The following is a 72089-nucleotide window of genomic DNA, read 5'->3' on the forward strand; positions in this document are numbered from 1 at the left end:
GTTAGAGTTAACCCTAACCCAATGATCAGTTAGAGTTAACCCTAACCCTAACCCGATGATCAGTTAGAGTTAACCCTAACCCAATGATCAGTTAGAGTTAACCATAACCCAATGATCAGTTAGAGTTAAGCCTAACCCTAACCCAATGATCAGTTAGAGTTAACTCTAACCCTAACCAAATGATCAGTTAGAGTTAACCCTAACCCTAACCAAATGAGCAGTTAGGTAACACAGATGTGAGAGCAGAGGGTGCTCAAAGTGACAAAAAGTGTGACACAATGTTCAGTCAGCCACACAAATGCCTGACTGACCTTTCTAACCGTATGTAAATGTCTGCTAGAGTGTTCTCCATGCTTGCGCTCCCGCAGTGCTGGAGCTGTACTGTAGTCTATGCTCTGTGTTGGGCTGCTTCGTGTTGGTGTCATAAATATGGACTTCCGTTATTTTTACAAGTTCTGAAGGAGCATCTTGTTCATGTAAGAGAGACTGCAGAAAAGCCTTCAGACATGGGAGAAATGATGCATGGTATTGTGAACACACCAGATGGGGTCCCGATGCAGAGTACACTGAGGTTTAGGGTGTTAATGAAATGGAAATGTAGGTAGCAATGTAAGTAGCACAGGGCTCATTTTAATGGATGACGCTGCAAGGTTGCTCAGGTTGGAGCAGGCTGGCATCCCACATGACCGGTAGAAAACCTGCATGCACAAAATATCCCATTTGTCAAATTTGGCTGGGGACACAAGCTCATTATAATGACAAGAAGTGCACCTCCTACAGAGCTGATTATTAATCACTGTCTCATGTGTACTATCCTCCTATCAAAGGAGCACTCCCATAATGACTCCACTCTGCCTTGGTGATAGACCATGCAGTCAGCCAAGCAGACACTATTAGTGGATTAAATGGTTTCCTTCTCCTGAAATATCAAGTAATAATCAATGGGTTTTCAATGGTGTAAATATAAACACATGTATAGGTATGCTTATACATATTGAGGCCTTTTCCAGACATGTGACAATGACGTTTACAATCGAGTGCATACCATGGTCGGGTCCCTAACATGTCTACTGTGTGGTATATGGCCCATACTGTATCTGGTATCTGGCCATAGGCTTCACCTAGTTATCTTAACTTAACCGACCCATAAGAAAACCGAAATAACAAAGGAGCGAGCAGCCGACCTCAAGTTAACGTTTCACTTTCTTTCTTTTTTCGCTAACTATCCTGGCAGCAAGACATATTCTAAAACTGTTTTTAGAACGTAAAACGCCAAGACTATTGCGGTAGTTACCGGTCTCGATCATTCTTCTGGAGCATGCTATTCTTCTTCCCTGGTACCTTCCCCGAACGAGAGGCGCGCCGAAGTGTTCATTATGGACTGGTCTACTCGAGCCTCCTATTACGTCTCGCTGAACTTTGTGGTCACTCCCACAAACGAATTCGTGTTTTCTTACAAACTTCCCAGCAGTTTTCATACGCAAACGTTACACATCGTAGAAGTGGAAAATACAGTCAAATCTGATTGAAGAGTTCATAACTTTTTGAACCATATCTTTCTGTGCGCTTGTTCTTACATTCCAACTGCGAGCGAAAGTTACGCAAGGTAAGGCTATGTACCTATTTGTTCAAATGCTTTACACGTCATTTCAGTTGTATGTAAACTATTGTAGTTCATCATCTCTTTTAAAAGTCCACTCTGCGGGTCAACTTTGTATTATCATATCCCATGAAGTTGTACCAAGTGGATCCCACATGTTTTGTTTTGCAACATTGCTTATTATAATGTTGTAACTGGGCTGGTTCAATATAATTACACATTTTTATGAATATCATGTGAAATTAATCTGTTCAGCTTTCATTGTATTCCTGTTCAAAGAGAAAAAAACATGTACCTGGCATCATTTCACAATAGACTGCCTGATGTTAAATAATAAATGGTCCTCTTTGGGCATTCCTGAACTGGAGAACTTTGTCACCTCACTCTACTCTCTAAGTTTAAGACACAAATCCCTGATTTTGGTATAGGAGAGATGACTGTGACTTGGTGCATTTAAAATAGCTGCTTTTGTGGACCACTCAAACAACCTGCCAGTCACAGACGACTGACACATCTCTAACAATGAGCGCTTCATTAACTAACCTACTTCATGGCAACATCCCCTAAAATGGCTTCAATGCTTAAGGAGACAAATTGCTTCGAGATTCTCAGCCAGGACACAATAATCAAATTTAGTCTAATTGGAATGAAGTGCTACTATATTCCAGACACACCGCACCCTCCCAACACCACCACTCCAGCTCTGGCCTCTATGCTGCAGTACAGAGACAGTCCCTCATTCCTCTTGTGACGTCTTCTGCAACAGAGCTTAAACACATATCAGCATCAGGCTGAGGAGCTTCATAGGAGATAACTAGTCTAGAATTGACACAGGCTCCACCTACCAAATATAGAGCTTGTTGTCAGGCAAAGTATCAACCATTACCATAATGATAGTCATGTGAATAAGGATATTCATGTGAATATGAATATCAAAGCAACGTCTTGTAAATAATGAGTAAATGGGTAACGATCATAAAGAACATTAGCAGTGATTAGGGTTCTAATGTTCATATTGATTTCACATCATCAGAGTGGTAGTGTTGGTGCTAGGGTGGACGGAGTCTGAAGCCATCGCTCTGCACTCTGTAAGGGAGGGAAATATGCAGCGAATAGAGTGTCTGCCAGTGTTATGAGCATCCAGATTGGGCCTGAGGCGGGTGAGACTCACTTAAAGACACCCACATGCTCCAGCAAAGTGCTTCATTAGGTAGAACACAGAGGGAGGAACACCGGGGGAGGGGGGAGGAGGGAGATGAAGGGATGGTTGTCGTGGCTCCATCTGGTCAGAATCTTGAACTACATTACGCTCCTGTGGAGTCAAGCCTTTACAGCCGGTTCGCAGCCTGACTTCTTGTCGATGTGTAAAATCTCAAGCACTAAGGTCAAAACAGCCAACTAAAATTCCCGTTGAAGAGATTGCGAGAAACAATATGATAGTACCAAAAGGTTGTGCCCCCTTAAACATTCAGAGTATTGGTTGTTTGGTTGGAACTAATCTTTTGTGGACAGACTACATAAACATAACCAAATTATGTGAGATTTTAGTTCTGGGTTAACCGAGATTAGGTTGGAACTAGGGCTTTGCACCTGTCCAGAGCCAACAATTTTCAGTGGTGGGGTGCGCGGCGCTTGGAAAGGCAGGTGAATTTTGATCTCTTGAATATTTGATGTTTCCCATCACATCAGGTAAGAGACTTACTTCAGAAGCTCTTGGTACATGGCTAACTTATTGTCAATCATCTCAAAGAGAAGCAGCGCTGTTTCCTGAAAATATGGCTGAGTGGTTCAGGTTCGTCCGAGCCATTACAGTTAAATGTCAGAGCTTCAGTCACAGGGAGGAAAATGGATTCCAGAGAAAGGAACATTAACCATGCAGTTTGATACTGAATATCTGCTGCTCCGTAACCTCAGGTCTTGATCAGATGTTCTGAGATATGGAGGAATTAGCTTACTGTGCAAAATACTTTTGTACTGTAGTTTTTATGATTGTTACTGTTGATCGAATGGATGTGGAAATGTACAGTACTGTTCCTTAGATGAGGCCAAACTAAAATCCTGCCCGTGGATTTGGAAATCGAGTGTCAACTCAATTAACACATTTGAGCACTGCTCTCCGTGATATCTCCTTGGTGATATCAGCAGCACAGTCTCTCACACAATTAGATTGACAGAGAGCTTTGAGCTGTTTGCATTCAGCCATGCCTGCCCTTCTCCCCACAAAATCTCCATCCTGTCATCAGCTTAATGTAGCCTGTGGATACACAAGCTGACAGCTTGAGAAAACCCTGAGGATTCTGGGTTCAGGGAGGAGACAATGGGCTCTCACTCCAGAGTCGTGAATCAGACTTACACCTTGATGAAAAGACACCATTAGACACAAAATCTCAACGGATTTGCCTGACAAAGCTGGGCCTACAAATGTGATTACAGACAAAGGATTATGGCCGCTGCGGCTAACACCGCCTTGCTTTCCCTTCTCTATTATTTATGGGGTTGCTCTGTCCTGTTCCACAGCCCCCATTACTTTCACATGTGACCCACTTTTAAAGGGGATGGATGCCACTGCAGGGGAAATGACTGGTAGGGGACCATAAATCAACATTTATTGGAACATTTACCATCCAACTCTGACATGACGTGGGCTATGTTGGGCGGTTATCTGTTGAAAGGAACTTCCACGAAGCAATACTTCAGATTTTGAATACGTCTTTATACTGTACACAAATGCATTCAGTAGTACGCCCAAGGGATATGAGGTCAGATGTGTAGGATTTGGATTGACATTTGGAGGCTCATCAGACAATGGCTGTTCATTCTGCCTCAATCTTAATCTATTTTTAGTTTTTATTTAACCTTTATCTAACTAGGCAAGTCAAATAAGAACTAATTGTTATTTACAATGGCAGCCTAACAAAAGGCAAAAGGCCTCCTGCGGGGACGGAGGCTGGGATATACTTTTTTTTAGGACAACACACACATCATGACATGAGAAACAACACCACATAAAGAGAGGCCTAAGACAACAAAGGCATAGTAGCACAGCATGGTAGCAACACAACAACAACAAGGTAACAACATGGCAGCAGCACAACATGGTAGCAGCACAAACACGGTACAAACATTGTTAGGCACAGACAACAGCACAAAGGGCAAAAAAGGTAGAGGCAACAATACATCACGCGAAGCAGCCACAAGTGTCAGTAACAGTGTCCATGATCGAGTCTTTGAATGTAGAGAGGGAGATAACATGGATCTAATTACCCTTCAATAAGACTATAGTTGGGCCCCTTTCCCTCTCGTGCTGCCTCATAAATAACTTACGGGTCCTATTCCAACAATGCGGTGTTAAAATATAAGCCTGGCAAGTGAGGCTAAGTGCTTGATGAATGCTCTTTCCCGTTATGGAGCCATGAACTCATTAGACTTGCACTGTACATTGACAAGGCCCATTTTATTTGTTAAAGTGCTTAAACTGTAACCTCTACCAAGAGACATTGAGCTATTTCAGGAAGCTGCATTGGAATGCTCTGGAAACATCTAAAAATGGTTTGAAATGCTTTTGCTCCATTGCCGTTTTTATGCTGAATTTGAATCAGTGAAAGTACTTGTCAAGTGAGGTGTAGAAGAAAAATATATGAATTGAATACCCTTTTCCAAAGAGTAAATTGAGTGTAAAGTACTTGTGACAGGCTGAATGCACTCTTTTCCAAAGCATTTACACATTTGAATGGACAACCTGTCTTTCATAATCCAAGCTGAAGGAACCACGGTTGACATCACATGACAAAGCCATGCATACCTTAACGCTGAAGTTATCAACATGACCTCATCTCTAATCTGACTTGAAAAGACATCACCATACATATATTCCGCATATTCCACCCAAATGATGTAACCGTCCCTCCCTAACGTTAATACAGAGGAGAGAGAGGCTGCAGGGTCGATGGATAAAAACAATGTAGCTAGGGGACAACAACAGCTTATGTCTTCTGTTTGTTTCTCCAACTGGATCAGGGTGCTGTGGAGGAGCACCTGGTGTGATGAACTGGACGCCATGATTTATCAGATGTGCGTGAGCCTTAGCCTACATAGAATAAACAAGGATTAAGTGGAATATGATGTGCATAGATAGCATGAGATACGGTTTACAGACTGTTGGGGAGGACAGAATGAGGACATACTAGTGGTGCATAATGTATGTGTATATGTGGATCCTCATATGTGTATACTTCTGCATTCGAGTTCTAGACTATGTGCATGACAGCAGGCCATGTCCTTATTTAGTTGTGTGCATGGTTGAGTGCATTTCTGCTATCATGTACAGGATGTCTGGGTTCGGGTCAGGTTCACATGTGTAAATGATTGCATGCATTTGTTTACATGTAGTGTTTAGGCTGGTCTATGTTCAGTTCATACACTATGTGCACAAAAGTATGTGGACACCCCTTCAAATTAGTGCATTCGGCTCTTTCAGCCATGCCCGTTACTGACAGGTGTATAATATTGAGCACATAGCTATGCAATCTCCATAGACAAACATTGGCAGAACTGGAGAGCTCAGTGACTTTCATTGTGGCACCGTCATAAGATGCGACTTTTCCAACAATTCGTCAATTTTCTGCCCTGCTAGAGTTGCCCCGGTCAACTATAAGTGCTGTTATTGTGAAGTGGAAACATCTAGGAGCAGCAACGGCTCAGCCGCGAAGTGGTAGGCCACACAAGCTCACAGAATGGGACTGCTGAAATGTGTAGCATGGAAAAATAATATATCCTATGTTGCAACACTCACTAACGAGTTCCAAACTACCTGCCCGAATGCTTAGTGTAAAAAGTTTGGTGGAGGATGAATAATGGTCTGGGGCTGTTTTTCATGGTTCGGGCTGTATGCTACAGCATTCAATGACTTTCAAGACGATTTTGTGCTTCCAACTTTGTGGCAACAATTTGGGTAAGGCCCTTTCCTGTTTCAGCATGACAATGCCCCCATGCACAAAAGCAGGTCCATACAGAAATGGTTTGTCGAGATCGGTGTGGAAGAACTTGCCTGGCCTGCACAGAACCCTGACCTCAACTCCATCGAACACCTTTGAGGTTAATTGGAATGCAGACTGCAAGCCAAGCCTAATCGCCCAACATCAGTGCCCGACCTCACTAATGCTCTTGTGGCTGAATGGAAGCAAGTCCCCGCAGCAATGTTCCAACATCTAGTGGAAAGCCTTCCCAGAATAGTGGAGGCTGTTATAGCAGCAAAGTGGGTACCAACTCCATATTAATGCCCATGATTTTGGAATGTTCAACGAGCAGCCTGTTTCTATGAAGGATGTGGAAATCCTACAGAGGGAATGACAGCAAGACATCATGTGACTTTATTAGACTAGGAGATGACAGGAGATTGCATTGTGTACACTCTGCTCTCTGCAGCCTTCTTACTGTCTCTGTGTGTACAGTAAATGTGATCTCATTGCCTGGAATGTGTGAAGATGAGACGTAAGCAGGCTTTTCAATGACCTTCGTCTTGAAAGTGTCAGAGTTCAGCGCTGCTGTCAGCTGAACGAAACAACCAGTCAGAACAGTGAACTATTAACTAGTGTTCGCGTACATAGGTGATCTGAGTGTCTATGGGACTGAATATCAGCTTGTCTGCAAAAAGGCTCATATTTAGGATGATAATTATTTATCAAAAAATGTTTTAGATGAAATATCCTTGGAAAGGGCCTCCCAAGGGGTGCAGCAGTCTAAGGCACTGCAGTGCTAGAGGCGCCACTACAGCCTGTTAGGCCTGCTAGCTACCTAGAGCTACTTGGAACCCTACTAACTCCATGACTGGTCTATCGACGTCACCGCACGAAGAGGCAAAAACAGACTTACCCCCAAAGGCTAACTTGCTAGCCCCGGTCTACTAACTGCTAGCTTGCCTGCCACGGTCTGCTAACTGCTAACTCCAGCTAACTGCTTGCTTGCTAACTCAGTCTGCTAACTGCTAGCTTGTTTAGCCCCGGCCTATTAACTGTTAGCATCGGCCTGCTAACTGTCTGAATCGCCGTGTTCCCAGTCAGCCCAACCACTCACTGGACCCATGTGTTCACATGGCTACGCATGCCTCTCTCTAATATCAATATGCCTCGTCCTGGTTAGTAATTACTGTCTTATTTCACTGTAGAGCCTCTAGCCCTGCTCAATATGCCTTAACCAACCATGTTGTTCCACCTCCTACATATGCGATGACATCACCTGGTTTAAACGTCTCTAGAGACTATATCTCTCTCATCATTACTCAATGCCTAGGTTTACCTCCAATGTACTCACATCATACCTTACCTTTGTCTGTACACTATATCTTGAATCTATGCTATCGTGCCCAGAAACCTGCTCCTTTTACTCTCTGTTCCGAACGTGCTAGACGGCCAGTTCGTATAGCCTTTAGCCGTACCCTTATCCTACTTCTCCTCTGTTCCTCTGGTGATGTAGAGGTTAATACAGGTCCTGCAATGCCTAGCTCCACTCCCCAGTTGCTCTCATTTGTTGACTTCTGTAACCGAAAAAGCCTTGGTTTCATGCATGTTAACATTTGAAGCCTACTCCCTAAATTTGTTTTACTCACTGTTTTAGCACACTGCCAACCTCAGTCTTAGTCGTGTCTGAATCCTGGCTCAGGAAAACCACCAAAAACCTTGAAATCTCCATCGCTAACTATAACATTTTCCGCCAAGATAGAACTGCCAAAGGGGGCAGTGTTGCAATCTACTGCAAAGATAGCCTGCAGAGTTCTGTATTACTATCCAAGTCTGTACCCAAACAATTCTAAAAATGCACCTTTCCAGAAACAAGTCTCTCACTGTTGCCGCTTGCTATAGACCTCCCTCTGCCCCCAGCTGTGCCCTCAATACCATATGTGAATTGATTGCCCCCCATCTATCTTCTGAGCTTGTGCTACTAGGTGACCTAAACTGGGACATGCTTGACACCCCGGCCATCCTACAATCCAAGCTTGATGCCCTCAATCTCACACAAATGATCAATGAACCTACCAGGTACAACTCCAACTCCGTAAACACGGGCACCCTCATAGATGTCATCCTTACTAACTCACCCTTCAAATACACCTCTGCTGTTTTCAATCAAGATCTCAGCGATCACTGCCATATTGCTTGCATCCGTAATGGGTCTGCGACCAAACGACCACCCCTCATCACTGTCAAACACTCCCTAAAACACTTCTGTGAGCATTCCTTTCCTATTGACCGGTGTATCCTGGAATGACATTGACCTCATCCCGTCAGTAGATGATGCCTGGCTATTCTTTAAAAGTGCCTTCCTCACCACCTTAAACAAGCTTGCCCCATTCAAAAATAGATATAGTCGTTGGTTCACTCCAGACCTGTTTGCCCTTGACCAGTACAAAAACATCCTGTGGCGTTCTGCATTAGCATTGAATAGCCCCCCGTGAAATGCAACTTTTCAGGGAAGTTAGGAACAAATATACACAGGCAGTTAGGAAAGCTAAGGCTAGCTTTTTCAAACAGAAATTTGCATCCTGTAGTACTAACTCAAAAAAGTTATTTGACATTGTAAAGTCCATGGAGAATAAGAGTACCTCCTCCCAGCTACCCACTGCTCTGAGGCTAGGAAACACGTTCACCACCGATAAATCCACTATAATTGAGAATTTCAATAAGCATTTCTCTACGGCTGGCTATGCTTTCCACTTGGCTACCCCTACCCCGGTCAACTGCCCGGCACCCTCCACAGCAACCCGCTAAAGCCCCCACAATTTCTCCTTTACCCAAATCCAGATAGCTGATGTTCTAAAAGATCTGCAAAATCTGGACCCCTACAAATAAGCCGGGCTAGACAATCTGGACCCTCTCTTTCTAAAATGATCTACCGAAATTGTTGCAACCCCTATTACTAGCCTGTTCAACCTCTCTTTCGTATCATCTGAGATTCCCAAAGATTGGAAAGCTGCCGCGGTCATCCCCAAACTGCTACAGACCTATATCTATCCTACCCTGTCTTTCTAAGGTCTCCGAAAGCCAAGTTAACAAACAGATTACCGACCATTTAGAATCCCATCGTACCTTCACTGCTATGCATTCTGATTTCAGAGCTGGTCATGGGTGCACCTCAGCCACGCTCAAGGTCCTTAATGACATCTTAACCGCCATCCATAAGAGACATTACTGTGCAGCCATATTCATCAACCTGGCCAATGATGTTGCTCTTGCTGCTGGTGATTCTCTGGTACACCTCTGCGCAGACCACACCATTCTGTATACTTCTGGCCCCTCTTTGGACACTGTGTTAACTAACCTCCAGACGAGCTTCAATGACATAGAACTCTCCTTCCGTGGCCTCCAACTGCTCTTAAATGCAAGTAAAACTAAATGCATGCTATTCAACTGATCACTGCCCGCACCTGCTCGCCCGTCCAGCATCACTACTCTGGACGGCTCTGACTTAGAATAGATGGACAACTACAAATACCTAGGTGTCTGGTTAGACTGTAGACTCTCCTTCCAGACTCACATCAAGCATCTCCAATCCAAAATGAAATCTAGAATTGGCTTCCTATATCACAACAAAGCATCCTTCACTCATGCTGCCAAATATACCCTTGTAAAACTGACCATCCTACCGATCCTCGACTTCGGTGATGTCATCTTTAAAATAGCCTCCAACACTCTACTCAACAAACTGGATGCAGTCTATTACAGTACCATCCTTTTTGTCACCAAAGCCCCATATACTACCCATCATTGCGACCTGTACGCTCTCGTTGGTTGGCCCTCGCTTCATACTCGTCGCCAAACCCACTGGCTACAGGTTATCTACAAGTCTCTGTTAGGTAAAGCCCTGCCTTATCTCAACTCACTGGTCACTATAGCAGCACCCACTCGTAGCACAAGCTCCAGCTGGTATATCTCACTGGTTACCCCCATAGCCAATTCCTCCTTTGGTCGTCTTTCCTTCCAGTTCTCGGATGCCAATGACTGGAACGAACTGCAAAAATCTCTGAAGCTGGAGACTCATATCTCCCTCACTAGCTTTAAGCACCAGCTGTCAGAGCAGCTCACAGATCACTGCACCTGTACATAGCCCATCTGTAAACAGCCCATTTATCTACCTACCTCATCCCCATACAGTATTTATTTATCTTGCTCCTTTACACCCCAGTATCTCTACTTGCACATTCATCTTCTGCACATCTACCATTCCAGTGTTTGATTGCTATATTGTAATTACTATTTATTTCCTTAACTCCCTTATCTCCCCTCATTTGCACTCCCTGTATATAGACTTTTTGTTTTCTTTTGTTCTACTTTATTAACGACTATGTTTTATTTATTCCATGTGTAACTCTGTGTTGTTGTATGTGTCGAATTGCTATGCTTTTTCTTGGCCAGGTCGCAGTTGCAAATGAGAACTTGTTCTCTACTAGCCTACCTGGTTAAATAAAGGTGAAATAAATCATATTAAAATGAAAAAAATAAACAGACCCGGGTTTGATCCCGGGCTGTATCACAACCGGCCATGATCGGGAGTCCCATAGGGCGGTGCACAATTGACCCAGCATCGTCGGGTTAGGGGATGGTTTTTCCGGGTGGGCTTTACATGGTTCATCGCGCTCTTGCGACTTCTTGTGGCGGGCCGGTGTGCCTGTAGGCTGACTTCGGTTGTCAGTTGAATGGTGTTTCCTCCGACACATAGGTGCGGCTGGCTTCCGGGTTAAGCGAGCGGGTGTTAAGAAGTGCGGTTTGGCGGGTCATTTTTTTGGAGGAATCATGGCTCGACCAATGAGTCTGCAGCAATGAGTCTGTTTTTATGACGTTCGTTAACGTCAATGGAATAGTCTACGGACGTCATAGAAACTGTCTTATTTAATTCTTATAACATTAAGGGAATGTCCTGTGCAACCTAACTTAAAAATGGTATGAATTTCATCACAACCATGCATATTTTGTGTTTTGGGAACCGATCTCTTGTAATGCACCCACACTGTTTCCAAAACCTAATTATATTTTCTGGGAACGTTTAAAGAACTTAGAAAGGCTGTTCTGTCAACATTCTTGCAACATTAAAGGAATGTTTTGTGCACCCGGATACAAACATTATCTGAATGTCAGCACAAATGGACAGTTTTTGTCTTTTAGGAACCTATTTCTTGTCATATCCCTACAATGTTCCCACAACCTAAAGAAATGTTTTAGGAACTTTTAAAGAAACAAAATAATTGTCCTGGGAATGTTATTGCAACATCAGGCAAGTGTTGTTGTTTTTTGCAGCCTAATAGAAACATTTAAATTATCATCACAAGTGGACAGTTGTTGTGTTTTGGGAACTCTTATAATCTCTTATAGTGTCCACACAATGTTCCCACAACATCATGAAACATTCTGGAAACAGATTAAATGTGTACTAGGAACATCAGGTAAGTGTTTTATACAAACATTCCATAATCATCACAACTGGACAGTTTTTGTGTTAAGAGAAAATTTGCCACAAACTAACAAATGTGCTAGAAACCTTCACAGAACCAATTTTGGTTTGTTCCACACAAACCTAAACCTGGCCTCCTGCAGGGCACAGGGACAGATAACTACACCTTGAACTTCCTCAACAAACACTTTTGCCTTACATTCTTTTCTTGATATTTTAGTAATTTAGCAGATGCTCCTATATATACAGAGCAACTTGCTGTAGAGAGTGCCTACATTTTCTTACAGGTGCACCATGGGAATTGAACCCACAACACTGGCATTGCAAACAGCATGCTCTACCAACTGAGCCACATAGGACCCCAGCCTCAGCTCAAAAGTGTGACCTAGCTGTCATTGCAGTGTGACCTAGCTGTCATTTTAAGCAGCGGTAAATGAAAGGTCAGTAGTTATATTGCTCATTACTTATATTGCTAGAGTGTTTATTACTGAATGAGGATTAGACCTTTTAAATTTGATGTTACCGGCCAGACAGCAATTGCTGTAATGCCGTAATGTTGATTGGTCATTGTGGGTAGTTTCATTCTGATCATGGACGAGAACGGCTGAATCACTGAAAGTAACGTAAGGTTCACCAGCTTTAACTCATTGTGCTATGGCTTTTCTCTCCATAGTGATGACAACTCTGCTGTTAATGGAACTGTATAACGTGATGATAATGCTCAACAGTGTAAAGGATGAGGTGTTGTGTGTGTTGGGTAGAGGTAGAGAGAAGTCTATGTGAGCAGAGCAGGTTCTCAAAGTTAACCAGGCATGCTTATAGGCCACATTCTACAGACCAGAGCCATAGCTATTGAGTGCTAGGCAGCCCAGAAAAGCACGTTTCCACCTCCCTGAATGCATATTTTGTAGACCGCCGAACAAGTTGACCAATTCTTTTAAAAGCCCAGCTTTTTAACTATTTATGAGATGAGATTTTCCTGGGTCAACACTGTGTATTCTCGGCCCTCATTGTGCAGAATATTCCATTCACACAATGTGCTGTTGCAGACTACAGTAACACTTCATGCAATCTAAAGCACATTGTTTCTGCCCGCTTGTTTATGCAGCCAAGTGTCCATGTGTGTCCATGTGTGTCCATGTGTATCCATGTGTATCCATGTGTATGGACAGTAATGCCAGTGGAGGATTGAGGTGGGGTGCAAGCGTTGGCTGCATCTGATCATTTTGTACCCTGGTCTGTTCCCATTAACTATAGCTAGGCTCAGTCACCTCCTCATGGTATTGCTTTGATTTGGCACGGTAGGTACCGCAGGGAAGAGGATGCAGCCTGACATACTGTACATACACAGCAGTTGGGACAGCGTTTCCCTAACTAGGGTTCGCCTGGTTTGAAAATGAGTTCGGGAGAGAAACTTGGTTCATGGAACTGGGGTTATGCCAGGACCCTCCAGTAGCCACTAGATACAGTTGTAATTAACAGAGCGGTTTCAGTTTTCTTCCTACAAATGTGGCTCCATCGTTTGAACGGTTTAAGCTACAAAATATGATGACCCCATCACTGAAAGGTAACACTCTAAGAAACATGTATGTGTCTTCTGTTTCCTTCTACCATGCCCACAAGCCACGCAGGACATTAAAACAGAGTAGACAAGACCAGGCCCTGATCTTCTGAACTTCCCAATACCTTTCTGATGCATTTAATTTACTTCAAACCATACTCCCTTCAGATTGAAATACTGTCACAAGTACCGGCAGACTGATTTGTAATAAACTGTCATAGCTCCAATAATAAAAAAGTATACAATGGCTGTTGATTGCATTAGTTTTTTTACATGGTGGGGTCACAAAACATTTTTTACATCAAAATGGGGTCACGGGCCAAAAAGTTTTGGGAACACCTGAGTTTGGATCACGTATTTACTGAATACTTGAACAGTTTATGCTCAACACAACCACACTTTCACGTCTCATGGTTTTATTTTATCCATTGACAATAGGTGTAACGGCGTTCGTCTGTTGAAGAAAGAGAGTCGGACCGAAATGCAGCGTGTTGGTTACTCATGACTTTAATGAAATGAATCACGGTACATGAAATAACTGAATACTAAATACAAAAACAACAGAACGGAACGTGAAACTTATTACAGCCTATCTGGTGAATACTACACAAAGACAGGAACAAACACCCACGAAATACAAAGCGAAAGTTAGGCTGCCTAAATACGGTTCCCAATCAGAGACAACGATAAGCACCTGCCTCTAATTGAGAATCGCCTCAGGCAGCCAAGCCTATACCACACCCCTAATCAGCCGCGATGCCAAATAATACAAACCCCAATACGAAACACAACATATAAACCCATGTCACACCCTTGCCTACCCAAACATATAACAAAAACACAAAATACAATGACCAAGGCGTGACAATAGGACAGGCATTTATACTGAACAAAAACATAAAAACAACATGCAACAATTTCAAAGATTTTATTGACTTACAGTTCATATAAGGAAATCAGTCAATTGATATAAAATCATTAGGCCCTAATAACCTGACAGGGAATACAGATGTGCATCTGTTGGTCACAAATACCTTTTAAAAAATTGGGTTGTGGATCAGAAAAAGTCAGTATCGGGTGTGATCACCATTTGCCTCATGCAGGGTGACACAGAGTTGATAGAGTTGATCAGGCTGTTGATTGTGGCTTGTGGAATGTTGTCCCACAACTCTAAAATGGCTGTGTGAAGTTACAAAATATTGACGGGAACTGGAACACGCTGTCGTACACGTCGATCCCGAGCATCCCACACATGCTCAATGGGTGACATGTCTGGTATGCTGGCCATGAAAGAACTGGGAAATGTTCAGCTTCCAGGAATTGTGTACAGATCATTGCAACACGGGGCTGTGCATTATCATGGTGAAACATGAGTTGATGGTGGAGGATGAATGGCATGACAATGTGCCTCAGGATCTTGTCACGGTATCTCTGTGTATTCAAATTGCCATCGATAAAATGCAATTGTGTTCGTTGTCAGTAGCTTATACCTGCCCATACCATAACCCCACCGCCACTGTGGCACTCTGTTCGGAAAGTCGACATCAGCAAATCACTCGCCCACACGAAGCCATACACATGGTCTGCGGTTAAATATACTGCCAAATTCTCTGAAATAACTTTGGAGTCGGCTTATGGTAGAGAAACGAACATTCAATTATCTGGCAACAGCTCTGGTGGACATTTCTGCAGTCAGCATGCCAATTGCACTCTCCCTAAAACCTTGAGACATCTGTGGAAGGGTCACCTGTGTAATGATCATGCTGTTTAATCAGCTTTTTTATATGCCACACCTGTCAGGTGGATAGATTATCATGGCAAGGGGTATAAACACATTTGTGCACACAATTTGAGAGAAATAAGCTTTTGTGCGTATGGAAAATCTTTTATTTCATCTCATGAAACATGGGACCAACACTTTACAAGTTGCGTTTATATTTTTGTTCAATATAAACGGCACACAGTTCAGTACGCTTTCTAGGAAAACTGTTAACCTCTGCGCACCGTACCCGTTAGCGGGATGAAATTCGACAACATACGGTGATCGCTACATAAATAGTCATATTAAACATTCATGAAAATACAAGTGTCTCACATGTTTTGAAAGCCTAGAATATTGCTAATCCAACTGCGTTGTCCGATTTAAAAAAGGATTTACTGCGAAAGAATACAATGTGATTATCTGAGGATAGAGCCCCATAAAAAACAACGGCAATATGTAATGTTTATGTGTTGGAAGACCAACCCATGTAGTGAACTCCGGCATAAAGAGGGTCATTCGCCATTGAAGTTTCACACCGGAAGGAGCAACGCATGTTACGCACAGCGTTGTTTTGGTAAAGCGTATCTTCAGCTGTTTATATATCAATCAGTATGGCGACTAAGTCAGGGAAAGTTCAATCTAAGTCTAGATATACAGATGTACACACAATTTTAGAAGAAATTTATCGGGAAAGTGAGACAGAGATTGTTGGAGGACGATTAATTTAGCAATTCCCAAATGGAGGAATATTTTTTGAACGGAGAGGACATCGTTTTGGACTGGTAAGTTCTTCTCATGCTAATCACAAATATTATTTGTGATTTTTAAACATTTTAGTAGCAATATATAAAAATGTAATGTAATGAAATGTGAGATGCGTGTGTCTGCAGCCCCACCCCACCCCCATATGAAATAGCCTATTTGAGGCTGTTGAGGGGAGGGCAGGCCCACAACAATGGCCAAAGTGAAATGGAGACAGTAGATACAGCTGGTCTGTTGTAATATAATAAAGACAGTAGATCTATCTGGTCTTTCATAATATAATAGAGACAGTAGATCTAGCTGACATGTCATAATATAAATGAGACAGTAGATCTAGCAGGTATATAATAATATATTCAACCTTATGTTCCATGTACTCTATATATATCTGTTTATTATACCTGTTGATACAGGGCTCATATGTGAAACTATTCTAACTGAACATTTTCTTTCACAGTGACACTGACTCCGAATGGCAAGGTGTCCATCCCCCACTGAAGCTGGTTCATCCAGCTCCTGCCACAAGAGGTGTTCATCTGCCCAAATGTATTTCTGCAGGCATAGATGTGCCTCAGGGCCAAAAGGGCACAGCATGGAGGCTTTGCTGTGTTCTTTGCAAAATGAAGTCCCCCATCACCTGCACCACATGCTTGGTGACCCTCTCCTTTACATCATAAAGAGACTGCTATGACACCTGGCATCAGCAGCACAATATTGTGTAGAGGACTGAGGGGCTTCCAAATATTGAAAGTGTTATTTTGTAAATGTAAATATATTTTTTCATGTTTTTTCTCCATTTTTTTGGGGGGGTGGGGTGTTAGAATATATATATATAGTATATAGTTATTCCATTCAAAATGTATAACTTCACCAATTTGGCCACTCTGGTACATTTGGGCTACTTCGGTGGGACACCTGGGTGACTTCATGATAAATGTCATGTAGCACACTCATTTTGAAGCCTTGCACAAGTTTTGTTGCCCTCTTATGTTTTTCACTGAAATTGTCCCCATCATCCTATCTGAATGTTTGTTTTGTCTTGTTCATTTTAAAGATGATGATACAACAATAAAAATGTTTTTTTATTTACGTTTTTTTCATTGTATTTTCTAAACCAGATCTATTGTGTTATATTCTCCTACATTCAATTCACATTTACTCAAACGGCAGAGTGTTTTCTTTCAAATTAAATCAAGAATATGCATATCCTTGGTTCTGAGCCTGAGCTACAGGCAGTCAGATTTGGGTATGTCTTTAGGCGGAAATTGAAAATAGTAGGGGGGTAGATCTAAGAGGCTAAGAAGTGAGAGAGCATTTCCATCCAAGTGTGTTTGCCAGGGAAAGTTGGTGAAGTGTATGTGTTAGTAAGTGTGGGTGTGTGTTCGTGCGCATGCGTGTTTGAACGTGTTTGAACACATGCACGTGATAGGTGGAGCTCCTGTGTGAGCTCTTGTGAAGTTAAAGGGAGTGTATTGCTGCATCTTACTTCCTGTTGGGAAGCAGCATACTGTTTCTCCTTATTCTAATTAGAGACGTTGACAGAGAGGCTCAGACAAACAAACAGAGCACACATGAGCCATCTGTGCCACCAAGCACAGCTCTGATGGTAAATGAACCCAATGATGAAGTAATCCACAATGACAATGCAAATGCTTGGTAGGCAACAGACACATTTCCTACAATCTGGGCCTCAACATGGCATGAGCTTCATTGTGGTGTGCGTGTGTGTGTGTGTGCGTGTGTGTGTGTGTGTGTGTGTGTGTGTGTGTGTGTGTGTGTGTGTGTGTGTGTGTGTGTGCGTGCGTGCGTGCGTGCGTGCGTGCGTGCGCGCGGCCCAGGTGGAAGTCCCTGACAGAGAGTCCATTAATGTGAGTCAGTCTCCCCTGCTAAGCTGTGTGCTATCAGCTGAGTACTGGCCTGGAAGTCCTGGCTCCTAGCAGCCCATCATGTGACAGGCTGAGGAGGGTTGGGGCTCTCCTGTCCTGAGCCTAGTACAGTTCCACAGTCTACTGTATGTCTGGACAACAGTGATTCCGATGGAACGTGCTGTATTCTCTAGTTGACTTCATTGTACTGGAATGTTAGCTGCACCTCTGTTCCTGGAAATGGTGGTGTTGGTTACAGAGTTCAGGACATCCCATAGTTACTGGTGTATGAATATTGTTGCTGGGTGAACACCTCTGCTAAGGCCAATTATCTCCCTGATCCCTGCCTTACATCCCATTTAGAGATGTTTTGGATGTGAATCAAATATTTAGCTAGTATAACTACAGCTGTGTACTGGCTTACCAGGAGAGATGTGTGGCTTCCTGATAACCTCCAGAATCTCACTGGGATCTTATACCGTTGTCACATCTCCAGAGTTCCCACCGTCACATCAGTCACAGAGCTGTGAGCTTCCTCCTCCAGACCTGCTTTTGATTTCGGGGAAGAATGCTCTGTGAGTTATACTTCTGTGGCATTCAAATGAAATATTTCTGATTCCACTCATATTCTGTCACTTTTACGGCTCCCTATACTTTCAGCACTCAATCTACCAAACACACGTACACAGATTCACACAAACAAACAAGTGCATGCTGACATGCACACCCACAACGGCTTAAAGCACTTGCACTTTATTAAAAACCAAAAGTATAAACATTTGAATCCATGCTTTCAGCAACGGGAAGTAGAGGAGGACTTAGAAAACAACACAGAAAGTAACTTTAAAAACCGAGTCGATTCAGGGGGACATATAGAATGCATTCCTAGTGCTGAATTATACATTAGAGAGCGGAGCAGTGTAACTTTTGTACATGACTGGTTTCTGGGACAGAGAATCGCTTTCTCTCTGGACTGGCTGACTCTCACCCCCATGTAGAATATGGCTAAGTGTCAGGGTCTGAGTTTGTCTCACTCTGTGGACTGGATGTGCCATGAAGACCAGTGGCCAGACCACATTGGCCATTTCTTGTTTTTACACTAACGATTGCGATTACGATGCATTTAGGGCCAAGAGTTTTTCCCAGATCATGGGACCTGGCCAGAAAAAAATCTGAGCCCTAGTTATAGCCACAACTAAGGCCAAGTCTTTTCCTGGGTAGATCACACAGTCAGGAAAAACTCCTGGCACTCAACTTAATGTATACCAGAAATCCTGGAGACCAATTGACCCCCATCCCAGGGCTGGTCTGGTCTCCCCCACAGTGAGTCCATGGGGAGCTCCAGGGAGAGATCCATTCCAGCCCCGTCCACATAGTTAGGATTCCAGGGTGAGGTTATCCTGATCCTCCACACTGTGATAAACTGGGTTCCCTATGGAGGAGTAACATTTACATGTTACATTTTCCCCTATGTTTCCACCCACTATTCCAAACATATGGGCAGTGCTCTTCTTGAGTATTGTTCGTACAGCATAGTGATTACAGTAATGCTGAATGTGTAAAGCCTTTAAACTATTTCTGTATGCATCAGTAATGCATACTGTACTGTATGGTGTCAGGCTACAGAATGTGCCTCCTGCTGTGCTACTGGTGTAAATATCTCCCAGTGTTCCTCCCCCTCCAGTCTCACAGTCACATTCAGTGAGCCGTGCCTTAAGCGGGAAACACAGAGGAGATTTCCAACCCCCTTGGAGAACATAAGGCGCTGACTGTCAGACGTCTTGCAGTTGTTTCTGGATGAGAAACACAGGTCAGATCTATCTATCTCTCTCCCACACACACATCACCCACCCATTTACATCCCCCACCTTTCGGTACATACTATCTGTGTTCCCCTGTGAGACACTCAATGTGACACACACAACACACTCACTCCCATGTTCAGAGAGAGAGAGAGAGAGAGAGAGAGAGAGAGAGAGAGAGAGAGAGAGGGAGAGAGAGAGAGAGAGAGAGAGAGAGAGAGAGAGAGAGCGAGAGAGAGAGAGAGAGAGAGAGAGAGAGAGAGAGAGAGAGAGAGAGAGAGAGAGAGAGAGAGAGAGAGAGAGAGAGAGAGAGAGAGAGAGAGAGAGAGAGAGAGAGAGAGAGAGAGAGAGAGAGAGAGAGAGAGAGAAGGAGAGAGAGAGAGAGAGAGAGAGAGAGAGAGAGAGAGAGAGAGAGAGAGAGAGAGAGAGAGAGAGAGAGAGAGAGAGAGAGAGAGAGAGAGAGAGAGGGAGAGGGAGAGGGAGGGAGAGCGAGCTCAGTGACAGGGTGGGGACAGGTGAGGGACACCCACACACCAGCCTCAGTGTCTGTGCTTACATTTCATGTTGGTCCCGTTCCAAGACTCCGCTCAGTGGAAAAGGGTTGCAGGGACTCTGGCTTCAGTGCTCGATTTGTAGCTGTTGGAAGTACATTGTGTTTTCCCCTCAGGTCAGGTCACAGAGGACCCAGGTGTCTCTCTTTCCTCTATCTCTCTCTCTCGGTCCCTTGACGTCCTCCCAGAAAATCTCTCTATCTCTCTCTAAGGAGATATGATAAGCAGCACACATCACATTAGCTGATTCCCAGGAGAATACCATGCAACAAATGGTGTCTAGAAACAGCAGCAACAACACCCCCCTCTCCAGGGTAGCAGCAGCAGCCAGTCGGGGGGGCTCTGTGATGGCTGGCGGTTGGCAGTGTGTAAGGCGTCCATCATCTGGACAAAGAGAGTCCCCCGGGTTGGCAGCACCCTTGTGCTTCTTCTAATGAACCTCTGCCTGTGGCACTCCATCACCGTGACAGTGCCCACTAATGACCCCCGTGTTGGGTGTGAGACGTCACAGCCCCTCCCTCGCCATCACACCCCTGCCGTCAATACAACACCCCCTTTACCAACACCCCCTCTAGAGCAGTCCGTCACCCTCACTACAATGCCCACCTGGGACTAACAATAGCCCTGTGTGGCTATACACTGTAGCTGTGCAGCCCTCAGACACCAAACAACCATCCTCAATCTCTAACCACTTATGCTATAAGTGGTAATACTCTCAAGTGTAGTACACTCTGTAGTAATACTTTGTAGTGTAGTACACTCGGTAGTACACTCTGTAGTAATACGCTGTAGTGCAGTACACTCTGTAGTAATACTCTGTAGTGTAGTACACTCTGTAGTAATATTCTGTAGTGTAGTATACTCCCTAGTACACTCTTTAGTAATACTCTGTAGTGTAGAACACACTGTAGTAATACTCTAGTGTAGTACACTCTGTAGTGTAGTACACTCTGTAGTAATACTCTGTAGTGTAGTACACTCTGTAGTGTAGTACACCCTGTGGTAATGCTCTCAAGTGTAGTACACTCTGTAGTAATACTCTATAGTGTAGTACACTCTGTAGTAATAAGCTGTAGTGCAGTACACTCTGTAGTAATACTCTGTAGTGTAGTACACTCTGTAGTAATATTCTGTAGTGTAGTATACTCCCTAGTACACTCTTAGGTAATACTCAAATAAAATAAAATAAAATTGTATTTGTCACATACACATGGTTAGCAGATGTTAATGCGAGTGTAGCGAAATGCTTGTGCTTCTAGTTCCAACAATGCAGTAATAACCAACGAGTAATCTAGCTAACAATTCCAAAACTACTACCTTATACACACAAGTGCAAAGGGATATAGAATATGTACATAAAGATATATGAATGAGTGATGGTACAGAGCGGCATAGGCAAGATGCAGTAGATGGTATCGAGTACAGTATATACATATGAGATGAGTATGTAAACAAAGTGGCATAGTTAAAGTGGCGAGTGATACATGTATTACATAAGGATGCAGTAGATGATATAGAGTACAGTATATACGTATACATATGAGATAAATAATGTAGGGTATATAAACATTATATTAAGTAGCATTGTTTAAAGTGGCTAGTGATATATTTTACATGAATTCCCATCAATTCCCATTATTAAAGTGGCTGGAGTTGAGTCAGTGTGTTGGCAGCAGCCACTCAATGTTAGTGGCGGCTGTTTAACAGTCTGATGGCCTTGAGATAGAAGCTGTTTTTCAGTCTCTCGGTCCCAGCTTTGATGCACCTGTACTGACCTCGCCTTCTGGATGATAGCGGGGTGAACAGGCAGTGGCTCGGGTGGTTGTTGTCCTTGATGATCTTTATGGCCTTCCTGTGACATCGGGTGGTGTAGGTGTCCTGGAGGGCAGGTAGATTGCCCCCGGTGATGCGTTGTGCAGACCTCACTACCCTGTGGAGAGCCTTACGGTTGTGGGCGGAGCAGTTGCCGTACCAGGCGGTGATACAGCCCGACAGGATGCTCTCGATTGTGCATCTGTAGACGTTTGTGAGTGCTTTTTGTGACAAGCCTAATTTCTTCAGCCACCTGAGGTTGAAGAGGCGCTGCTGCGCCTTCTTCACGATGCTGTCTGTGTGGGTGGACCAATTCAGTTTGTCTGTGATGTGTACGCCGAGGAACTTAAAATGTACGACCCTCTCCACTACTGTTCCATCGATGTGGATAGGGGGATGTTCCCTCTGCTGTTTCCTGAAGTCCACAATCATCTCCTTAGTTTTGTTGACGTTGAGTGTGAGGTTATTTTCCTGACACCACACTCCGAGGGCCCTCACCTCCTCCCTGTAGGCCATCTCGCCGTTGTTGGTAATCAAGCCTACCACTTGATTACCAACAACGGCGAGATGGTAGAGCATAGCTCAGTTGGTAGAGCATGGCGCTTGTAACGCCAGGGTAGTGGGTTCGATTCCCGCGACCACCCATACGTAGAATGTATGCACACATGATTGTAAGTCGCTTTGGATAAAAGCGTCTGCTAAATGGCATATATTATTATATATTTTTATTATTATATATTACTGTTGTGTCGTCCGTAAACTTGATGATTGTGTTGGAGTCGAGCGTGGCTACGCAGTCGTGGGTGAACAGGGAGTACAGGAGAGGGCTCAGAACGCACCTTTGTGAGGACCCAGTGTTGAGGATCAGCGGGGTGGAGATGTTGTTACCTACCCTCACCACCTGGGGGCGGCCCGTCAGGAAATCCAGTACCCAGTTGCACAGGGCGGGGTCGAGACCCAGGGTCTCGAGCTTGATGACGAGCTTGGAGGGTACTATGGTGTTAAATGCTGAGCTGTAGTCAATGAACAGCATTCTCACATAGGTATTCCTCTTGTCCAAATGGGTTAGGGCAGTGTGCAGTGTGGTTGAGATTGCATCGTCTGTGGACCTATTTGGGCGGTAAGCAAATTGGAGTAGGTCTAGGGTGTCAGGTAGGGTGGAGGTGATATGGTCCTTGACTAGTCTCTCAAAGCACTTCATGATGACGGAAGTGAGTGCTACAGGGCGGTAGTCGTTTAGCTCAGCTACCTTAGCTTTCATGGGAACAAGAACAATGGTGGCCCTCTTGAAGCATGTGGGAACAGCAGACTGGGATATGGATCGATTGAATATGTCCGTAAACACACCAGCCAGCTGGTCTGCGCATGCTCTGAGGGCGCGGCTGGGGATGACGTCTGTGGCTGCAGCCTTGTGAGGGTTAACACGTTTAAATGTTTTCCTCACCTCGACTGCGTGTCAGTGGCACTGTATTGTCCTCAAAGCGGGCAAAAAAGTTATTTAGTCTGCCTGGGAGCAAGGCATCCTGGTCTGTGACTGGGCTGGTTTTCTTTTTGTAATCCGTGATTGACTGTAGACCCTGCCACATACCTCTTGTGTCTGAGCCTTTGAATTGCGACTCTACTTTGTCTCTATACTGACGTTTAGCTTGTTTGATTGCCTTGCGGAGGGAATAGCTACACTGTTGGTATTCGGTCATGTTTCCGGTCACCTTGCCCTGATTAAAAGCAGTGGTTCGCGCTTTCAGTTTCATGCGAATCCTGACATCAATCCACGGTTTCTGGTTTGGGAATGTTTTAATCGTTGATATGGGAACGACATCTTCAATGCACGTTCTAATGAACTCGCTCACCGAATTAGCGTATTCGTCAATGTTGTTGTCTGACGCAATACGAAACATATCTCAGTCCACGTGATGGAAGCAGTCTTGGAGTGTGGAATCAGATTGGTCGGACCAGCATTGAACAGACCTCAGCGTGGGAGCTTCTTGTTTTAGCTTCTGTCTGTAGGCAGGGAGCAACAAAATGGAGTCGTGGTCAGCTTTTCCGAAAGGAGTGCGGGGAAGGGCCTTATATGCATCGCGGAAGTTAGAATAGCAACGATCCAAGGTTTTACCAGCCCTACCAGCCCTGGTTGTAGTGTAGAACACTCTGTATTAATACTCTGTTGTGTAGTACACTCTGTAGTACACTCTGTAGTAATACTCTGTAGTGTAGTACACTCTGTAGTAATACTCTGTACTGTGGTGCACTCTGTAGTACACTATGTACTGTGGTACACTCTGTAGTACACTCTGTAGTACACTCTGTAGTAATACTCTGTAGTGTAGTACACTCTGTAGTACACGCTGTACTGTAGTACACAGTGTACTGTAGATTAGTACACTATGTAGTACACTGTAGAGTAGTACACTCTGTAGTACACTCTGTACTGGAGCACACTCTGTAGTACACTCTGTAGTACACTCTGGACTAGTGTCATTGTCATGTCAGTGATGATCAAAGCTGTGACAGGTTGGTTTACAGCGTTTTATTTACAGTTGATGATAACGTATGACTGGAGTGAAAACAGAGGGGGAAAGGCAGTGTGAACCCGAATACATCTTCTGAGAGCAGCTCTCCCCTCCCACTCTTACTGTAAGTCAAACTGATCCATAGTCCTCTCCTCAGCCTCTGTGTTACTCCCTCTTCTCATACACTTTATGTGTGTGTGTGAGGTTGCTGCTCCAGGAATCAATCGTTCCTTTCATTTCAATCAGCCTTATTACTGTTGGGAGCTCAGCAACTCAGCATCAAAGGCTGCTATGTGCTCTCCCTTCTCCCAGTTCCTCTCTGCTCTCTCACTTAGGGTTTTAGAAGATAATTATATAAGAATTATATGTAGTATCATATCAAGTACAGGCAGTTTTCCAGTCACCTCTGTGGAAAGTGTATAATAATATGAGCATGTAGTTGGTGGTTTGAAGGATGACAGGACAACACCCAAAGGACCCAGTACATGACAGAATACAGTAGTGTAGCAGTCTCTCCATGATAAGCCTCTGCACTGCTTTGATATATGACTGATCTAGGATCAGGCATCACATCATCACACTCTCTCATCCACTGTCCCACAGCGAGGGGAATTGAAAATCAGTTCTGCGCTTTCGCTAAATATGTGTGGAACAACTTTAAATAATTGAGTTTCATTTAAATGATGAACAGTTTTCTGGACTGCTACAGTAGGATAAAGTAATTATACATCTCTCCTCTGTGTTCTTGTGTTGTAGACCCAACATGGACGAGGCAGAGAAGTACCAGCAGAGAGTGCAGGCTATAGAGGTGAGTCTCAGGGTTTTAGTTCCACCTTACAAATGTATTTGAACTTGTGCATTGATAAAGACGCAAAACAACGGTCAGGGCTGAGAGGCTTTTACTCTGCATCCAAGCAGTGATCTGTAAATTGTTACCCTTTTTAACCTCACATTCTGCAGAAGTCAACACAATTAAAGACATTCTAGCATTAGGCACACAATCCACACAGAGCACATTGACATGTACTATACATTATGCTTATATGATGGATATTTCCCCCCGCCATGTACATCTACATCACATACCTGCTCTCCCTCAGCCATGTACATCCACATCACATACCTGCTCTCCCTCAGCCATGTACATCTACATCACATACCTGCTCTCCCTCAGCCATGTACATCTACATCACATACCTGCTCTCCATCAGCCATGTACATCTACATCACATACCTGCTCTCCCTCAGCCATGTACATCTACATCATTTACATACATACATTTAAGTCATTTAGCAGACGCTCTTATCCAGAGCGACTTACAAATTGGTGCATTCACCTTATGACATCCAGTGGGACAGTCACTTAACAATAGTGCATCTAAAACTTAGGGGGGGTGGGGTGAGAGGGATTACTTAACCTATCCTAGGTATTCCTTAAAGAGGTGGGGTTTCAGGTGTCTCCGGAAGGTGGTGATTGACTCCGCTGTCCTGGCGTCGTGAGGGAGTTTGTTCCACCATTGGGGGGCCAGGGCAGCGAACAGTTTTGACTGGGCTGAGCGGGAGCTGTACTTCCTCAGTGGTAGGGAGGCGAGCAGGCCAGAGGTGGATGAACGCAGTGCCCTTGTTTGGGTGTAGGGCCTGATCAGAGCCTGGAGGTACTGAGGTGCCGTTCCCCTCACAGCTCCGTAGGCAAGCACCATGGTCTTGTAGCGGATGCGAGCTTCAACTGGAAGCCAGTGGAGAGAACGGAGGAGCGGGGTGACGTGAGAGAACTTGGGAAGGTTGAACACCAGACGGGCTGCGGCGTTCTGGATGAGTTGAAGGGGTTTAATGGCACAGGCAGGGAGCCCAGCCAACAGCGAGTTGCAGTAATCCAGACGGGAGATGACAAGTGCCTGGATTAGGACCTGCGCCGCTTCCTGTGTGAGGCAGGGTCGTACTCTGCGGATGTTGTAGAGCATGAACCTACAGGAACGGGCCACCGCCTTGATGTTAGTTGAGAACGACAGGGTGTTGTCCAGGATCACGCCAAGGTTCTTGGCGCTCTGGGAGGAGGACACAATGGAGTTGTCAACCGTGATGGCGAGATCATGGAACGGGCAGTCCTTCCCGGGGAGGAAGAGCAGCTCCGTCTTGCCGAGGTTCAGCTTGAGGTGGTGATCCGTCATCCACACTGATATGTCTGCCAGACATGCAGAGATGCGATTCGCCACCTGGTCATCAGAAGGGGAAAGGAGAAGATTAATTGTGTGTCGTCTGCATAGCAATGATAAGAGAGACCATGTGAGGTTATGACAGAGCCAAGTGACTTGGTGTATAGCGAGAATAGGAGAGGGCCAAGAACAGAGCCCTGGGGGACACCAGTGGTGAGAGCGCGTGGTGAGGAGACAGATTCTCGCCACGCCACCTGGTAGGAGCGACCTGTCAGGTAGGACGCAATCCAAGCGTGGGCCGCGCCGGAGATGCCCAACTCGGAGAGGGTGGAGAGGAGGATCTGATGGTTCACAGTATCGAAGGCAGCCGATAGATCTAGAAGGATGAGAGCAGAGGAGAGAGAGTTAGCTTTAGCAGTGCGGAGCGCCTCCGTGATACAGAGGAGAGCAGTCTCAGTTGAATGACTAGTCTTGAAACCTGACTGATTTGGATCAAGAAGGTCACATACCTGCTCTCCCTCAGCCATGTACATCTACATCACATACATGCTCTCCCTCAGCCATGTACATCTACATCACATACCTGCTCTCCCTCAGCCATGTACATCCACAACACATACCTGCTCTCCCTCAGCCATGTACATCTACATCACATACCTGCTCTCCCTCAGCCATGTACATCTACATCACATACCTGCTCTCCCTCAGCCATGTACATCCACATCACATACCTGCTCTCCCTCAGCCATGTACAGCTACATCACTTACCTGCTCTCCCTCAGCCATGTACATCTACATCACATACCTGCTCTCCCTCAGCCATGTACATCTACATCACATACCTGCTCTCCCTCAGCCATGTACATCTACATCACATACCTGCTCTCCCTCAGCCATGTACATCTACATCACATACCTGCTCTCCATCAGCCATGTACATCTACATCACATACCTGCTCTCCCTCAGCCATGTACATCTACATCACATACCTGCTCTCCCTCAGCCATGTACATCTACATCACATACATGCTCTCCCTCAGCCATGTACATCTACATCACATACCTGCTCTCCCTCAGCCATGTACATCTACATCACATACCTGCTCTCCCTCAGCCATGTACATCTACATCACATACCTGCTCTCCCTCAGCCATGTACATCTACATCACATACCTGCTCTCCCTCAGCCATGTACATCCACATCACATACCTGCTCTCCCTCAGCCATGTACATCCACATCACATACCTGCTCTCCCTCAGCCATGTACACATCACATACCTGCTCTCCCTCAGCCATGTACAGCTACATCACATACCTGCTCTCCCTCAGCCATGTACATCTACATCACATACCTGCTCTCCCTCAGCCATGTACATCTACATCACATACCTGCGCTCCCTCAGCCATGTACATCTACATCACATACCTGCTCTCCCCCAGCCATGTACATCTACATCACATACCTGCTCTCCCTCAGCCATGTACATCTACATCACATACCTGCTATCCCTCAGCCATGTACATCCACATCACATACCTGCTCTCCCTCAGCCATGTACATCTACATCACATACCTGCTCTCCCTCAGCCATGTACATCCACATCACTTACCTGCTCTCCCTCAGCCATGTACATCTACATCACATACCTGCTCTCCCCCAGGTCTGTCCATGTTTGAATAGTTCAATTGGGTTGCATGGTGTTTGCTTCAGGGCCACTACTGACCTCATCAGCAGGGTTAAACACTACAGGGACCTTGAGCATTAAGATACAGTAGAAACACACACACACACACACACATGCACGCACGCACGCACGCACGCACACACACACACACACACACACACACACACACACACACACACACACACACACACACACACACACACACACACACACACACACACACACACACACACACACACACACACACACACACACACACACACACACACACACACACACACACACACACACACACACACACACACACGCAATGCTCATGCCTTCCCTTCATGCTTTATCCTGTCTTTCTTTGATGCAGTGGGGTCTAGCCAACTCCCACATGTTATGCCACAACACAGTTGTTATTGAATTAGGTTAGACCAAAATCGTTAATTAAAGTCTGATCAAAATTAGCTCTTCTGTTTAGTGTAATCTAATTGCAGTTGATTTTGAAAGGAGGGATGTTGGGGAAACTATGAGAGGTCCGAAGGGATAGCAGTGGTGGTTTCCTGTCTCAGGCCTGGATTGGTGCTAGTGTATGGGAGTGAACTGCTCCTCCTGACAGAACATGAATGTGCAGTATGTGTGATATGTGTGTTACTGTCAGACTAGCTGATGATGATGGAGTACTGGCATGCCCACGTACTCCTAGCCCTGCCCCTTCATCTCCGTTTCTCTGCACTTTGACCTTAAAGAACCAGCTGTTCCAACGGTCAACAGCATATATGTCTATGGGGCTTGTCACTCTAATCTACTTTCACAGCTTTTCACTTATACTGTAGTACGATATACAGTAGATGTGCTGTTATCTTCTCCTTCACTAGCATCATTCAAATGACAACTATGACTATCTCAGTAGAGCTTGAAAGCAGTGTGAGCTGTGGGACTCTGTCTCTGTGGTGACACACGTCTGAGATGCTTAATTACAGGAAGTGCTCCTCATTAGGTTCAGAAACATAATTATATATCTACCTCCATTCAACCCTAAATCTCTCTTTTTCTGTTGTTCTCTTTCTCTTCTTCTCCCATCACCAGGACAAGCGACGTAAGCAGCAGGAAGACGAGAAAGAAAGGAGAGAGATGGAGGACGAGTGGCTGACGCAGGCCCAGCGCAAGGTCTGTCTGGGTCTGTCTGTCTGACCTTCCCTGTTGTCCTGTTGCAGGGAGCCACATGGCTGGCAGCTGGTTCACATGCCCAGGGTGGAGCCCTCCTGTGTGATGATAAACTCAATTAGCTCCATAACACCAGACAACATCCCCAACACCATGAGGTGTCCTGAGGCATTCTCTATTCCTCTGTATAAGAGTCTTTTTCTTCCTCCTTCCTGTTCACCTCTCTTCTGCTCATCATCTTACCATGATTGCTGCTTCCATGACCTCAGTAATGGAGAGAGAAATCACGTGAAAGAGAGGAACTGAAAGGATGAGGTGGTTGTAGAGAAAGAGGGAGGGAGGGAGTGAGTGAGTCAGAGTCAGAGTGAGAGAGAGAGAGCTGTGCATTGTGTTGATCTTTGTCAGTAACTCTCTCCTCCACTGGGACCACCAGCACTGATCCCTGTTGGACCCCATTAACTCCTTCACATCAGATCAGTGGTGGAGTGGCTCGAACCGCTCCATCAACACATATCACTCAGGCAGCCGCCCACACAAACAGTCTACTCTACATTACTGGGTTTGCCTGAGGATGTGTGCTGTGCTGGCGTCACCAGCCTTACACATGGCAGAGGAAAGAGAGTTGTCTGAAGCCACAGGGCTTCCTTCTTCCTCAGTGTGAAGTGTGAGAACAGGCTCGTTCCCAGTCAGCCCAGAAGTTAGAGCATCTCTGTAAGCACAGCTCACTTCCCCTCCTGTCTTACATTTATTTTCTGACTCTGAGCACAGTAAGAGACTGGTCCACATGGAGTGGTCACATACTTTCCATCCAAAAGGTTGTCTTGGCAAATAGTTGTGAACAAGGCCAACTTAGTGTCACCACCACTCCAATACAATGTTGTGTCATTGTCACCACTGTCTGTCTGTTGTTGTGGCTTGGCTTCCTCTCACACTCCCCACATCGTCGTATGACTAATTGATGAGGCTTGGAGCCAGGTAGGACTATGTTCACCCCTCAGCTTGGTGTTGTCATACCTGAGTTAGAATGAAAGGAGGACCCTTCCTTTACTGTACCTCTGGGCTCTGGAAGGTTTCTGCTTCAAAGGTTGAAAGGGAACTAACTGAGTCGCAGCCAATGCAGGTTGGTCCATTTACAAACACTCTTAAAATTAACATGGTCAGGTTTATTATTGTCAGTCTCAATCAAACCCCTTGTGATCAAGTCTACACCCGGGTTTGGGATTTGGCATCTTCTCCCTCACAGACAGATATCACCAGGCTCTTGGCCTCACTCATCCTGCTGGAGATCCAAAATGGCAGCCAGAGCTCTGTGTCTAGGGGCTGTTTGTTTTGGTTACTGCATACTGGATAACCGTTTCAGTACTCATAGAGACAGAAGGCTTTTGTTTTTGTTAGCTTCTTTTGCTATGGGGCATTTGAGAGAATAGGCTTGTTTTGGAAGGATGAGCTGGCAGTTGGGGGAGCTGCATGCTGAGAGAGAAGGCTCAGAGCATAGGCCGTTTCATGTATATGCTAACTGCACAGGACATAGCAGACCCTAGTCATAGTCACCAACCCTCTTTCTCTCTCCATCCCTCTCTCCCTCCATCCCTCTCTCTCTCTCTCCAAATCTCACCTCACAGCGGAAGTCCTTGAGGGACCAGTGGCTGAGCGAGAACCCCCAGCCTGTCCCTGGGCACAGCGCTGAGAACTACACAGAGGAGTGAGACACCCACGGCACACACACACACAATCTATCACTCCCCATTCCTGTTGGCTGAGGGAGTTGATATGCTCAGATGTTTTTATATCTCTTACATAAAGCACTTGATACTGACCCTCCCCTGAACTGTATTGATGCCTCTGCATATATGTATTGTATGTGTGAATGGGTTTGTATGTTAATGTGTTGGTTTCACATGTTATGTGGTGTTACGGTCATCATCGTGTGAATGTATGTGTATTAGGTTGCCAACTGAAGAGGATATAGTGGAGGTCATTGAATCCACAAGCTACACAGTCACCAATGCCCAGAGCCACAGCCAGGCAAGTGGAAAAAGCAGAGACATTCCGAGAACCTGAGTTTCAATATGATTTTTAATATACTTAATCAATTAGAATACCTCTGTGCCATATTAAATATCTTAGCAGACTTTCCCCATTATATACTGAACAAAAATATAAATGCAACATGGAAAGTGAGCATTTCTCCTTTGCCAAGATAATCCATCCACCTGACAGGTGTGGCATATCAAGAAGCAGATTCAACTGCATGATCATTACACAGGTGCACCTTGTGCTTGGGACAAGAAAAGGCCACTAAAATGTGCAGTTTTGTCACACAACACAATGCCACAGATGTGTCAACAAAGAAAACAGGAGCTGCCTCCACTATTCACGCACCATTTCAACACCATCAAATCACCTCTGCTTAGTCTAATACAGTAACAACTAAAAGATACCAACAAAAATATTTAGTCCAATCAACATACGCCAAACATGATGTGGCTGTCCGCTGTCCATGGTACTCATGTGTGTGTGTGTGTGTGTGTGTGTGTGTGTGTGTGTGTGTGTGTGTGTGTGTGTGTGTGTGTGTGTGTGTGTGTGTGTGTGTGTGTGTGTGTGTGTGTGTGTGTGTGTGTGTGTGTGTGTGTGTGTGTGCGCGCGCATAATGGAAAAAACATGTTGACTCACCCTACTTAGAGAGAAACGCCAATGTCATCCTCCTCTCTTTCCTGTTGACGAAACAGGTTATCACTCTGTCATACAGCTTGTAGTTTTTGTTGCCCTGGGCTACCTGGCTAAAATTCTTGCTCACTAGCCCAACTTCCTTTCATGGGCAACGTTAACTAGTTAACATTAGCCTACTACATCTTGCTACATATTGAACTTCCATCCTCTCAGTTCAGGGGCACAACAATGTATGAATTTATGGTTGGATCAGAATCGCCGTTATATCATTGTCTAGTACGGAGAATTCAGTAGAACCAGTCCAAATCCTTATCTCCATCCATGGCTAATTTAGGAAAGGTAACATCAATAAGGGATCCTAACTTTTACCTGGATTCACCTCATCAGTCTATGTCATGGAAAAAGCAGGTGTGTTTTGCACACTCAGTGTATATAATATACTGGCCATTACTTGAACTTTTACATTCAGGTTCATGTCTGGTCCATCTTTAGCTCACACTAACACTTGGTAAGGAAGTTCAGTGTGTATTCATCTCTAACACTCTAACACGATGCTGAGCCCAGCGCCACACTGCTCTAATGGTTACTGTGCCATATTTATGGCAGTGCGCAGGGCCTGGGAGAGATAAGGGAAGAAGAGGAAAGTGTTTGGGGGAGACAGTGACTGTAGGACCGTTAGGACCAGGGGTTCCACTTAAAATAGTCTCTTCTGTTTCCCCATAGGCTGACATTGAAGAGGGTGGGATACAAGGTAAGCTTCACCTGCATGGTCCTTTAGCTCTAGGCCTGGACATCTCGTCCATTCTCACTTTCTCTTAGACCATCCTGCATGTGACTGTTCTTTCATCTCTTTCTGACTGACACTAATGTAATCAGGGTGACAGAATGAAGCCACAGCTGTGATTGTTTTATAGTTGATATGATATAACTCAAACGCATGATTGTCGCGCAGCACATTAGCATTTGTATATGGAAAGTACAATGGTTTTGTATTAGCTGTATCTTTATCGTTTAGACATCGTCAGAGCTGCTGGGGGTCAGGTCCCGGGGCCAGTAATGGAGAGGGTTCTCCATGAGAATGGACTGGAAGGTCGATCAGGTACTGTTTGGGGAGGATTCCTACCACAGAAATGTGATAGTGCTCACCATCCTCCACACCATTGATTTGGGACGGGCCCAGCCACAGTGAAAATCTAAACATACCTTCACTATGAGGGAAAATGTATTTCTCTCCATATTTTTCTCAATATCTGTTCCTGTAGCTGGGTTTTTTTCCCTCCAGGGTACGGCTTAACGATGTGGCTGGCTGGGTTGAAGGGCTGGAGAAGAATGCAGGCGATAGTTATATTTAGGCCACTTTGTTTCTCTTGGTACATTTCTTATGCATGCTGGGGGCTATGGAGAGTGGAAAGGGGACTGGGTTGTGCACTGTGAGCCTGCACATTGACCTTGTGCTGTTTACTCATGTTGTGCAGGCTGACATTAGCAAAGAGGGCTCTGACATATGACACAAAAATGTGCCCTCTCGTCCTTCAGCTACTGGTAATGTAGGCCTTGCTTTAGGGGAAAGGCCATATTGATAGTATTTGAGTGGTGGTATGGGTAGAATATAACATTCATATTTTATGTTTCTATATCCCAGGTAATCCATGCTCTGACCATGATTCCAAATATAGTGACTTGACTGTTATATTGCCCAGTATAATTTCTCCCTCTGTGTTGCAGTGCTGGGGATGGTTGCAGTGCAGGTGGAGAGGGATTCAAAGACAGGGGTCACCAAGATCAGGTCTGTGGTGCCCGTGTCTGGAGCACCCAGGGCCTTGGGGGAGACGGTGTTCAATGACAGCAGGAAGAGCGTCCACCACGTCGGCGGGGCAGAGGGGCAGCCTTCTGCTGAGGAGCTGGGACAGCTCCTTAGTGTCATCAACGATGTCGGGATGCAAGTGCTGCTGGATGAGATCCCAGTTGTACCACAACAGAAGGCAGAGGAGAAGATAGAGGTTGGTGGTGGGATGGAAGAGGAGGTGGACCCTGCTGCACCTACAACCCTGGGCTACACTGAGGAAGAAGTTGAGGTTGTGGGGCATGAGGATGATGAGATGGACGAGGAGATAGAAATAAGAGTGGTGGAAATTGTGGAGGGGCCTATCCGACCGACCGACCTGGGCTACATTGAGGAAAAGGTTGAGGATCTGGGCTATAAGGATGATGAGATGGACAAGGAGACAGGAGTAGGTCAGGTAGACCTTGTGGAGGGCACTGTCACGCTGACCTTCCTGGGCTACACTGAGGTAAAGTCAGAGAGGGAGGGTCTGGGCCATGAGGATGATAGAGAGTTGGTGGAGGTGGAGAGGGTGATCATTTCTGACCCAGGTGAGGAGGAGATTGTTCTTCAGTCTCCGGTTCTTGGGTCTGAGACTGAACCCTTCCTGGGCTACACTGAGCAAGAGGTTGAGGCTGTGGTGCATGAGGATGATGAGGAGGACGTGAGTGGATTGGTTGTCTTTGTGGAGGGCCCTGTCCCACCTGTCACCCTGGGCTACACTCAGGAAGAGGTTGAGGATCTCGGACATGAGGATGATCCCCCCAGACCAACCCCACGCTACAGAGCCGAGGAAACAGGAAAGAGGTCATCCAAACACAATACCAAGTGCTGCTCTATCATGTGATTCTGCACATGATAGAGCATCACCCCCCCCCCATTCCTCTAAGCTGTGCCACTCATGATGAATGGTCTGTATGTGTGGCCTAAATCTACAACATTGTCTAAATTGCACAGGATGTGCTCCAGAGAAGCGTGTCTTTGCTCCTCATCTAAAATGTCACTGGTATCCTCTGAGACTACAGTCCCACATGGCTTGTGTCATGGAGTGTTTACTGTTATCCTCCTCTCTTCAAACAGCTCTGTGAACAGACTCCAGTGTGACTGTTACAAAGCCCTTCTGCCTCCTGCTGGACACAGTTCAGTAATGCGACTAGGTTTTACTGCCAGAATCCCAGCAGCACTCATCTCACACTCCTCTGGATTGGTTGTATCAGCCCAAAACAAGTACTCCGCATTATGTCCTCTGGGAATGAACCAAAGATGAAGAATACAACAACCACTGATCTGTTTCTTTTTGGAAATAGATTTGTAAATATTCATCTCAGAAATGCCCGATGTGCCTATTTCAATGGCAACTAACCCTTTTGTTCTCTACTTTAGAGTGTCCGCATCACTAATACAAATGTTATGGTTATGAATATGATATTGTATTCCGGCAGTGACCAAAACAGTCTGTTAAAGAAGGGTTGGTTGCCATTACATCTATTCAGTGCGATTTGTATGTGTAAGTGTGTTTGGTAGTTGAATTTTGATTTAGCCATGTCTGTTAATTAATCAAGGTGGATTAAAAAAAACTGGAATGTGTGTGATTATCAAAACACAATATATTTCATATTCTTAAAAATGTTGTTTGTCTCGTTCTTTCCTTTTGATCAGCAGTAGCAACGTTCCTGTCAGGACGTTCATGTATAGGACTCTTTATTGCAAATGAGCTGTGGCATACCATTAAAGACACACTATGGAACTTTGGCGACTATTAAGTTGTTTTTTCACCTCTCGCTTTGGGCTGGATATGTCAATGTGTACATACATACTTAATATATGAGCAGAATTACTGTCTTACCACAATTAGCCATGAAATCCCTAGTATAAAAGAGATACTTAGTTTTCTGGAAGATGTGCTATGCCATTTTCCCTAAAATGTTCCCCACGTGGGCCTGCCCTGGAGCAATTCGAGTTGTAGTCAATGAGCTTCAGCCCCTTCGCCGTTTGAGTGACAGGCAGGCTCACCTCTCACGTGTCTCAGCAGCAGCCTAGTAGCATCATTCAGACAGACGCCTGGACACAGCCACGACACTGCAAACAGGTGGGTCTCTTTCTTATTATTCATTTTACAGTACCTTGCCGTATTCTGATATTATACTGTTAGTTACCAACGTTTTGTCATTAGTAGCACTCACAGATACATATGATTCATTTACATATCATTTCCATAACCCATTTAGTTTTCACAAACAAATAATATGTATGGCTGTTATTATTGATCACAAAGTAACAACACTTGAAACAAGCGTCTAGCTTTACTTTAATATGGATATATACAGCCTACAGTTTATTGCCACAAAAAGGCTTTAAATATTTGAGATTTCAGGATATTTTATATGTCATGAGGTGATATGTATAATTAATTGTGGTTCTCAAGGAAGAGCTTGTATTTGTATCACTGAGAAATGTTTGGTTGACTTCCTCTCAATGGAGGAGATAAGCTCGTTAAATATCATTAATATTTTGCGTTGCGATGCAATCACTTCATACATAGTGTGGCTGGCTTTTTGATAATCCAGGGCTAGTGTATGGCTATAAGCCTGAGGGTAAATATAGACATATAAATCTCACCTGCCCCTGAGGTGACTACAGATGTAGGAATTTAATTTAATCATTCTTTTGTTGCTAAGAATTTTCCTGCACAGCAGAAAACACAAACTTGTAGTGTTTTTAAAAGGCTTCTAAAGTTTGTAAATGCAAGTTTAAAATTTCAGACTTGATTTACAAAAATGGCTAATCCACACAATAATTCACATTTCCTGCTGCTGCAGGATTATTTTCTTGCTGTAGCAAACTGTCTTAAAATTAAGATCCTGCATCTGTAGATGACATGGGAGCATTTGTAATTAGACACGATGACAGACAGAACTGCACAACCTCAATGACAATGACCGTTCTGATCAGTTTGCCATTGTGCATGGTAAAAAAATCTGGTGTCATCTTAACAGGTGTGGTGTCTGGAGACATTCATGCAAATGACATACCGTAAACATTAATTTTCATTATGTGGTTTACTGGTTCTCACAGAGAGAGAGAGAGAGCTCTCTAATGTGGCTGGAGTTGAAATGAGTATGTTGTCATGAAGTCAATGTTTTGAGCTTAAGGCTGAAAGTGATATGGCTCTGGAGGAGAAAGCTGTGAAGGAGGCTCTTGTAGCAGATGCATAGTGGATGTGCCAGACAGTGAAAAGCTGATTACTCTTCCCCCTAGTAAGCAGAACTCTGCTCAGGTCATTTGCATCACCATTGTAGTGTCAGCTAGTAAATATGTCAGGTGAGAGAGAACAGAATGCACTACAACTTTCAGATCATGTCCTTCATTTTAAAGCTTAAAAGGTGAAGTTGCAATTTGTGAGTATATATTTATAAAATCCAAGTTCCGTGTTTTAGTGATGTGAAACTCTCATACTGTAATCAATTCCCATAAAGTCACATTATGCCAGGCCAAAGCTGGCATAATGACAGTTAACCTTTCTTTCAACTGATCTGACAGCAGTCCTCAAAAGAAACTTGGGCAATAGCAGATTCACAAACGTTTACTCTATTGTCCTATTTCTGCTGGTAATACCTGACATCTACAACATTGCTATAAAAATAGACATTTTTAGTACACACTTGAAAGATCAACATATTTCGTAACTATTTGGTTTACTGAATGGTAGACCATCTAAGCCTTGTGGTGTATGTTTTTTGAAGGGGCTCAAATAACATGCCTCTAATTGCAAAGACATTAACATATATTTCAGATTGTGACACTGAAACCAAAGACAGTGAAAGGAGAAAAATACAAATATTAACAGGTGTGAAGTTATACCCCATCACTATGGAAACAGAGCCCATGGTCAGCCCCCGATCTCCTAAGAGTCCAGTCACCCAGGAGGATTGTGGTCTCTGGATGGAGGTTGGCTGTAAACCGGCAGAGGACACAGATATGGCCAAAGACAACTCCTCCCTGACTTCTGGGGAAAAGCCCTGTGAGGCCTGGCAGGCTGTCATACCACCTCCCCCTTTGGTCAGCGCAGGCCACCCCGATAGGATGGAGGAGGATGAGTACGTCTTCATCCTGCCCCCACCGTGCAAAGACCCTTCTTGTCCAGAAGAGGGCAACACTATGGAGCCCAATGTTGGGGCCATAAGCGTCACAGAGGCTAAAGAAAATCCCAGGAGCTTAGATGGAGTTCAATCTGAGCAGCCTAGCAGCACTCCAGTCATGGACAAGGCTACAGTAACAGTGGAAGAGGAGCAGCAGACTGAACTGAAGAAGGGAGGATCTGAGGATATCACAGTGCTGACTGAAAGACCTGGCTCTGTCACGCCACCGCCAACAGACGGATATAAAGCAGTGGGTGCCAGTAGCCCTGAGCAGCCACATCCGAACATGGAAACCAGCATTCTGAAAGAGACAGATTCTGTCCCATCATCACAGACAAGGGAGTCTGAGCCAGAGCACAGCCTTGACAACAATAGTCATCCAACCCATGAAGGTACCATCATAGAGCCAGAACATACAGACGAGAGTAAGAATGATGTTGAGGACATGGTCGATGGTAGATCACTAGACTACGACATGACCAAAGACGAGTGGGTCAGGAGAGACAGTGCTAGCAGTGATGTCCAGTGCCTCCTGCCTCACCTATCTATTTCAAGAGGCTTATCCAGAGAACAGGTATCAGTGCCCTCGCCTCAGTCACCTGCCTCTGAGCAGCAGGAGCAGCAGGTTAGCAGCCTGACAGTAGCTGAAGACATCCAGCAGGGGGAGCAGCTGCTGCATCGCCTGCATCTGGTGCAACAGAGACAGGACGGACAACACATGCCACAGGAGCCTCCGTCCTCTCACCAGGTAGCCACCAATCAGGATACAGGCTACCAGGAGGGAGAGAGAATTGAGTGTAGGAAGGAAGAGGAAGGAGGGAGTGAGGGAAGCGGTGAAGAGAGAGTACAGACTGTCGAGGTGGAAGAGAGAGAGCAGGGAGAGCGAGTACAGACTGTCGAGGTGGAAGAGAGAGAGCAGGGAGAGCGAGTACAGACTGTCGAGGTGGAAGAGAGAGAGCAGGGAGAGCGAGTACAGACTGTCGAGGTGGAAGAGAGAGAGCAGGGAGAGAGAGTACAGACTGTCGAGGTGGAAGAGAGAGAGCAGGGAGAGAGAGTACAGACTGTCGAGGTGGAAGAGAGAGAGCAGGGAGAGCGAGTACAGACTGTCGAGGTGGAAGAGAGAGAGCAGGGAGAGCGAGTACAGACTGTCGAGGTGGAAGAGAGAGAGCAGGGAGAGAGAGTACAGACTGTCGAGGTGGAAGAGAGAGAGCAGGGAGAGCGAGTACAGACTGTCGAGGTGGAAGAGAGAGAGCAGGGAGAGAGAGTACAGACTGTCGAGCTGGAAGAGAGAGAGCAGGGAGAGAGAGTACAGACTGTCGAGGTGGAAGAGAGGGCAGCGGTAAGTGAGGAAGACACAGAGATTCCAGAGAAAGAACATATTGAAACAGTGGCAGGAGAGAAAGCGGAGGAGGTCCAGTCTCGTCCTTCTGCCCAGCTCAGTGTCCAACCTATGGTCAGGATTGAGATGGAATGCAGTGACGATGACCAGAGTGACAGCGGGGTGTCCACTGACTTCTCCCCTGTCGGCCACACACGAGATCCACACGACCACATCCCCCATCATAGACAACAAGGCACCCCCACCCCAGAAGGAGACTCCCATCGAGAGGGAGATCCGGCGATCTGCTGAAAGGGAGCAGAGCCTGCGTCGGTCCAGGTGCATGTCAAACACTCAGGAAGGTCAGGAGGTGGTAGACATCCCCCTGATGAAGACTCCGCTGCTGGCTAAGACACTGTCCTCTAAGGCTGGGCCGGGGCAGGGCGCTGACTGGCAGTTCTCAGAGAAGAAGATGCAGAAGGAGATCAGCCAGGAGATCCAGAGGGAGCTTGTCCTGGTGAACATGGGGAAGATCCCTGGAGTCTACAGCAAGGGAACAGTACGCCAGATGAGCGAGAGGAAGCTGCTGTTTGAAGCCTTCCAACAAGGCAATGCAGAAGGACCCACCAGGCACAGGAGACCCCTCACCACAGCAGGCCTGGGGATGAGAGGTCATGTCTACCCCTCTGTGCTGGAGAGGACGCGTAGCATGGAGCTTGTCTCTTTTAAAGGCTGCCCTCTCTCAAGAGCCCACTCCCACCAGCTGTTTGACTTAAAGGCCCAAAAGGAGGCTAGCCTAGGCCAAAACCCCAGTGCAGAGAACCAACCCGCCGCCAAAGGAGCAGCGAGGAAGGTGGTTATTCTGGAAAGTGACGACACAATCATAGCCCACTATCCAAACCGAGACATAGGAGCCCAGCGCCTCTACAGAAGCCTAGACTGCCTAAGTATAGGGGGCACTGTCTCTACAGAGGAGGAGCGCACGGATGAGGTGAGGGGAGAACAGCCAGGGAATGAGGACGAGGGCTCTGACATCCTTAGGGAGAACCCCTTCTTTAAGCTGCGTCCCTCCCTGGCCATGAAGCCGGAGGTGGAGAAGGACATCCAGGAAGCCAGGGAGAGGGAGGAGGAGCTGCGCAGGCAGAGGTGTAGTCTGTACGGAGAGGCAGGAGTCGGTGGGGGCAGGCCAGACGGCACAGAGGACCCCAGCCCAGACTCACCTACCACACGCATTCCCTCATCCACCTCCTCTTTCACAGCATCAGGTCAGTGGACATGTCCTGTATTACATGTAGAATTCCTTTGTGTTTGAATTGGGGCAAAGTGAGGGGGAGTCACATGTTCAAATTTTTGCAAAAAGTATTTGTTTGTGTCATCGTGATTTGGTGTTGCGTCAACGTATGATAAACACACCTAGCTGAGGGAAAGTGGATAAGCCAGTTATAGCCTCATGCATTCCACAGCACACATTCATCTCAGCCCAAGCACTTTAATGTCTGCCTATTTGCATTAGCATCAGATAATGTTATTATGGGCACAGTATTGTCGTCAACTTATAGTGTCATCAAGGGCAAGATCACTCTGGCTGAACACTTATCTGAATCAGCAGCACATGCCACAGAGAGACTTTGTAGGATGTAACCGAAGTTACCACAGCAGTACAAAGGCCAGGAAGTTCAGATCAAGGGTGTTCTGGGCAACTGCATGTTTGAGATGGCAGATATGTCTTGGGGGGCAGCAAGGGGTTCTGTGAGCACAGTGCAGTCACAGCTTATTTCTGAATCATATGAGTATGTATATTCTAGATTGATAAACTTGTGGACCTTGGGATGTTTATTTATATATATATATATATATATATATATATATATATATATATATATATATATATATATATATATATATATATATAAATAAACTTCCCAAGGTCCACAAGTTTATCATATATATGGCTGTGACCTGTGACCATTGATATTAGAGGTCTGGGGGGACAGACGGAAGAAGATCATTTCCTTGACTTCTAGCATGATTCAAATAAAATTAACTAGTTCCAAAAATAGCCATCGGAGGAATTACAATATGAATTATAGTAACTGCAATGGATACATCTTCAAATGGTACGGAGTCTAGAAGGAGTTTGTATTTTTACTTAGCAGTGTTTTGAAACCTGCTAGATCAGTCTGTAAATCCTTTCCTTATCCCATTTCATTATTCCTTATCCTGCCTCTCAACAGTTGATGGCCGACAATCCAAGGGGAAGTTGGATCGGACCTGGCCTCCTCCCAATCCTAAGAGTGCTAGGGAGAACCCTGGCCAAACACAGGTACAGCTCTGCTTTCCTAGAAGTATCCTCCCTGTGACAGGAACACAACATGTCATTCACTCACAAGCTTTGATTGCAATTATACTGTATGTCTGTCTCTGCTAGCAATGTAACAGTAGTTCTGTTGAGAAGCGGTGTATTTACACTGGCAAAGCTGACCTCAACATTTATTTTCAGAAGTAAACTGGCCTATAATGTTTGACATCTGACAAGGGATGTGTTTATATTCAAGTTCTGTGTGTGGCTAAATGGAGATTGACTGACATGTAAGAAAACCTAACCTGCTAATCAGACTAGCTAAATCCATTTCCTGTGTGCTGCATTATCTCTCCAGGAGCCCAAGGTTTACAAGGCAGGCGGCCAGAAAACTCCCCTGTGGCAGCGTTGGGAGGCAGGTATGGTGAACGGGCCACTGCCACGGGAACAGGACTGATACGGGAGGTCATCAATACCAGGACTTCTATAACATTAACATTTCAGGATGGTAGAACTGCATAATTCACTACGACGGCAGAAACTTGAATTAGTGTTAGCTTGAACATTCCATGCTTTGTAAGACTAGCATCTGTTTTGTATATAACATTACAATTTCATGACAAATATTCACAATGTACAAAAGACGTCCTCTCTCATTTAACTGCTCTGCTTGTAAAGGTTTAACTCCTGTTCAGTGTTCGATCAAAATGACAAATGTCATCCACAATACAGAGAAATGTCATTATCAAGAATTGCATAAATGTGAAGGGAATCAAAACTACTATAAATGTTTCAGTAAACGCACACATGCCGCAATCATATCTCCATTTTGTCCCATCAGGCTTATCAGTATTGTACAGTTTGTTAATACAATCCAGTGAGGAGAAATGAAGTGCATACATTAAATATCCTTTTCAAATCAACTCTGTCTAATTTATCTTGCTACAGGAAAGTTCCTGTCCTTCATGTTATAGTCACGACTGACAGTGAACAAACAAGAACCTAAAGTAATTGGCATTTACATTTTTTTGTTTGTTATATGCTTGGACCCAGAGGCATTTTGAACACCAATAGGACTATTATCCTGGGTGCAACCATGTTTGACTCAGCAAGCATAGTTAGCTGACCATAACCCACCCAGTCTACTTCAACATGAGCTCGGGCCTCTGTGGCTACAGCTAAGGTTTCACTGTGGGTCTCTCTATCTGCCATAAGTCACAGGTTAGAGGTGAGACAGACAGCGTTCTGGCCTCTCAATGATTGAATGGAGTATGACATAATGACATGGAGTAACCAAAGTTCAGTCCATCAACATATAAAACACTGTCATGATATGACTCAGATGAATAGTGGAAACAGGGTTCTGTTTTAACAGCAGAAATGTTTGAGTAAAACACTCAAACACCAGAAATGTTTGAGGCATAGGCAGGATGCAGTAGATGGTATAGAGTACAGTATAAATATATATATTTTTTTCACCTTCATCTAACCAGGTAGGCCAGTTGAGAACAAGTGCTAATTTACAATTGCGACCTGGCCAAGATAAAGCAAAGCAGTTCGACACATACAACAACACAGAGTTACACATGGATTAAAACAAACATACAGTCACTAATATAGTAGAAAAATATGTCTATATACAATGTGAGCAAATGAGGTGAGATAAGGGAGGTAAAGGCAAAAAAAAGGCCATGGTGGCAAAGTTAATACAACAAGTAAAACACTGGAATGGTAGATTTGCAGTGGAAGAATGTGCAAAGTAGAAATATAAATAATGGGGTGCAGAGGAGCTAAATAAATAAATAAATACAGTAGGGGAAGAGGTAGTTGTTTGGGCTAAATTATAGATGGGCTATGTACAGGTGCAGTAATCTGTGAGCTGCTCTGACAGTTGGTGCTTAAAGCTAGTGAAGGAGATAAGTGTTTCCAGTTTCAGAGATTTATGTAGTTCATTCCAGTCATTGGCAGCAGAGAACTGGAAGGAGAGGCGGCCAAAGGAGGAATTGGCTTTGGGGGTGACCAGAGAGATATACCTGCTGGAGCGTGTGCTACAGGTGGGTGCTGCTATGGTGACCAGCAAGCTGAGATAAGGGGGGACTTTACCCTGCAGGATCTTGTAGATGACCTGGAGCCAGTGGGTTTGGCGACGAGAATGAAGCGAGGGCCAGCCAACGAGAGCGTACAGGTCGCAGTGGTGGGTAGTATATGGGGCTTTGGTGACAAAACGGATGGCACTGTGATAGACTGCATCCAATTTATTGAGTAGGGTATTGGAGGCTATTTTGTAAATGACATCGCCAAAGTCGAGGATCGGTAGGAGGGTCAGTTTTACGAGGGTATGTTTGGCAGTATGAGTGAAGGATGCTTTGTTGCGAAATAGGAAGCCAATTCTAGATTTAACTTTGGATTGGAGATGTTTGATGTGAGTCTGGAAGAAGAGTTTACAGTGTAACCAGACACCTAGGTATTTGTAGTTGTCCACAAGTCAGAACCGCCCAGAGTAGTGATGCTGGACGGAAGGGCAGGTGGAAGAGCATGCATTTAGTTTTACTTGTATTTAAGAGCAGTTGGAGGCCACGGAAGGAGAGTTGTATGGCATTGAAGCTCGTCTGGAGGTTAGTTAACACAGTGTCCAAAGAAGGGCCAGAAGTATACAGTATGGTGTTGTCTGCGTCGAGGTGTATCAGAGACTCACCAGCAGCAAGAGCGACATAATTGATTAATACAGAGAAGAGAATCGGCCCAAGAATTGAACCCTGTGGCACCCTCATAGAGACTGCCAGAGGCCCGGACAACAGGCCCTCCGATTTGACACACTGAACTCTATCAGAGAAGTAATTCATGAACCAGGCGAGGCAATCATTTCAGAAACCAAGGCTATTGAGTCTGCAGATGAGGATGTGGTGATTGACAGAGTCGAAAGCCTTGGCCAGGTCAATGAATACGGCTGCACAGTATTGCTTCTTATCGATGGCGGTTAAGATATCGTTTAGGACCTTGAGCGTGGCTGAGGTGCACCCATGACCAGCTCTGAAACCAGATTGCATAGCGGAGAAGGTGCGGTGGGATTCAAAATGGTCAGTAATCTGTTTGTTGTCTTGGCTTTCGAAGACCTTAGAAAGGCAGGGTAGGATACATATACAGTAGGTCTGTAGCAGTTTGGGTCAAGAGTGTCCCCCCCTTTGAAGAGGGGGATGACCGCAGCTGTTTTCCAATCTTTGGGAATCTCAGACGACACGAAAGTAATAGGGGTTGCAACAATTTCGGCAGATCATTTTTAGAAAGAAAGGGTCCAGATTGTCTAGCCCAGCTGATTTGTAGGGGTCCAGATTTTGACGCTATTTCAGAACATCAGCTGACTGGATTTGGGAGAAGGAGAAATGGGGAAGGGTTGGGCGAGTTGCTGTGCGGGGTGCAGTGCTGTTGATCGGGGTAGGGGTAGCCAGGTGGAAGGCATGGCCAGCCGTAGAAAAATGCTTATTGAAATGATTTATTATAGTGGATTTATCGATGCTGACAGAGTTTCCTATCCTCAGTGCAGTGGGCAGCTGGGAGGAGATGCTCTTATTCTTCATGGACTTTACAGTGTCCCAGAACCTTTTTGAGTTTGTGTTGCAGGAAGCAAATTTCTGCTTGAAAAAGATAGCCTTGGCTTTTCTAACTGCCTGTGTATATTGGTTTCTAACTTCCCTGAAAAGTTGCATATCGCGGGGGCTGTTCAATGCTAATGCAGAATGCCACAGGATTTTTTTGTGTTGGTTAAGGGCAGTCAGGACTGGAGAGAACCAAGGACTATATCTGTTCCTGGTTCAAAATGTCTTTGATGAAATGGTGAGGAAGGCATTTTAAAAAAAACCAGACATTCTCTACTGACGGGATGAGGTCAATATCCTTCCAGGATACCCGGGCCAGGTCGATTAGAAAGGCCTGCTCGCTGAAGTGTTTCAGGGAGCGTTTGACAGTGATGAGTGGAGGACGTTTGACCCCTGACCCATTACGGATGCAGGCAATGAGGCAGTGATCACTGAGATCTTGGTTGAAAACAGCAGAGGTGTATTTAGAGGGCAAGTTGGTTAGGAGGATATTTTTTTATTTTTAATTTTAGCTTTATTTAACCAGGCAAGTCAGTTAAGAACATATTCTTATTTTCAATGACGGCCTGGGAACAGTGGGTTAACTGCCTGTTCAGGGGCAGAACGACAGATTTGTACCTTGTCAGAAATCTATGAGAGTGCCCGTGTTTGCGGCTTTGGAGTGGTACCTCGTGGGTTCATTGATAATTTGTGTGAGATTGAGGGCATCAAACTTAGATTGTAGGATGGCTGTAGGACTATATATGACTATATACAAATGAGATGAGTAATGTAGGGTATGTAATCATTATATAAAGTGGCATTGTTTAAAGTGCCAAGTGAACATTTATTGCATCCCATTTTTAATTACTAAAGTGGCTAGAGATTTGAGTCAGTATGTTGGCAGCAGCCACTCAATGTTAGTGATGGCTGTTTAACAGTCTGATGGCCTTGAGATAGAAGCTGTTTTTCAGTCTCTCGGTCCCAGCTTTGATGCACCTGTACTGACCTCGCCTTCTAGAGGATAGCGGGGTGAACAGGCCGTGGCTCGGGTGGTTGTTGTCCTTGATGATCTTTTTGACCTTCCTGTGACATCGGGTGCTGTAGGTGTCCTGGAGGGCAGGTAGTTTGCCCCCGGTGATGCGTTGTGCAGCACCTCTGGAGAGCCTTATGGTTTTGGGCGGAGCCGTTTAGGCCAAAGTCTGGAACCACAATAACTTTCACATTACATTATTTTTAAGTTCTATCTTATTAAATGTAGAAGAAAGAACCCAGGAGACTACCTGCTATGTCTGAGTTGCAATTTAGAAAGCAATAGCAATGTTTGAAGAATCAAAGGCTAGCAGCACCCTCGAATGGCACTGGAATGCCTGGGTGTAAGTCCAAAAACACTGTAAAATGCCACTGTAATCTAGTAATGTGCAGTGTCTTTATTAATGCAGATACATATTTGATACATACTGTAGCTCGGTCATCTGTTTACCAAACATATATCAGTCTCAAAAAGCTGATCATTAAAACAGGAGGACTTTCTCCTACTAGGACTTTCTCCAGTATGTGATCAGACTCAGTGGAGAGTGTCTAATCTGTGAGGTCACAGACATGACCACTGAGTTTAGCCTTGCTTAGCACCATCTGTCAGTCCCACTGCCAGGGAGGAAGGACTCCAGTCATAGTGTTAATTGTCTGACTGTTATCACCATTCAACGTAGGGCAAAAGTCTGGGCATAGCCTACAGTAGATGGGACAACGGTTAAGAATGATCCTCTAAAGATCCTAGATATAGATGTGTGAGCTTGATTTGTTAGTGAAAGCTTTCTGTACTCGAATGCCAAAGTTGATAGACTCTGTAAAAGAAAAATGATACCCCTACACACACGCACAAACAGCACACCTACAGTATGTCATTCCTCACTCCTCACTTTATTTGCAGGACACAATGATCCTTCCACAAAGCTTAAAGCTGAGTGGCTGCTGCATCTCTACCGTATGTGAGAGTGCTGCTGTTGATGGTGCTGGTGGCGATGAAGCCTGTGGAGGTGGGGTTGGCGAGTCTCAGGCCGCTCTGCCTTTCTGCCAACAAACCAGGCCAGGTGGAGGAGCAGGAAGGTGACCGCCCCTCTCAGGCTCAGCAGCGACAGCTGCAGCAGGAGGAAGGCCCTGAGCATTTCCCACCCAGTATAGCTCAGGAAGAGAAGCCTGAACTCCAGAGAGGACCACAGCAGGAGGGAGTTGAGCAGGACAGCCAGGGCCTCAAAGCCACAGAAGACCCGCTGCCACAAAACGTTACCCCCGGGGGATGTTCTGGGGAAGGGGCGGCGTGCGCCTGAACACAGGTGCCACAAGTCCATGCAGGATTTAGCTATGATGGTCAACAAGCACCAGAGGGCACACTGGGGGTAGATGCCTGAGAAGAACATGACGTGGCAGTAGGAGATGAGGAGCTCCAGGTAGCTCCAGGTCTGGGTGTCACACAGTGGTCTGTTGCTCTGCTCTGTGATCTGTCTAAGGACGGGAGACTGATGTTCCTGGTGGGCGCGGCAAGGGGGCATCCTCATCCTCCTCAGGCGGCGCAATAGCGTGGCGGACAGCAGCTTAATGACCAGGTGCGTGGCCAGCTGCACAGATAGGTGGAAGCGCACCATGGTGAGGTCATTTAGGACCAGAGCCCTGTAGAGATGGATGGAAAAGTGGTTGAAGAGGCAGGAGAGGATAACCTCAGGGAGCAGGGGCTGTTGCCTTGGTGACTGATGCCCTGGCGGCTCGGGATCAGGGCTGAGGCCTTGGGACAGTTGGAATGCAACACAGTCCATCCCTGCCATGGCAACCGTGAGGGCAATTTTGGGGAGGTAGACAAGGATGTTGTGAAAGAGGAAACTGAGCTCTTCTCTCAGGAGGAAGTCCCCCACTAGTCCATCTAGGTGTAAATACATCAGGATTTGGATGGAGGAGAGGCAGAGGGTGCAGGTTAGGAAGGCAACGGAGTGTTGCAGTCTCCTCAAGCTCATCTTTCCAAAAGGGTGGGCATCGATCTGGGACTGTGGTGGTGCTGTGCCCTGTGCCACCCTGGGCACTGCTGCTGCTGTTGATGAGTGACTGTGTGACGGATGAGTGACCACAGTCCCCCAGTCCCTCTGCAGGGCTTTGCTCTTCTCCCTCCAGCCCTGCAGGAACAGCTCTGACCACACTACACTGGAGAGGGTGAAAAAGACCAGGTTGTTCCCCAGCCTGAGGGGGTAAAAGGAGAGAAACATGGACAATGTGGATTTCAGGAGGAGAGCATTGACCAGCGAACCCTCAAACCCAAAGTAGAGGGCCACCGCCTCCCCGAAATAAGCCCTGATATCATCCAGCAGCTGCCAATGTTCTCTCTGGCTGAAGGGTTTGAGGCCACACCAGCCAGCCCACCACCTCCCCTGGAGGCTCTGAAGCAGTGGGGCTTCATGTAGGGGGTAGATGCTAGTTAGGACTCTTAAGCGGGACAGACTGGCCATCACTGGTTCTCCTGGAAGGAGGGTAATCCGCTGGAGCACCTGAATTTCCTCCCCCTCCCCCACTCTCAGCCTGTCTAGGATTCTCTGCACCAGGGTCACACACTCAGCCGATGACAGCATCCCATACACCCCCTCTGTGGGGCGAGTCCCCCCCAGGTCCCCCACCTCCCGTGCCTGACCTCCTATAGTGCAGCAGGGCTTGTGTCTGAACAGAAGGTCCTCGTCAGCCTCCAGGAGCAGCCGCTCTGGCGTGGCCCCCACCACCATGATGGCACCCCCGGCCCTAGTCTGGCTGATCACTCTGGCCAAGAGGTCTAGTCCCCCCAGGGGCTCAGGTGTAAGGATCTTCCCTAGGAGCCAGTCCACAGTGTCAGCCTCCACCTCAGGGTGGAACTCCAGCAGAATCAGAGGGGTGATCTCATTAAGGTGCTGCAGGGGGAGCATGAAGGCTGCCATGGTGATGTTGGTGAGTTCTTTCCTCCGTGTGTTCCCTCCTCCTAATAACATGCTGTCCTGAAGGGCGGTCATGGTTCCTTCTTCCTGGTGTTGACAGGGGGTTCTGCATAGGTTTCGCCAGCCCCCTGCTTCCTCTCTTCTCTTCACAGGGTACAGGGACAGGACTTCGATGGACAAGATTGTCTCAGCACACAGTGCCACAGGGATTTATGATGACACTCGCTGTAGCTGTGAGAATGTCTGACAGCGGGGCAGCACAGTGCAGTTGCATTGTGACATCAGCACAATGTCATAGAATAATTTATGTCACTAGTTAGCACGACCACAAAGTCAGAATTAGCCTTTTGGTTTTAATTTAAGGTTAGGGTTAGGCATAAGGTTAGCAATGTGGTTAGGGATAAGGTTAGGTAAAAAAATATATATTTTAAGAAGATGAATTGTAGAAATAGGTGGGGTTTAGCCATAATTCTGACTCTGTGGCTGTGGTAACTAGTGACAACCTAGAAGAATGTCCTGTTTTCTCATAGACTGAGCTATAATGAAATTAGCATTCATCTCATTTTGGGCACTGAGGTGGTGGCATTGAGACTGCTGGAAAACATTTTGCATACCTTTTAATAAAACTTTTTTTTAAAGTCTACAACCTTGGATTTCTTCACAATTTATTGTGTTACAAAGTTGGATTGAAATGGATTTAATTGTCTTTTTTCCCCAACAATCTACACAAAATACTCTGTTATGTCAAAATGGAAGAAAATATAAAAAATACAAAATAAAACATTAATATACCTTGATTAGATAAGTATTCAACCCTCTGATCCAATACATGTTAGAAAACCTTTGGCAGTGATTACAGATGTCAGTCTTCTTGGGTAAGTCTCTAAGAGTTTTGCACACCTGTATTGTGCAATATTGGCCCATTATTCTTTTCAAAATTCTTCAAGCTCTGTCAAGGTGTAGGGAATCATGGCTCGAGAGCCATTTTCAAGCAGATTTAAGTCAAAACTGTAACTTGGCCGCTCAGGAACATTGACTGTCTTCTTAGTAAGCAACTCCAGTGTAGATTTGGCATTATGTTGAAGGATATTGTCCTGCTGAAAGATCAATTGCTGTGGTTTTCCTCTATGAATTTGGCTGTGAATCTTTGCCATTGTCAAGCATTTTTATTTTCTTTTATTTAACTAGGCAAGTCAGTTAAGAGCAAATTCTTATTTACATTGACAGCCTAAAGCGGAACAGTGGGTTAACTGCCTTGTTCAGGGGAAGAACAACAGATTTGGACCTTGTCAGCTCAGGGATTCAATCCAGCAACCTTTTGGTTACTGGCCCGACGCTCTAACCACTAGGCTACCCACATACCATGATGCATCAGCCACCATGCTTGAAAATAAGAAGGAAGCTATTCAGTGATGTGTTGTGTTAGACTTTCCCTAAACATAAGGCTTTGCATTCAGGCCAGAAAGAGTATTCATTTGCCATGGTTTTTTCCTTTTCACTATAATAATAATAATAATATATGCCATTTAGCAGACGCTTTTATCCAAAGCGACTTACAGTCATGTGTGCATACATTCTACGTATACACATGCATGTTAAAACAAAACAAAAAAACATCTTCATATTTTTATTCTTCTTATCACTCTGTCATGTAAGTAATTATTGTGGAATCACTACAATGTTGCTGATCCCTCCTCAGTTTTCCCGCGTCACAGCCATTGAACTGTGTTGCCTATAATGGCCTCATGGTGACGTCCCTAAGCAGTTTCCTTCCTTTCCTGCAGCTCAGTTCAGAAGGACGGCTGCATCTTTGATGTGTCTGGGTGGTTTAGTACATCATCCGCAGCATAATTATGAACAATTCCTGATATATACAATTCCTGATGTGTTATTGTTAACCATCTACCAATTACTGCCCTTCTTTAAGAGGCTTTCGAAAAACTCCCAGGTCTTTATAGTTGAATCTGTGCTTGAAATTCAACACTTGACTGAGGGACCTTACAGATGTTGTATGTACAATATGCGGGTCATAGGAAAGGTCAGGCCTTTAAAAATCATGTCAACCCCTATTATTTCACACAGAGTCCATATAATTTATTATGTGATTTGTTAAGCAAACATTTTACTTCAGAAATAATTTAGGCTTGCCTAAACAAAGGGGGTGAATACTTATGCATCGACTATATTTTAGTTATAGATTTTTTATTAAGTTGTAAAAATGTGTAGAATTTTCTTTTCACTTTGATATTATGGAGTATTTTGCGTCTAATTAATGGCAAAAAAAACGTACAATTTACATCTATTTCAATCCCACTTCGTAACACAACAAAATGTGAAAAAGTTCAAGGGGGTGTAAACTTTCTATAGACAATGTAACGTTCATACTCTCATAATCAAAACATACAATATCATTCATTTACTAACCTGAAAATGAGTGGTCAATTCCTCTTCAAAAAGTAAAAAATAGTTGATCCAATTAACAGTAATATGTAGGTCTATTTAAATTAGCACAGCAAAGAGACTGTGGGTGGATTCAGACATGTGATACCATCTTTTACCAGAAGATGGTGATATCACCCTTACAAATAGGAGAAAGCATTTCCTATACAGTACGGTAGTTCCACAAAGTCACTACAAGGGTAATATGAATCAGGGTGTTGCTGACGACTGAAAATAATTTATGCAACTTGTGTGACTAATCCAGCTATGAGTCACTAATATCCTACTTAGTGATAGAACACTGCTACCTGTGATGTGAACCAGTGGTCCTTCTGTAGCTCAGTTGGTAGAGCATGGCGCTTGTAACGCCAGGGTAGTGGGTTCGATTCCCGGGACCACCCATACGTAGAATGTATGCACACATGACTGTAAGTCGCTTTGGATAAAAGCGTCCGCTAAATGGCATATATTATTATTATTTATTATTAGTTAACACCAAGTAAAAATAACACCTCAACAACACCGCCTGCTAAACTGATTTGTTTTTCTATTTCTGAAATACCATTGAAATATGAGTCTCTGACTCATAGGCTTGTATACAAAGCCTGCAGTGTAGTGTTTATTATGCAATTGATACAGTGGAGTCTAACAAAAGCCATTGGAGTGATGCCAAGCCTCACACAGCGTTCCAGCATTTCTTGGAAACCAATTGGCTGACTTTCGTAATTTCTTCCGGGAAAATGAATATGCATACCTCCAGCCAGAAAACAGCAGAGAAAACAGGCTGTGGGGAAGGGAGAGGGTGAAAGAGAGGAGGGTAAGATGCAGGAGTGAAAGAGAGAGACAGTACGGTCCATTCATTCCAGTCTCACTCTCCCAGTGTTCGTCAACAAGAGGAGCCGTCTGTGTGGCCTCAGGCAGAGTGTAGCTGTGACAGCTCTGACATCACCACTCCTTCAAATACCCTGAGATGAGATGGGGCCCAACAAACTGCCAGCAGAGACAAGCCTAGAGGATGACTCACCCACCTCACCCCCATCATACAGAGTCCATCAGGAAGCTCACAAGTGGCTCTGCCCGTCTGCCAGATAGATGTGTACAAGTTTTCTTCCACGGAACAGATATACATCAATGAATACTTCATGACCACTAAAAGCCTGTTTTCTTCTTTCAATCTAATGTAACTGACATCTATGAGGTCCTTTGAGGTGGATAAAAAGTAGAAAGGTTGATGAGGGAATAAATCACTTTTGCATAGGTAATGAATGAGTCCAAGGTTTATGTTTGGGAAACAGTTTTAGTGCATTTGCATCTCAAATAAGAAAATATTCTGTAAAACTTTAAATGTAAATGAATGGAAGCACAAATATTTGACCTTAATTCCAGGAGGGCAGACCGTTTTGGTTCTACACATAAGATATATATAACATCTGTTTACAGGAGATTCTGACTTGCCTGTTCTGCCATCTGAATAAATTAATTGAAATGAATAAAACAACATTGGAAGAGGGTCCATGGTGTAATAACAACCAACGGTCCTCAAATGGCCCAACTATGGTATGCCATTGTCCTCACCCTGCTCTCTCCCTTTCTCCTTCTTTACCCCCCCTCCCTCTCTCTAAAAAATCAACAATTGTCTAATTCAATAAGACAACATTACAAGGGCCAACAAAAAAGACAAGGTTGTCACAATTAGATGATGAATAGTTGGACTCTACTAGCTGCCACCGATCCCTTTTTCCCTTTTCTGTTGGTTTGGTCTGATTTGTTTCACCTGTTTCTTGTTTAGACTTTTAGTTTGGCTATTTAAATCGGTAGGCCCGCATGCTATTCGTGTTCTTGGCTATTTAAGTCGGTAGGTTGCCTGCTCTTCGTGCGGGCTTGTTTATTCCCACTTTGTACGTGGGGTAGTGCGAGCTTGGTTTGGTTCCTGTTTTGGACATTTGTTTTATAACGCTCAGTTTCGTTTTATATACGATTTTGCCCGGTGCTGAATAAAGCGCTATTCAGAACTTTCTGCCTCCTGCACCTGACTCCTCACCCACTACGCCTAATTTAATCTCTAGAAAATGTACCTAATTAATTGCACCCAAATTTGCCATTTCAATTTATAGGATTTATATAATATAGAATAAATATAGTAGCTAACATCCCGATTCTAACAATGAGTTAGACTTGAGTAATTAAAGAAATGGTGAAAAACAATCCACGGACCCCCCACATCCCACGACCCCCACATCCCACGGACCCCCCACATCGTGAGCATTCCAAACTTGCTCAATGGGTGACATGTCTAGTAAGTATGCAGGCCATGGGACAAGAACTGGGACATTTTCAGCTTCCAGATTCTCTAAAATGACGTAGGAGCCAGTTTATGGTAAAGATATGAACATTAAATTCTCTAGCAACAGCTTTGGTGGACAACCCTGCAGCCAGCATGCCAATTGCACACTCCCTCAAAACTTGAGACTTCTGTGGCATTGTGTTGTGTGACAAAGCTGCACATTTTAGAGTGGCCTTTTATTGTCCCCAGCACAAGGTGCACCTGTGTAATGATCATGCCGTTTAATCTGCTTCTTGATATGCCACCTGTCAGGTGGATGGATTATCTTGGCAAATGAGAAATGCAGGGATGTAACCAAATTTGTGCACAACATTTGAGAGAAATAAGCTTTTTGTGCATATGGACATTTCTGGGATCTTTTATTTCAGCTCATGAAACAAACACTGTAGATGATGAGTTTATATTTTTGTTCAGTGTAGTATGTTCAGAGAAATTTGTCATTGAATTTGTTGGGTGTATGTCTCATTCTGACCACTAGATCGTGGGGAAAACAGGGGGTACACACCAAATTTACTGAGAATACATTACATAGGATAAAGATTCAAAACTCTGAGCCACAGCTCCATACTACTTGTCAATCATAGAGAACTGACACTATATACTTGTTGTTGGGGTGGGATTGGCGTGGGGTTTGACTAATTATTTGGATTCCTCGTGTCTTACTCATTGTTATAAAAAAGTCTGGTCCAAATTGGCTGTTAGGTACTATAACTATTGATTATATGAATCCTATATATTAAAATTGCCAATTTGGGTGCAGTCAATCAACTTCATTCCTCAGAGATCAAATGATATTTTAACACAATAATGCTTATGGAATGCTTATCTTATCTGCTTCTTACTACAGAAATGATTTCAGAACAATCTGAGATGGTGGGTGTCATGGCTTGCTGAAATGACATGGAACGACCCATGACTGGTTCGCTACAGTGGTAAATCAGTCTGGTGTATACCAAGCTAGTTAGACTCCACCAGCTGTGAATCTTTTCTCTGTGGTGATTCAACACCAGTATGCATTATTGTACACTTCCACAATAAATCCTTTATCAATTGTCAAAGTAGCAGCATGGAGCAATTTGAAAACCCCCAGGGTTTCTCAATCCAGGAAAGGAATGATAGCAAGTGAGGCTCAGCCCAACCTATTGTCCCCGTGTCACAATTACATAGCCTATATCTGATGACAGTAGATGACAGTTCCCATCACTGACCAATCAGAATGTGTTATTAGCCTTGGCGGCTAGCTCTGGCATGGGGTTTGTTCAGAGGATCAGGGGCTGAAGTAACTTTGGGTTAAGCTCTTACAGCCAACTGTTCAAAGCCTTTTTTCACTGTTCTTCCTCTGTACTGCCATTACTCTATTTGTGGAGTTAGTGGAAAGACCGTAATTGCAGTACCTTTACTTGAGAAAGCCTTAGGATCTTTTTCTGGAACACCAATAGACATGACATAAACCTCAACATCACATCATGGGCAAAACATTAGTCCAACAAGGAGTATCCATCACTGAAGCTGTGAATACTAATTCTGCTAACTAACTCTGAAAATGAATTGGTGTAATTACAGTGATGGAAAGACCCCTGTCTATCTGAGCATGTGCCTGGCAGTGTTGATCCAACATGTTACATTAGAGGGTGTTATGAAGTGTACTTAGTTGTCTCTGGCAACAGAATAAGTGAGTATGATGGAGGAAGTCCTCTCTGATAACGACACTAACCTAGTTCCTTTGTTTGAGTGGATTCATTCTGACACTACAGCACTAATCTGGATAGTACAACATGTTTAAACTTCAAATGAATGAGAGGGAGGCGGTTATCTGAGGATGATGCAACAACTATTTTGAACATAGGCCAACTGATATTGATTGACAGGTCATTTAACGGTTTCGCAGTACACAGAGTTACACTGAGCCAGGCTGTGCTGATATGGTCATGTTAGCAGTGGGGAAAAAGGAGAGTTTTGTTTTAGCTTTGGTAGTGTGGTGGAATCAGTATTGGAACTGGTCATAACCTCAGCAATGTTGGTGGAAGAGCAGAGGTGACACGAGTAGAGGGACATTCCAAAATGTCTCGAGCATGGCATACTGGAAGAGTCTGGAGCTGTGAAAGTATAAATAGAGTAATGACAGAGTGGCTATTGCATGCACACTTGGAAAATAATCTGTTTGACATGGCTCAGGGCCTTGCAATGTGTTAGGCTTTCATGTGTCATGTCATGTCTAAAGGTTGTCAACTACAGGAGGGATTAGCGAACCAAAAAAGTAAGTCTATCAGCCTCACACCAAAACATCTGTGGCCATATTTGTCTCAACATGTTTATTGCAAATGCATTTTTTGTCTTCCTTAGACACATATCACTATATCTGACATATAACAATCTGAAAAACTATACATATGCTGAACAATCCCAAGCCTTTTCCCTCTGCAACCAGCAGTGAAATTAGTGTTCAGGACACTGTGCCACTGGTATGTTGGCAGGCACAAGGTGGAAACTAGGCCATATATATCTGTCCTTGAGGCTGATTATGAATGTATTATGTAAGTGCACAGCATGGGTTACATAACCCTAGTCATGCACTCACTCTCTACCCCCACCCTCTGTGCTATAGATTGTTCAACAACACCAACCCACCAGTAAGAATAATACAACTAAGACCCCCCCCACACACACACACACACAACTCCCTCTGTCACAAGCTCTGAGGATTTATATCTTATTTCATGACAACTTAACAATGCGTTTGACTTCATGACAGATGTCATAGTAGAGTAGTTGCACAACAAATATACAGTGGGGCAAAAAAGTATTTAGTCAGCCACCAATTGTGCAAGTTCTCCCACTTAAAAAGATGAGAGAGGCCTGTAATTTTCATCATAGGTACACTTCAATTCTGACAGACAAAATGAGGGAAAAAAATACAGAAAATCACATTGTAGAATGTTTAATGAATTTATTTGCAAATTATGGTGGAAAATAAGTATTTGGTCAATAACAAAAGTTTATCTCAATACTTTGTTATTTACCCTTTGTTGGCAATGACAGAGATTTTCTGTAAGTCTTCACAAGGTTTTCACACACTGTTGCTGGTATTTTGGCCCATTCTTCCATGCAGATCTCCTCTAGAGCAGTGATGTTTTGGGGCTGTTGCTGGGCAACACGGACTTTCAACTCCCTCCAAAGATTGTCTATGGGGTTGAGATCTGGAGACTGGCTTGGCCACTCCAGGACCTTGAAATGCTTCTCACGAAGCCACTCCTTAGTTGCCCGGGCGGTGAGTTTGGGATCATTGTCATGCTGAAAGACCCAGCCACGTTTCTTCTTCAATGCTCTTGCTGATGGAAGGAGGTTTTCACTCAAAATCTCACGATACATGACCCCATTCATTCTTTCCTTTACACGGATTAGTCGTCCTAGTCCCTTTGCAGAAAAACAGCCCCAAAGCATGATGTTTCTGTAACGGATGTGAAACGGCTAGCTTAGTTAGCGGTGCTCGCTAAATAGCGTTTCAATCGGTTACGTCACTTGCTCTGAGACCTTGAAGTAGTAGTTCCCCTTGCTCTGCAAGGGCCATGGCTTTTATGGAGCGATGGGTAACGATGCTTCGTGGGTGACTGTTGTCGATGTGTGCAGAGGGTCCCTGGTTCGCGCCCGGGTATGGGTGAGGGGACGGTCTAAAGTTATACTGTTACATTGATGCTGTTGACCCGGATTACTGGTTGCTGCGGAAAAAGGAGGAAGGTCAAAAGGGGGGTGAGTGTAACCAATGTGAAACGGCTAGCTTAGTTAGCGGTGCGCGCTAAATAGTGTTTCAATTGGTTATGTCACTTGCTCTGAGACCTTGAAGTAGTAGTTCCCCTTGCTCTGCAAGGGCCGCAGCTTTTGCGGAGCGATGGGTAACGATGCTTCGTGGGTGTCAGTTGTCGATGTGTGCAGAGGGTCCCTGGTTCGCGCCCGGGTATGGGCGAGGGGACGGTCTAAAGTTATACTGTTACATTTCCACTCCCATGCTTCGCAGTAGATATGGTGTTCTTTGGATGCAACTCAGCATTATTTGTCCTCCAAACACGACAAGTTGAGTTTTTACCAAAAATTTATATTTTGGTTTCATCTGACCATATGACATTCTCCCAATCTTCTTCTGGATCATCCAAATACTCTCTAGCAAACTTCAGACAGGCCTGGACATGCACTGGCTTAAGCAGGGGGACACGTCTGGCACTGCAGGATTTAAGTCCCTGGCGGCGTAGTGTGTTACTGATGGTAGGCTTTGTTACTTTGGTCCCAGCTCTCTGCAGGTCACTCACTAGGTCCCCCTGTGTGGTACTGGGATTTTTGCTCACCGTTCTTGTGATCATTTTGACCCCATGGGGTGAGATCTTGCGTGGAGCCCCAGATCGAGGGAGATTATCAGTGGTCTTGTATGTCTTCCATTTCCTAATAATTGCTCCCACAGTTGATTTCTTCAAACCAAGATGCTTACCTATTGCAGATTCAGTCTTCCCAGCCTGGTGCAGGTCTACAATTTTGTTTCTGGTGTCCTTCGACAGCTCTTTGCTCTTGGCCATAGTGGAGTTTAGAGTGTGACTGTTTGAGGTTGTGGACAGGTGTCTTTTATACTGATAACAAGTTCAAACAGGTGCCATTAATACAGGTAACGAGTGGAGGACAGAGGAGCCTCTTAAAGAAGAAGTTACAGGTCTGTGAGAGACAGAAATCTTGCTTGTTTGTAGGTGACCAAATACTTATTTTCCACCATAATTTGCAAATAAATTCATTAAAAATCCTACAATGTGATTTTCTGGATTTTTTTTCCCTCATTTTGTCTGTCATAGTTGAAGTGTACCTATGATGAAAATTACAGGCCTCTCTCATCTTTAATTGGGAGAACTTGCACAATTGGTAGCTGACAAAATACTTTTTTGCCCCACTGTAAATACATTCAGTTCCTTGTTCATTTGTATTTCAATAGAGTGGAAGAAGGCAATAACATATTGTATTGCATAATAGGCTATATTCCATATGCTTTAATACTCTTTGAAACCAATACAAGAGTTTATCAGAGGCTATGTTCAAAGAAAAAAGGACTTCTTTCAATGAGCACTGCCTCTTACAATTGCACACTAGACAGCTGTCACATCCGCTCTGCAGCTAGCCAGGATTGTAGGTCAAAGTGTGCCCATTGAACAACACATGGATTGGTGACACATTGAGTCACATAATGGCATTAGGTGACAAGGTCATTACCTCCCAGTTACAGGAAATAATGCAGATTGGGCACTGAGCTAGAGAACTGCTTACAGAGCTCAACCTAAAATAAGAACGGCTAGACATGGCTTTCATACTCTGTCTGCACATGCATCATTAACCTTTGTGCTTTTCAACATATTGTGAAGAAAATAACTTTAGGCTGAAAGTATTTTTCTGGTTTATTGATCTGATCTGGATGTGAAAACATGATTTTCCATTTGTTACCTGCCCATTTGATGATTATTTCATCACATCCCTCCTCTCTGCAACCAGCAGTGGTTGCTGTGGCAACTGTGTGACGTATTTTAGAATCCAGGAATAGAAGCATGTGGAAGGAAGGGCTCTGAGGTCTTGTGTTCCTCGTCACAATGCTCTGTTTTTCTCATGTTTTTCTCATGTGTGTGTCAAAGGTTAATACTGAAACGCATGTGGTTTTGCCTCAAGGCAAAATGTTAACACAGAGTAAGTTCTGTGTGTTCATTGAGTGTTCATTGTGAGTTAGTGCATGTGCTTTGGATGTAGTAGATGGAGAGTGATAGACACAGTATAGAGTTAAAGGGGTAATCTGCAGTTCAAACTATAACAACACTGCTGCTGTTCTGGTAAACAGCTGAGGGATGGGGCTGGGGAAATGTAACTCACTCTAAAATCCATAGACAAAGCTATGGATGCAAGGACTGACCATCCATAATGTCAAAATGATAGTTTTAACCATGTTTTGAGGCTATACAGTGTTAGTTTACAATTGCACTGTTTACAAACAATGGAGTAAAATAAGCTTATATTTATGGTTCTGATGGTGCATGGCAGTTAAAATATGCTCATAAGGCATTTATAACAATCAATGGGTATATATAATTAATTTGTTAAAACAAAGGTATGTAGCAATAGCATATTGCCCATTTAAGAAGGGGGGGGGCTAAGTCCCCCTGTTATGAAACAGACCCTCAAGTTACACAAAATGAGTCATGTTCTATTTTTAGGAGCCGCAATACAACTCATATGATTCTGATTATGAAGCAGTGGTGTGGCTGTGTGTATAGATGATTCGATGGGAGTTACATGAATGTGTTTCTGTGTGGAACTCTCAGAGGAGCATTGATTCAGAGCTTGAAGTTCATTCTAAATCCAGGAAATCTAAATGTTGCAAGATTGTGGAATTCTATATAGAATTAAACTAGCATTTTACAGCACAGTGCACGTGTGAATCTGTATGGAGGGGATAGTGGAGGGATAGATGGTGCTGAGCCTATAAAGGAGGGTCAAATGTGGACATGACAGTTTTATTTCAGGTTGGGGTGTCTTCAACGGCAAAAACTGATATGCTGTAGTTTTACTAGACACTACAGCGTGTCAATGAGTGCAGAGCAGATAAGTGATGCAACGTGTCAACGTGTTACAGCCCATTATCTAAACTGAGACACAATAAACAGCTTCTGGAATGAGGCTGTGATATGATCCAAGACAGGCCAACAGGGTTGAAAGAGTTTGACGAGAGATAGAGGCTGCGAGGGGGGGGGGCACAACGACGAGAGACACAAAGAAAGAAAGAAAGAAAGAAAGAAAGAAAGACAGAAAGACAGAAAGACAGAAAGAAAGAAAGACAGAAAGACAGAAAGAAAAAGAAGAAAGAAAGAAAGAAAGAAAGAAAGAAAGAAAGAAAGAAAGAGAGAGAGAGAGAAACTTTGACAAGGTGTGGTCCAGGTGAGCAGGAAGTGTTGTGAAATCTTTTCCTGCAGTAATCCAGCCTGGTCTCATAGACTAGACGTAGCATAGTAAATTTAAATCTGGTATTAGTATGAAATGTTATGTTTTGTATGGTTACATAAGATATATGGTTACTAAGGTTAAGGTGGTTGGTTGTAGTGGATGAGTGGGAGTACAACGCGAACATCTAGGTTTTGAGTTTGAATCACATCATGGACAACTATATCATTTAAGCTAATTAGCAACTTTTCAACTACTTAACGTGACCTAGGTAATATTAGCCAGCTAGCTAACGTTAGCCACCTAACTAGAATTCCTAACATATTGTAAGTTTTGCAAATTCGTAACATATTGTACGATTTGCAAATTCATAACATATAATACAAATTGTAATTCGTAACATATCATACGAAATGGGTGATGGACATCCACAAATTAATACATACCATACGAAACATAGAATATCATACTAAATGGAGTGTCCCGGATTTACATACAGAATCATATGAAATGCTCTGAGACCAGGTTACAGCAATCATTCATGTGTGTCAATAGAACAGAATGTACAGTACAGTATAGTATAGAGATCATGGCCTTTGTTCTCCTCAGTGGACTCCTCATGTTGGTATTTTAGGCACGATCCCAGTGTGTCCCAGAGGACGTTATACAACATCACTGTACCACCATCTTTCACTAAAACCTCCCTGTCCTTTCCCAGTGGTCAATTCTGTCGATCAGTCTTGATGGGATTAACAGCCTGAACTGTGAGTCCCTCTGTACCACTGTGTACCACCCACTTGGCAGGTAGGACAGAGATATTTATATTTATAGAGATCACTATATGATGCGAGTGTATAATGCCTCGCGTGAATGTGTATTTCAGGCAAATAAGGCAAAAAAAGCAGGCTGTATTACAGTGTAGTTACAGTTACATCAAAGTGTTCAATTCAACTCAATTGAAGACACTGATATTGAGTACCATTATATGAATTGGAGTATGACCTGTTCAATTAAGTCTGTGAATACATGCATGCATCCCAGATATCTCCCACCTACCCCACCCCAGCTTGCAGTAAGATAGATAGATATACTAGTGCCTGGCCCCATGATGTTTGATCTCCTTTGGCCTGTGATAGCCATGGCAAACACAGTGAGGAGGACAGTGACCTCACCATGTACATCGAGTTCTGTACAGAAGAACACCGGAGAAAATGGGTTATCCAACTAATCCCTGACCCCAAACGGGTTGGGTAGGTTACTTTCTAAATGTAATTCGTTAAGTTACTAGTTACCTGTCCAAAGTAACGTACATTTTGGATTACCCAAACTCAGTAACGTAATCTGATTACATTTAGTTACTTTTAGATTACTTTCCCCTTAAGATGCATTAGAAGAAGACAAAAATGTATGTTACCAATTGAACAACTTAAATCAATGTTAAAGTTTACATAACTGGCCACATATGGATATTACATTTTTCTTCATCTAACCTATTTCTGTCTACTACATATAATAATACAATTAAACTATATCCTTATATTACTATAAATAATTTATAAGTCCAAAATGGATGTAGCAACTACAGACTGCCCATTTAAATCTATCAAAAGGGTGTGAGTTTGAGCATGTGTCCATTAGGCCTATGGATTTTTTTTATCTGCATGAATTAGATAAATGCCCCACTTTTATTCCATATGCTATTGCAAGAGCGCATTTTTCACTGACTGTCCACTGATTTCAAGAACAATGATTGATTTACAACTTAAACTTCTTGAATTCAACCATTATTGGGTTCAAATACAAATTTCAATTTGTGGACAGGCATCCACAACAACCACAATCCGCACGGCGCAAATAGCTAAATGAGAGAGCAACAGTATGACACATCAATGCGCTATGTAGATATCAATAATAAGTGGATGTATATATCGCCATAGACTACACCACTGCTGTCATCCTTACCTCCAAGCGTTTATTCAAGTTGGATAATCTTTATATGCCGACAGCAGTTGTACCATTGAAAGACATACAGTAGCTGGGACTATAGCCTACAAAACACTATTCCTGCTCTTTTCCCGCGATCCATCGAACACATTTGATGTGTCATCATAGTTGTGGTCTCTGATTTGTGGTCAGACTCGCTCGGATGAAACAAACTTCAACTCGTGCGTTTTTTGAAATTTGGATTTGAAAGTCATTGAGAAAACAGAGAAGTTGTCAAAAAAATGTTTTCGCAAATATTCTTTCTGAATATAAAAGTAACCCTCGAAGTAATCCGTTTTTGAAAAGTATCTCTAATCTGATTACAATATTTTTGCCGGTAATGTAACGGATTACAGTTACATGTGTGTAATCCCTTACATGTAACAGATTACATGTAATCCATTACTCCTCAACCCTGCCCCAATAGAATTAGAACCTTCACAGCACAGTGTAGTACAGTTTAAAGGAGCAAAATCCTGATGTAACTGTGTAATGTGTTAGTTAATGAGAGACCTGCATTTTGTAACTATTACAACCTAATAGAAAATACATTGAGAAGAGACTAGTTTGTACTGCATCCCAACCAGAGGCTACTGCATGCACAACAGTAGTATTGCTGATTGTGCTCTCCCTGCAAAAAAACAGGACTGTGTGCCATTTGCTGGACCAGATGGGCTGGAATTCATCCTGACCCAGAACAACCACCTCATTAGCTACTAATGACACACTGGCGGTTTAGTAACATCAGAGGAGAGGGCCTCAGACCACCGCCACTAAAGAAGGATTCACGTGATCTTTTGTTTGTTTGTATCTTTGCTTTGCATCAAACACAAATGATTAATTCTGCAACCAAGACCCACGCAAACAGCAAGCACTCACGCAGGCTTTATTGAAGGGATTATTGAGTGGGAGAGGACCAAGGCAGGCACTGTGCCAGCTGTGGTGGGTGCGTAGTGGTTGCATAGTTAGTGGAGAGGGCCGGAGGAACGCCCGTGGTCATACCAAATGGACAGAGAGGGTGATAATTGGGAAATGACATCACTAGCACCTAGCAGTGCCTGGCTATTGTAGGCCGAGTGGTCAATGGACATCACACTGTATAAACAGATGAACATCAAAAGTACACGATGAGTTAATATTAATTGAATCATTGTAATTAATTTCATCTTGTTTTGCCTAAGAACAGATATGATATATTATGAAGTCAGCAACCAGTTCATTGAGTATTATACACAGAGCGTACAAAACATTAATAACAACACTCTTTCCATGACATAGACTTGCCAGGTGAATTAAGGTGAAAGCTATGATCCCTTATTGATGTCACTTGTTAAATCCACTTCAAATTGGTGTAGATGAAGGGGAAGAGACAGGTTAAAGAAGGATTTTTACACCTTGAGACAATTGAGACATGGATTGTGTATGTGTACACTATCCATGTGGCAGGGTAGCCTAGTGGTAAGAGTGTTGGACTAGTGACCGGAAGGTTGCAAGTTCAAACCCCTGAGCTGACAAGGTACAAATCAGCCGTTCTGCCACTGAACAGGCAGTTAACCAACTGTTCCTAGGCCGTCATTTAAAATAAGAATTTGTTCTTTAACTGACTTGCCTGGTTAAATAAAGGAAAAACAAAAAGAAAAAAAAGAGGGTGAATGTCCAAGACTAGATATTTAAGTACCTTTAAACAGGGTATGGTACTGGGTGCCAGGTGCACCGGTTTGTCAAGAACTGCAACGCTGCTGGATTTTTCATGCTCAACAGTTTTCTGTGTGTATCAAGAATGGTCCACCACCCAAAGGACATCTGGACAATTTGACACAACTATGGGAAGCATTGGAGTCAACATGGGTCAGCATCCCTGTGGAACGCTTTCCACACCTTGTATACTCCTTGCCCGATAAATTGAGGTTGTTCTGAGGGCAAAAGGGAGGGGTGCAACTAAACACTAAGAAGATTTTCCTAATGTTTGGTATACTCCGTGTATATGTGTAGTTTAACCAATTTAGATTTGAAAAATGTGTATTTATCTATTTCCAGATAAAATTCCATAGATGGAAGAAAATGGTTTAAAAATCTATTAATCCTATAGGAACATGACTGACCGCGAGGGAAAGAATTTCCTAAAGTCTCAAGCTGTTGCCTATGGTCTGGATTTGAAACTAATTCAAGAGAGTATTTTTTAAACCCAGGATTTATTTTCATAAGATGCTTGGTGGTCATTCGACTGATGCATACAGTATGTTCCACTCTAAAAGCTCATGTGACTGCTGAATTCTGCTGTTTTCATGGAACCCCTATGGTTGCAACCTGGTCTCAGAGCATTTTGTATTATTCTGTAAGTAAATCCAAAACACTTCTTTAGTATGTTCCATTATGTTATGTAATAGGCCTATACTGTGTTTTTCTGAGATTCTGAGAATATTTCACAAGGCTGGGTCAATCTCTTGGCTTATGTTAAGGAGTTCATTGACACTGTGAATGATGGATCATTGCATAAGAAGCAATATGGAAAACAGAAAGTATTTCCCTGAACTATATCCCTCCAGACACATACAGGTTTTTGGGGGGGATATCTCCTTTATAATGAGAATGGATTCAGTGGAGATCACCATATGCTAGAAAACTGTGAAGTGCTTACATAATGACTGCTGGCATTTTCTTTCTCAATTCTATTCCAACAACTCTGATCTGTCACTCACTTTGACGTGATATCGCGTTTGCCGTCCTTTAAAGCTGATTTTTGGTTGAAGAGCATAGGTCTATTGGAAATCTGCAGGGAGAGTGAGAGGGAGCCAGGGATGGCAATATTACTTCATTGTTACGAAAGGATGAGCTAGCGAGTTCAGTTGATGATGCATGCGCAGGATAACGTTATGTGAGCTGTCCCTTGCGGGGTGGGTCTTGGCAGGGAGAGAGGCGGTCTCAGTGAGCGCACCACACATATGCGGCCCATTGGTTCAAGTGAGGATAGGAAACGTCCTCGCCTGAACTTCACCGGGAAAGAAACAAATAGGAGCTGCAGCATTCCAAGTGGAGCAGAAACGCGAGACGCAAGGTGTCAGGGAGACTAGTAGCCTAATATTGAGTAGGCTAACAGTAACCTACTGCGTGCAGGAAACAAAGTATCCTGTGTTTTCGATGACCCAGTGCTGAATCGAAGCTGCTGAATTATTACGATCGCTCTGTTAAATTGTGACACGTTTCTGAAATTGAAAGATCGGTGTTTTTCTGAGACAACGAGAATCCAACTCAAGGTAATTTCACAATTTTCACTCATGAGGTGTATTTCAACAGTGCCTTCTTTATACTACAGAGAATAGAAATGTAACATTGTTGCCTACAACAGAAGCCAATCAATTATGTAGGTTTAATAATATAAAATATACCAAGTAAAGAAAACTATAGCCAACTTTCGATTCAGCTTTAGAAGTAAAAATAAATGTTATATATATATATATATATATATACATACACACACACACACACACACACACACACACACACACACACACACACACACACACACACACACACACACACACACACACACACACACACACACACACACACACACACACAACTACTCCACAAATGTCATTATTAGGCATCGCCAGTGATCTATTCAGTAGATCACTTTACAGTCAACATTATGATGAATTGAGATGATCTGAATAGATTTAGTGGAACAGGTATGCAATTATGCTTAAAAGGACCTTCATTGCAATAGTTTGTTGTAACTTCCATTGCTGCTTCAATACGTTATTTCGTTCCCTTTGTATATCTGACTGGAATTTAGAATGACATCCACTAAACGGTTTAGAGAAGAACCAGTTCAGTCTTCGTTTAGGGATGTACTGTAGCTCGGTTAACAGTTCGATCTCTACAGCGAACCAATTGTAAATGAACGGAGGGAATAGCAGTTGGGCGCGGAGTATTATCAACTTGCAAACTAGGCTAGTGCTCTAATAAATGTCCTTGGTGCAATTCGATTCCTGAAAGATATAACGTCTGATCGTGAACTCAAACTGTTAAGCCATTTTGTTTTGGTGAAATAAAAAATAGACAAGGCAATCAATGCAGGTCATTGCACAGATTGTTCTAGAGATTGATACGGTGTGTTATATAACACGATGTTATTAACCTACATGTAGGCTAACACTGATTTAGTCTGATGAAGCGACTTCAGTTCTAGTTATTGCGTCAGAACAGGGATAATAAATAAAAGCTTTCTTTAGAATTGGGAGGGGAAAAACAAACCTTTTAGCCTCTTCTTTATTAAAGGAATACGAATATAGATCTTATAATTAACCCTTTAACCTTTAGACTGGCAAGAGCCCACTTTGATTATTATATTGTAAACATTTTCAAAAGAGATCGACATGTCTGTCTAGCACTTAGTACATCATGGTTCTTATTCAAGAGTCATGTGGGGTTGTTGTGCAAGTAGCTCCAGTTTAACTGGAAAGATGTAATGGGGTTACATAACATTGTGTTGTAACTGGTCTTGCATAACAACTAAATTCCCCTCTCCATTTATTCTTCCTCTTTTGAACGCTAGGTGGGGATTATTGCAACAATTTACCACCATAACATTCCACGACACTGGATTTTGAGACACTATCTGAAGAACAGAACATCTCAACACAGCAAAATCATGAGTGTGACCAGTGAGATGTTTGAAGAAGATTCTCAAGACATGAGGGAGCAGAGTAGTGGGGAGTCCAGTGCTGCACCTGGTGAGACCCTGTCCTTCACAGACGAGGCCGTGTCCATCCTGACCTCTAGCAGTCTGCTGGCCCGCTCTCTGCTCGGACGCACCTCTGCTCTGAAGCGCACCAATGACCCGCCCACCTCTGGAAACGCCCTCAGACGGAAGCGTGAGTTCATTCCCAGCGAGAAGAAGGATGACGGCTATTGGGACAAGCGCAAGAAGAACAACGAGGCGGCCAAGCGCTCCAGGGAGAAGCGCCGCGTCAACGACATGGTGGTGGAAAATCGCGTGCTGGCGCTGCTGGAGGAGAATGCACGTCTCAGGGCCGAGCTGCTGGCACTCAAGTTCCGCTTCGGCCTGGTCAAAGATCCCTCCAACACACCCATTCTGCCCCTCCCCACAGCCCCCTGTGCTCCACAGACCTTGGCTCCACACTACTATCTGCCCAGTGGACCAGGGAGCCACCCTGCTGCCCACGGGGGCCAGTTCAGCGTGCAAGGCTCCAGGGACGCTGGCAGCATGTCAGAGGACTCTGGATTCTCCACCCCAGGCAGCTCCAGTTTAGGGAGCCCCCTCTCCTTTGAGGACCGACTGAGTGATCATGGCAAACTGTCCCCACACAGAGCAGAGGAGCTGGGCTACGAGCTCCTCCACTCCCCTGCAGAGGCCCAAGTGCACCACAGTGGACACTTCCCTGGGGAGCTCTCCAGAGTGATGATGGGGAAAGTGGAGTCTGGGGAGGGCATAAAGAACTTTCCTCACAAAATGCGCTTCAAGATCCTCAGCAGTGGAGAGGACAACAGGCACAGCCCCATACAGTCAATGGGAGCAAGAGATGGTCCCCGGGAGGCAGCCAGCGGACACATCATGTTGGGTGGAGCTGAGGGGGCAGGAGTCTGGCCACATAAGCAGGAGGGAGAGGAGACCAGGAGGGGGCGACAACAGCAAGAGTCCACTCAGTATGTCCACTCAGTATGTACACCCCTACAGGGCCAGACAGAGTCTCATTACCATACAGAGAACAATGTCCTCAAGTCCCACCTCAGCTCCCTCAGTGAAGAGGTGGCCCAGCTCAAGAAGCTGTTCTCAGAGCAGCTGCTGGCTAAAGTGAACTGAGCCCAGGACTGGGTCAGTGGATGCTCGGTGAACTGTCCCATCTCAGAAGAGGAAGCTCAATCTGAGCTAGCATACTAACATAAGCACACACATATGGTGAAAATGAGATAGAGGGGAACAGAGACTCTAAACACCACAGTACCATGGCACACTGAGCTGCTACGGTGACAAACCAATGCCCTGGGCCAACTGGACTATGATCCACCCCAACTACTCAATTCCAACTATTTACCTTTATGTTTAGGAGTGTGTGTATTTTTACCCTCTAATTTTGAGTTGTCCTGATTTTCTACTCTTAAATCCTAAATGCTTATCTGCGTCTCAATTGAGAACAGTTTCTGTAACAGCGGGCCATCATCACCTTATTAAAGCACAAAGCTACATGTGTTTTTTCACTTGTGGCCATCTGCCCCATACACTGTGAGACCCTCAAAAACACTCTGACACCAGAGGACACTGCCTCACCTCTCCAGAGGATGCTGTATTATTGACTGTCATCTCCACTCTGCACGTACAACAATGCTGCTTCTCAAGGTCTCACAGCCACAGAAAAGCAATGTCAGTGATTGAGACATTGAGGTGAACTGGTGCTGAACTAATGGACACTGTAATTCAACTGGAGCTTCAACAAACTCATTATTAGGGCTGTGGCATTGGCACTAATTGGTTTTGAATATGCATGAGGAAAGAACACCACATTCTTTTAAACTGTAAACACAACCATAGAAAGGGCACTGAGGACAGATAACCTGAAAGGTGACGGTCTCCAGAATGGGGACTTTGACGGCCCCCCCCCCCGAATGGGGACTTTGAACTATTGTCATCTCTTTCATGTATTGCAACACAATGGACTTTGGATGATTACAATTGGAAATCAACTAATACTCTATCATTCCATTGCACAGTCAACAGCATAGCTGTGAGGACAGACACACACCATGTCAATCATTGAAATGTGATATGCTTCATGTAGGACAACACACTGTGTCTGGCAACTAGTGAAAGTGTTTTCATGTCTCAGTCGAATACTTTTTGTTAGCCTTGTCCAAAGAATACATGGTCTGTGTAATTACTAGACATGCACTGTAAACTGTATCTAGGTGATGAAAACATTTGTTGTTCTGTGAATATCTGTATGAAAATACATTTTTTTGTACTTGTGAATAAATCTTTGAAATGAAATATTTGTGTCTCATTTTGATTATACACTTTCTAATCATCTGAAAGTCAAGCAGCCACAGAACAGTATCAGGGATGGCAACATACAGTATCAGGGATGGCAACATACAGTATCAGGGATGGCAACATACAGTATCAGGGATGGACAACATACAGTATCAGGGATGGCAACATACAGTATCAGGGATGGCAACATACAGTATCAGGGATGGCAACATACAGTATCAGGGATGGCAACATACAGTATCAGGGATGGCAACATACAGTATCAGGGATGGCAACATACAGTATCAGGGATGGACAACATACAGTATCAGGGATGGCAACATACAGTATCAGGGATGGCAACATACAGTATCAGGGATGGACAACATACAGTATCAGGGATGGCAACATACAGTATCAGGGATGGCAACATACAGTATCAGGGATGGCAACATACAGTATCAGGGATGGACAACATACAGTATCAGGGATGGCAACATACAGTATCAGGGATGGACAACATACAGTATCAGGGATGGACAACATACAGTATCAGGGATGGACAACATACAGTATCAGGGATGGCAACATACAGTATCAGGGATGGACAACATACAGTATCAGGGATGGCAACATACAGTATCAGGGATGGCAACATACAGTATCAGGGATGGACAACATACAGTATCAGGGATGGCAACATACAGTATCAGGGATGGCAACATACAGTATCAGGGATGGACAACATACAGTATCAGGGATGGCAACATACAGTATCAGGGATGGCAACATACAGTATCAGGGATGGACAACATACAGTATCAGGGATGGCAACATACAGTATCAGGGATGGCAACATACAGTATCAGGGATGGCAACATACAGTATCAGGGATGGCAACATACAGTATCAGGGATGGCAACATACAGTATCAGGGATGGCAACATACAGTATCAGGGATGGCAACATACAGTATCAGGGATGGCAACATACAGTATCAGGGATGGCAACATACAGTATCAGGGATGGCAACATACAGTATCAGGGATGGCAACATACAGTATCAGGGATGGCAACATACAGTATCAGGGATGGCAACATACAGTATCAGGGATGGCAACATACAGTATCAGGGATGGCAACATACAGTATCAGGGATGGCAACATACAGTATCAGGGATGGCAACATACAGTATCAGGGATGGCAACATACAGTATCAGGGATGGCAACATACAGTATCAGGGATGGCAACATACAGTATCAGGGATGGCAACATACAGTATCAGGGATGGCAACATACAGTATCAGGGATGGCAACATACAGTATCAGGGATGGCAACATACAGTATCAGGGATGGCAACATACAGTATCAGGGATGGACAACATACAGTATCAGGGATGGACAACATACAGTATCAGGGATGGACAACATACAGTATCAGGGATGGACAACATACAGTATCAGGGATGGACAACATACAGTATCAGGGATGGACAACATACAGTATCAGGGATGGACAACATACAGTATCAGGGATGGACAACATACAGTATCAGGGATGGCAACATACAGTATCAGGGATGGCAACATACAGTATCAGGGATGGCAACATACAGTATCAGGGATGGCAACATACAGTATCAGGGATGGACAACATACAGTATCAGGGATGGCAACATACAGTATCAGGGATGGCAACATACAGTATCAGGGATGGCAACATACAGTATCAGGGATGGCAACATACAGTATCAGGGATGGACAACATACAGTATCAGGGATGGACAACATACAGTATCAGGGATGGCAACATACAGTATCAGGGATGGACAACATACAGTATCAGGGATGGCAACATACAGTATCAGGGATGGACAACATACAGTATCAGGGATGGCAACATACAGTATCAGGATGGCAACATACAGTATCAGGGATGACAACATACAGT

The 72089-nt window shown here is 44.2% G+C and overlaps 5 protein-coding genes across 5 annotated transcripts; 4 read left to right on the forward strand and 1 right to left on the reverse strand.

Annotated features, from left to right (window-relative positions):
• The first annotated feature begins 1424 nt into the window (after window positions 1-1424).
• Window positions 1425-35884, forward strand: LOC124015919 (paralemmin-1-like). The gene is made up of 8 exons (XM_046331401.1): window positions 1425-1606; window positions 25422-25473; window positions 29583-29663; window positions 31283-31362; window positions 31607-31685; window positions 33054-33081; window positions 33346-33429; window positions 34056-35884. Exons 2-8 carry the CDS (start codon window positions 25429-25431, stop codon window positions 34997-34999), a joined length of 1341 nt encoding a protein of 446 aa, XP_046187357.1. The 5' UTR covers window positions 1425-1606; window positions 25422-25428; the 3' UTR covers window positions 35000-35884.
• A 332-nt stretch (window positions 35885-36216) lies between these two features.
• Window positions 36217-39755, forward strand: LOC124015371 (cilia- and flagella-associated protein 251-like). The gene is made up of 3 exons (XM_046330543.1): window positions 36217-36241; window positions 37946-39276; window positions 39750-39755. Exons 2-3 carry the CDS (start codon window positions 38023-38025, stop codon window positions 39753-39755), a joined length of 1260 nt encoding a protein of 419 aa, XP_046186499.1. The 5' UTR covers window positions 36217-36241; window positions 37946-38022.
• LOC124016381 lies at window positions 39476-42831 on the forward strand. Its single transcript, XM_046331945.1, has 3 exons — window positions 39476-40874; window positions 41844-41932; window positions 42267-42831. Exons 1-3 carry the CDS (start codon window positions 39773-39775, stop codon window positions 42363-42365), a joined length of 1290 nt encoding a protein of 429 aa, XP_046187901.1. The 5' UTR covers window positions 39476-39772; the 3' UTR covers window positions 42366-42831.
• Window positions 42832-47462: 4631 nt separating this feature from the next.
• Window positions 47463-49502, reverse strand: LOC124015372 (anoctamin-10-like). Its single transcript, XM_046330544.1, has one exon. The coding sequence runs from the start codon at window positions 49500-49502 to the stop codon at window positions 47463-47465; it is 2040 nt and encodes a 679-aa protein (XP_046186500.1).
• A 16492-nt stretch (window positions 49503-65994) lies between these two features.
• On the forward strand, window positions 65995-70153 carry LOC124016258. The gene is made up of 2 exons (XM_046331808.1): window positions 65995-66398; window positions 67703-70153. The coding sequence occupies exon 2, from the start codon at window positions 67799-67801 to the stop codon at window positions 68969-68971; it is 1173 nt and encodes a 390-aa protein (XP_046187764.1). The 5' UTR covers window positions 65995-66398; window positions 67703-67798; the 3' UTR covers window positions 68972-70153.
• Window positions 70154-72089: the final 1936 nt, after the last annotated feature.

This window comes from Oncorhynchus gorbuscha, linkage group LG26, assembly GCF_021184085.1.
Source record: "Oncorhynchus gorbuscha isolate QuinsamMale2020 ecotype Even-year linkage group LG26, OgorEven_v1.0, whole genome shotgun sequence".
Lineage (NCBI taxonomy): Eukaryota > Metazoa > Chordata > Actinopteri > Salmoniformes > Salmonidae > Oncorhynchus > Oncorhynchus gorbuscha.

Excerpts from the sequence above, each read along its gene's own strand:
- LOC124015371 (XM_046330543.1), top strand. The coding sequence starts at position 38,023 with ATGGAAACAGAGCCCATGGTCAGCCCCCGATCTCCTAAGAGTCCAGTC.
- LOC124016381 (XM_046331945.1), top strand. The coding sequence starts at position 39,773 with ATGACCAGAGTGACAGCGGGGTGTCCACTGACTTCTCCCCTGTCGGCC. Across the intron at positions 40,875-41,843 it reads CTCCTCTTTCACAGCATCAG|TTGATGGCCGACAATCCAAG; the intron begins GTCAGTGGACAT and ends GCCTCTCAACAG. Across the intron at positions 41,933-42,266 it reads AGAACCCTGGCCAAACACAG|GAGCCCAAGGTTTACAAGGC; the intron begins GTACAGCTCTGC and ends TTATCTCTCCAG.
- LOC124015919 (XM_046331401.1), top strand. The coding sequence starts at position 25,429 with ATGGACGAGGCAGAGAAGTACCAGCAGAGAGTGCAGGCTATAGAG. Across the intron at positions 31,686-33,053 it reads ATGCCCAGAGCCACAGCCAG|GCTGACATTGAAGAGGGTGG; the intron begins GCAAGTGGAAAA and ends GTTTCCCCATAG. Across the intron at positions 33,430-34,055 it reads TGGACTGGAAGGTCGATCAG|TGCTGGGGATGGTTGCAGTG; the intron begins GTACTGTTTGGG and ends TCTGTGTTGCAG.
- LOC124015372 (XM_046330544.1), bottom strand. The coding sequence starts at position 49,502 with ATGACCGCCCTTCAGGACAGCATGTTATTAGGAGGAGGGAACACACGG.
- LOC124016258 (XM_046331808.1), top strand. The coding sequence starts at position 67,799 with ATGAGTGTGACCAGTGAGATGTTTGAAGAAGATTCTCAAGACATGAGG.